The 72,089-nt window shown below is 35.5% G+C and overlaps 4 protein-coding genes and 1 long non-coding RNA gene across 6 annotated transcripts in view; 2 read left to right on the forward strand and 3 right to left on the reverse strand.

Moving 5' to 3' along the window:
- Positions 1 to 505, reverse strand: part of LOC126597797 (uncharacterized) — a 13,919-nt gene extending 13,414 nt beyond the window's left edge. For both annotated transcript variants that reach the window (XM_050264630.1, XM_050264629.1), the window contains exon 1: positions 1 to 505. This exon is cut by the window's left edge and continues 108 nt beyond it. The gene's annotated coding sequence lies outside the window, so the exon portion shown is untranslated.
- A 2,014-nt stretch (positions 506 to 2,519) lies between these two features.
- Positions 2,520 to 6,666, reverse strand: LOC126595564 (LRR receptor-like serine/threonine-protein kinase RGI1). Its single transcript, XM_050261842.1, has 2 exons — positions 3,499 to 6,666; positions 2,520 to 3,244 (listed from the first exon to the last, which is right to left on the reverse strand). The coding sequence occupies exons 1-2, from the start codon at positions 6,416 to 6,418 to the stop codon at positions 2,721 to 2,723; spliced, it is 3,444 nt and encodes a 1,147-aa protein (XP_050117799.1). The 5' UTR covers positions 6,419 to 6,666; the 3' UTR covers positions 2,520 to 2,720.
- Positions 6,667 to 24,582: 17,916 nt separating this feature from the next.
- Positions 24,583 to 25,603, forward strand: LOC126596169 (uncharacterized). The gene is made up of 2 exons (XR_007613890.1): positions 24,583 to 24,696; positions 24,801 to 25,603. It is a non-coding gene; the product is annotated as an uncharacterized LOC126596169 (long non-coding RNA).
- An 18,632-nt stretch (positions 25,604 to 44,235) lies between these two features.
- On the forward strand, positions 44,236 to 48,730 carry LOC126596168 (inosine triphosphate pyrophosphatase). The gene is made up of 8 exons (XM_050262682.1): positions 44,236 to 44,467; positions 44,555 to 44,619; positions 45,130 to 45,193; positions 45,287 to 45,296; positions 47,205 to 47,236; positions 47,352 to 47,464; positions 48,178 to 48,254; positions 48,346 to 48,730. The coding sequence occupies exons 1-8, from the start codon at positions 44,329 to 44,331 to the stop codon at positions 48,461 to 48,463; spliced, it is 618 nt and encodes a 205-aa protein (XP_050118639.1). The 5' UTR covers positions 44,236 to 44,328; the 3' UTR covers positions 48,464 to 48,730.
- Positions 48,731 to 50,266: 1,536 nt separating this feature from the next.
- On the reverse strand, positions 50,267 to 54,244 carry LOC126596167 (probable pectate lyase 8). The gene is made up of 7 exons (XM_050262680.1): positions 53,957 to 54,244; positions 53,540 to 53,593; positions 52,894 to 52,968; positions 51,556 to 52,198; positions 51,362 to 51,465; positions 51,091 to 51,229; positions 50,267 to 50,996 (listed from the first exon to the last, which is right to left on the reverse strand). The coding sequence occupies exons 1-7, from the start codon at positions 54,058 to 54,060 to the stop codon at positions 50,775 to 50,777; spliced, it is 1,341 nt and encodes a 446-aa protein (XP_050118637.1). The 5' UTR covers positions 54,061 to 54,244; the 3' UTR covers positions 50,267 to 50,774.
- Positions 54,245 to 72,089: the final 17,845 nt, after the last annotated feature.

Here is a 72,089-nt window from a genome sequence, read left to right on the forward strand (position 1 = left end):
CAAAAATCGAAGAGACACTGCTCTCCGAATCTCGAGAGTCAGACCCCCAGCATGATTGCTTTCTCAAAAATCGAAGAGGCATCGTTCTCCGAATCTCGAGAGCCAGATACCACAGACCACCTTTTCAAAGTGCTCTGACAGAGTTAAAACATGTGAAACTGGCAGCTCCCACTACCGTGCTATGACCAAGCAGGGTAAAGGAATAACATTACTACTTGTTGTTAGGGAGACTCCTATATATGTCGACCTCAATCCCCAACGGACAGGCAGACCTGCAAAAATGCTCAACCCTTCATCATATCTAAGAGGGCACTCCCAACGAAGCCTTTCGAAATATTCAGCTTTCTTTCCCCCCGATAATACCTCTGCAAACAAGCTTTACTAGAGCAAGAATATCTCATATCATCAGGGTTAAAAGCAAGAGTATCCCATATCATGCTTTTTCCCTGTCTTTTCTTTTGGCCTTGTTTTTACCTGCAAGACAAGGAGAAAGAGAGCAATCAGTCAGCACTTGGAATCAAGCTTCCAGCCAGGAACTGACTGCCTGGAACCCCTTACCTGATTACTTACCTGGCATTGCTCTCGAGTACTCATCTTCAACATCTTATGTTTCCAGGGAAGATTCCGCATCTGCTTGAGGAACAGATAGGGCAAGTTCGAAGGATACAAGGAAGCATGTGGAGACAAGCGTAACAGCACACGTGCCGATACATCCATTACTCTGTCAAAAGCAAAAGTATCTCATATCAGCAGGGTGGAACGTACTCTATATTTGATGGACTTGTTTTGACCCTCAAATTCTTCAGTCGGCCTTATACTCTGGAGGAAACCAGAAAACCCTCCAGCTCAGTTCAAGAATAAGCCTGTGGAAAGTTACTTCTTCAAAAGCAAAAGTATCTCATATCATCGCTTCTCATTTTTCTTCTCTTTATCCTTCATGCTGCTGCAAGATGGGGAGAAGGTGAACAATCAGTCGGAGCTCTGATTGCTTACCTTGTCTGTCACCTCTTTCAGCAGACCCCTAGCTCGGCGACTTGGGGGACTCCTACTACATGGTTTGTATCGCGCTTGACCAAGCCTGAAACTACAAGTAAGCTTCAAGTGAAATTGATACATTACCTTGTGCATCTCCACCAGTTAAAGATACCACCCCTGGATGGAGGAAGAGTACTTCCAGAGAAGATGCCACATCTACCTATGAGACAGATAAGGCAAGTCAAGACGACACCACACTCCGATACTTAGAAGTTTCGTGATTACGAGATCATTCTCCCACAATATTTCCTAATGTCATTTGTACTAAATCATTCACTTGTACTCACTAAAGGAGAGCTTGAACCTATGTACTTGTGTAAACCCTTCACAATTAATGAGAACTCTTCTATTCCGTGGACGTAGCCAATCTGGGTGAACCACGTACATCTTGTGTTTGATTTCCTATCTCTATCCATTTATATACTTATCCACACTAATAACCGGAGCAATCTAGCGAAGATCACAAAAAGCGACCGTTTTCGCTACCTAGGATCTATCTTGCAAGAGAACGGAGAATTAGATGGAGATCTCAACCATAGAATACGAGCTGGATGGAAAGAGTGCATCCGGCGTGTTGTGTGACCGTCGTAGGCCACTGAAGCTCAAGGGAAAATTTTATAGGATGACAATAAGGCCAGCGATGTTGTATAGCACAGAATGTTGGGTGGTGAAGCATCAACACGTACACAAAATGGGTGTAGCGGAGATGAGGATGTTTCGTGGGATGTGTGGGCACACGAGAAAGGATAAGATTGGGAATGAGGATATCCGAGGTAAAGTAGGAGTAGCCGAAATTGTAGGAAAGATGAGAGAAAATTGGCTCCGGTGATTTGGACATGTGCAAAGAAGGCCGACTGACGCTCCGGTTCGAAGATGTGACTACGGGACAGAGGTCCAGGGCCGAAGGGGTAGAGGAAGACCTAGGAAAACTTTGGAAGAGACTCTAAGAAAAGACTTAGAGTACTTGGATCTAACGGAGGACATGACACAAAACCGAGCGCAATGGCGTTCTAGGATTCATATAGCCGACCCCACTTAGTGGGAAAAGGCTTTGTTGTTGTTGTTGTTGTTGTACCACCACACATGCAAGCAAACAGACTCTCAGCTCACTCTGGGACCCACCCGACAGAATTTTAATTGGTCAAATCATGAATCATTAGGCTAAGATTTCAGGACACTGATGTCATCTGGACTGTGTTACTAGATTCTGTCCTCTCTGTTTTTGGACGGAAAAAAAAAGAGGTGATTTCAGGACGGTGACTGTTTAATAGGATATTCTGTTCTTGTTAGGGCATGGTCTTACCCGAATGGAGTGAACCAGCTCTGCTCTCTAACTGGTTGTATATTTATGTATCTATATTTTTCTTTACGTAATTGTGTCTATACGATGAAAAAGAAATGTGCAAAAGATATACAATTGGTGATGACTAAGATCTCTTGTAACAAATATTGTGCATTCAGTGCCAGTTAAGCCTCAATGCATATAATGGGAAAAATACTTGAAAGCCAAGCCTACAACTGTTGGCTTTTTATTTTGCTGCTCTGCATTTGCTTATAACAAATATCAAACCTTTTACTTCTTTACATCAATAACACAAAGGAGTTTTTAAACTGAAGAAACTAAAAAAAAAAGGAAAAAATCACAATCTTCTGCTTAATTAGCTGTATATCATATAATTAACTAATCACTTGAAACCCATTTTATTGGCACTAGAGGAGGAAGATGAGTAAAGCAATGTGGATGCAGAAAAACTTGTGTCGTTGCTTTTTGCAAACAAGCTTTTCATTGCTGCTGCTGATGATGAGGTTGCCAAAACTCCATTAGGGTTCTTATTTTCGCGCGAGTCATTCGCCGGTGATCCTTTGAGGAGCATATCAACCTTGGCATACTCCTCCCTCTCATGTTTGATTTCTTTTAGCATTGCTGCCACATCTTTCATTGTTGGTCTTTCATCAGGGGTTGAGTTTACACACAACAAGGCTATGCCTAATGCCTGCATCATTTCCTCTATCTCCGATTCGGGTCTCGATAGGAGGCTTGGGTCAAGGACTTCAACGCTTCCCCTCTTCCGTCTTACCCAATCCACTACATGTAGCCCCTCTGGTATTGTTGGATCTATTGGTTGCTTCCCTGTCAAGACTTCCAATACAACAACTCCATAGCTATAAACATCGCTCTTCTCTGTGATCTTCATCATGTATCCATACTCTGAAAAGGTGAAGTAAAGTTACTAATTGGTTAAATCACGTATTTGGGAAATATGTCCCCTCGTTGTCTATTTAGTGTCCATCTAGTTCTATTTTTATTAAAACTTGCCCACGGGTCCAACTTATGCAAATTTTACTTAAAGAAAACATGAAAATCGCTTGATTGTTTGTGATTAGACCACTAACAAAGTAATCATAGTAAGACTTAGAGACATATATATGAATTTAGCTGTATGTGATTATAATATCACTTACCAGGAGCAATATAGCCATAGGAACCAGCAACTGTGTTGGAGGACCGAGCGAAATCGCCATCATCAACAAGTTTGGCTAGGCCAAAATCAGCAATGTAAGGTTCAAACTCAAGGCCAATGAGGATGTTATTGGCCTTGATATCTCTGTGAACAATTGGAGGAACACAATCATGGTGCAAATAGGCAATGCCTTGAGCTGCACCCAACAAAATTTGGTACCTAACTTCCCATTCGAAGGCATGCCCTGTCCTCTCATGCAGAATACTTCCCAGGCTTCCATTAGGCATGTAATCATACATGAGCAATCTTGTGTTCTTATTCCAGCAACAACCCAAGAATCGAACAATGTTCTTGTGACGGATTGAGCCAAGTGTTTTGACCTCTGCTGAGAATGAATCACGAACTCCACATTTTTCATCATTACAACATCCATTGTCTGCGGCAACTGTTGTTGGCCAGAGCTTCTTCACTGCAATGACTTCCCCATTGTCCATATCAGCGCGGTACACAACCCCAGAACACCCTTTTCCAATTACATTGACATCCACCAGGCATCTTAGCACTTGCTCAACTGAGAAATTTAGCTTCTGGAATGGAGTGAACTGCCAAGTCAATGAGTTCCCCAGTTCTGAATCGTCATCATCTCTGATAGCTCTTTGCGCTCTAATCACTGCAACGATCCCCATAACCACCATTGCAACTGTCAGGGTGATCAGCAATGCAATTGCTAGCTTAAGCCTGCGTGACCGCCTCGTTTCATTTTGATTTCTTGTAAGTCCTTTGCGGCCTACATCACTAAGGAAACACGAGTCACGGTTTGAAGAGCAAAGGCCTTCATTTCCAGCCAAATCCATTGGTGACAGCTGTCTGAAAAGCTTGTTGTCTGGAAGATAGCCGCCGAGTTTGTTACGCGACACATTAAGAGAGACAAGATTATCGAGCCCTGCAAGTGGACTCAAGTCCCCATCAAGCTGGTTATGTGAAAGGTCTAGTATCGAAAGCTTGGTGAGTGCTGATATTTGAGGTGGGATGGGGCCTGAGAGTGCATTGCAGCTCAAATTTAATGCGATTTCAAGGGCTTCGATCCTCCCAAGCTCCACGGGGATTGAGCCAGTGAGCTTGTTGCTACTAAGATCAAGCAATTGGAGACTTGAACACAGGCCAAGCGATGCTGGTATCGATCCAGAGAACAAGTTCCTGCTCAGAATAAGCTTGTTTAACGAAACAAGACGAGCCAAGCTCGCTGGTATCTGCTCCGAAAACTGATTAACTGAAACATCCAAGACTTGAAGTCCTGATAGTGATGACAATGTGTTAGGCAGGGGGCCTTCCAAAGTATTGTTGCTCAAGTCTATCATTTGCAGCTCTGTGCAGCTCCCTATCTCATCAGGCACTTGCCCAGAAAGGCGGTTGCCGGACAGGTCAAGAAAGTTTAAGCTCCTAAGGTCTCCAATTGCTTTCGGAATCCCACCAGCAATCCTGTTGTTCCCAAGCCGCAACCGAAACAGAGAGCTGCAGTTACCAATACTTGGTGGAATGAAACCCGAGATGTCATTCGAAATCAAAAGAACCTTTGTGAGGTTTTTGAGCTGAAACAAGCCGGCAGGAATGCTACCCGTGAGGGAATTGTGTGACAAGTCTAGTGCTTGGAGACTGCTACAACTAGCCAGAGTTGAAGGAATGCTACCTTCAAGCTGGTTTTGCCAAGCGAAAAAAACAATCAGCATCGACAACATCCCTATCTCCGGTGGAATCAAACCGGAGATCTGATTGGTGTCGAGCTGCAGCTGCATCAGGTTCGTCAAATTAGAAAGGTTTGAAGGGATCGAACCGGTGACATTGTTGTCACTAATCATAAACTCCTCAAGATTCGACAACCCTCCTAACGACAAGGGTATAGTTCCAGACAAAGAATTTAGAGAAAAATCAATCATTCTCAAGCTGCTACAGTTCCCAATCTCTTCTGGGATTGCACCAAAAAGACTATTTTGCCACAGCAGCAACTGCTGCAGCTTCTTAAGCTTCCCGAGCTCACGCGGGATCGAACCGGAGAGGCTATTTTCGTAAAGAAACAAACTTACAAGCTCCGAGCATTTACCTATTTCAGGTGGGATTTCACCAGAGATCATTGTGGTGTAAATAGACAGGGTTTGGAGATTGCTAAGCTTTCCCAATGAGGCAGGCAAAGTGCCTGAAACTTGGGTGTCTGCCAACCCTAAGACAGTCAAATTGCTGCAGCCTCCGAGCTCTTCCGGGATTTTCCCACCAATGTACTTGTTCCCTCCTGCTCTCAGCACTTCAAGGCCGGTGAGCTTCCCGAGCTCCGGCGGGATCGACCCGGTTAACTGGTTGTCGAAAATAAGAAGGTTTTTTAGTCCAATGCAGGTGCTCAGCTCGACTGGGATTTTCCCAGTTAGCTGGTTGGAATTCAAGATCAAGTCTTGGAGATTTCGGAGACTCGAAAAGGTAGATGGGATTGAACCCACCAGAGAGTTTGAGCTGAGGTCGATGACTTTCAGCTCAGTGCAGTCGCCGACGTCGGAGGGGATGGTTCCGGTGAGATTAGCGCCGGAAATGATGAGTTTTTGGAGGGAGGGAAAGGAAGAGAGATTGGAAGGGAGTGGGAGTTCTAGAGGAATGGATTGGATTGTGATTTCGGTGACGTGGCCTTGAGAAGAACATGATATGGCGGACCAGTTGCATGGATTGGAGTGGAGGAGGTTCCAGTTGGAGAAGAAGGAGGGTGGAGGCGAAGCAGAGGAGTGGAGCCAGGAGAAGAGAAGGGTGGCTTCGGGGTTTCCGGCTGAGGCAAAGGCGGGTGTGTAAAGAAAAAAAAGGGTGAGACAGAGAAAAACAGAAGAGTGGGAGGAGGTGTAGAAGGAGAAGGATTGCCTCGAGCTGGGCGGTAGCATTGTAAACATTTGCCTCAATTTCCAAACCTTTCTTCTCGGGTTTGCATCATTTGGGTTTTGCAGCCCCCTCTCTCTCTTTGTTTCTTTCTTTCTCTCTCTGGTTTCTGCGTGTGTTTAGCTTGAACTCAAGCTCTTCTAGTTTTCCACAACTACACTACACAAAGCAAGGCACAGAACACAAACAAAGCACCTTAAACCCAAATAAACAAACGAAACCATTGCCTTGAGATCAACAAACATCTGCACCCCCACCACCCTCCACCACCACCCAACCTCTCTCTCTCTCTCTCTCTCTCTCTCTCTCTCTCTCTATAAAGAGATTATTTATTTGTAGAAAAATGGAGGGGTTGCTTGGTGGGTTCATGCGCAGGTTAAGGGAGACACAAGAAGGCAGAGACCCATGAAATTATATTATATTAATGTTTTGTTTAAAGAATTGTTACTAACACTCTAAAAATCTTATTTTACATTTTAAATCTATTATAATTAAAAAAAAGTACATTTACAAAGAATGCAGAATAAAATATTATAAATGCTAATAACAGTTACTTTTCTATATAACTTCGCTACGGTGTGTGTATGCAACTATGCATGAGATGACATGAGAAAAAGAGATAAGGTGTTTTATTATTTTAATATAATTTTCACTCCACTGGGTCGGAGAACAGTTAGCTCGCTCCAACTCCAAGTCAGTGCTGTTAGTGGTTAGAGATTTATAAAATAACCAAAATTTTATTTAAAGACGTTAAATTTAAAAATTCATCTTCAAGAGATATTGTAGAACAGTCACTTTTTAAATTTAAGGAGCAACTATTTACTTATTAAATATTAAAAAAATATAACTTAAGGGCGAACCTTTGAACAAGGAGAAAAGAAAGAGAGAAGGGTGTTTTAGAAAATGAGTGAGATGGGTTTAAATTGTTAATAATAAAATATTCAAAGTTTGTTAAAATAGAGAATGTTGTAAAAGATAAAAAGTTAAATTGAGTAGTCAAAATAGTTTTTTAACTTGTTCATTTGCTAGTTTAGCAAAAATTTAGAGCTTCTTTTAGAGATGCTTTGAAGTGAACACCCATTATTTATTTAAAATACACAAACAGACAATCCCCATGCTTACTCTCTTTCATACAAGAAATTTTTAAAGTATCCAGTATTCATGTAGATGCTTCACGTGTTATAAAATAAGTGAAGATACAAAAAATATATTATTTTTTCTACTTATATTATGACATATAGAGCACCCCTTAAATACCAGATATATGAAGAAAATCTCTCGTTTCACACATCTTCCTATTTTAAAATTTTTTATGGCCTTTACTTACATTTCAATTTTCAACCTCTCTCTCTCTCTCTCTCTCTATGTATGGTAATCACATTTTTCTCTTTTACCATGTTTCCAAAACAAACGTTTCGTTTGCAATATTAGGAACATGAATTTTGGATCCAATAAAGATAAATTAGTTCTTACTATTTTATCATCGTACTTTTGAGGGGTATTGTTTTTTTGTTTGATATAGGTAAGACAAGTATTATAGAGTTCACAAAGAGGTCGGGCATATGTTGGGACCTTGCCATTTATATTAGAGCAATGACATACATTCACATAAACATTGTCCATATTGGAAAAGGGTTAGATGAAATGCATATTTTTAACTTTTAGAAAATGTAAAAAAATAAAAATAAAATGTTTTTGGTCTTTCCATTTTTGGGTGGGTTGAGTAGGCGGGAATGATTAGTACATATTTTTGAGCAAGATGTATAAGCATGCAAAATGTTCGGATACAGATCGAATCGTATCAATATTTGAATCCAATTCTCGAATCATAATCGCATTATTAGTTTTAAAATAGCATTGAGGTTCGATTAATATCCTAAATATTGGATAAACCTAAACTTTGATCGAGTTCTGAGAATTCTAATCAACATGCATGCTACCCTTCTTTTGCTTATCTTAGTGTGAAGAGACTTGCTTACGTTAAATTTATATATTATGACTCGAGGCTTAGGATTCTCATTGTGGGATTTTGCATGCTCAAAACGCATCCTCTTTCTATTTTGGTTTAATATGGCATTGTAAACGCTTAAACAATAACATGACAGGAGAGACACGAACTTCAAACCTCTCAATTCTAACTTTTCCTTCCCCTATTCAGCTTCCAACCCATCACACAATGTGGTTTTAGGATCATGATAATCATCGTCTAGGTCACCCTTAAAGATTATACCCTATAAAAGCAAGCAAATCAAAAATCTTTTAGTCATGTAATGTTATCAAATAAACAGATGAAGTTAAGTAAGAACATGAGTTTTGGTTCGATTCTTGTCGATGACAAATTCGAACCAAATTATTATGGCTATTCCATAGTGCAACTTAGCTGAATCTTTTACCCCTTTGTGTAAATATATTGTTATGTTAAAAAAATTGAATTTCCACTTGGTACACAGTGTAGTAGTATTCTTCTTTACTTGTAAATAAGTGACCTTAGCTTCGATTTCGATTCTCGCCAAAGAAGAATTCAAACCAAATTATTATGTATAATTCATTGTAAGATTTAGCTCATTCCTCCACCCATTAATTTGAATAATATCCTATGTATTAAAAAAACATGAAATTCATCGTGACGATAAGCAAATGAATTAGAATTGTCATGAGAAAGAGAAACTAAAAGTAGAAGGTGGCTTGTACTATTTCTATTTGACCAACTTAATTTGGTAATTCCATTACATCCATGACTTAACTAATTTGAACTAAGTCATAAATGGGTCAACTGAAATCCAATAAATCTGAATGCTGCTTCATAAGTAGGTCAAACTAATTCAATCTAAAAATTTTCCGGGTAGGCATGTAGTTACTACATGAGCCCTTCAGTCAATAAAATCTTTTAATATTTACATAGTTAATGCAGGCTAGGTCAATCATATGGCTTCAGAACATATAGGATTTGAAAGAACGTGATATATCGTGTATAACAATTCATCATCGATTTATACCATAAAAAGGTTAAGATTGTAGACAAATAGCAGAGAGAGAGAGAGAGCATGATCAAAAGAGGAATGTTAGGTAAACTAAATTTGCAAACTAAAATATGTGTAACCGAAAAAAAAAATAAACATACTAATCAACACTTAAGTAATAATCCAATTATCAACTTCTATATCATTTAGTTTACAAAATTTAATGGGAATTGTTATTAGCACTCCAAAAATCTCATTCTACACTCCAAACTTTCTATATTAGGAAAGAAAAATACATTTGTGAGGAGTGTAGAATGAAATTTTTAAAATGCTAATAACATTTCCCAATTTAATCTACAAATTTGATTTCCTTAACATTACCTCAAAAACCTCATAAAATCCCATGCAGTCCCCTCTAACTCTAATTATGCATGTTTGGCACACAACACATAAATAGGCCTCAATATATTAGACCATTTCTGACCAATTACAGCCCTCAGCTGCAATTTTCAACGCAGCCCATATCAACATGTATTTCTTCACAAGAAATAATATTTTAATTGTCTCTAGTCTGTATGCAAACAAGATAATGCAGTTTAGCAACACCCAGAGAGTTTGTGCCAACACTATTACAAATTTGATTGGAATCTCTGTGACAATTTCTGATCGTACACGTGTGAATTGGATGAGTATAGAGTGTGCTGAAGATGATGATAGATTGCTAATTTCGCAAAGCTCGTGCATGCCAAAACAAAGCCATGCGCCTTAAGCGTGACTTAACAATAATAATATACATTAATCGTTTCCTTTTCATTTTTTCTTTCTTTTGGCCTAAGTAATATACACTAATCTAAACATTCTGTATAGTTTATTAAATTATATCTTTTTAATTACTAGTACTGATTATATCTTATTACGCGTCAATGTTCGGTTACACAAATTGATATGTACTGTGATTGGCATATTTTTAACTTCTTAATTGCTTTTTTTTATAATTAATCTGACAAATGTAAGGGTATCATATATTGAAAAAAGAGATTAGGGTCAGTGTTGCCGTTAGATCCAATGGCATTTTTTAGCTGTACATATTCGTTGATCAGTATTTTACACAATGAACTCAAGAGTTTTTACTTGTGATCTGTGAATGCTCTGAAGAATTAAAGACATTGTGAAGCATCCCTATAGTTTAATATGTAACATATAATAATATTGCTAAGTTAATTAGCACCTTCAACAATATATTATGCATTATGCGAGTAACCAACAACATTCAATTTAATGGGAACCCACCTAGATTCATCAGTCAAATTTGATCATACGGTGATAAGCTTAAATAATCTGGCCATACAAGCTCCTCATAGGTAGCTAAAATAAGTTGATTGCAAAGAACTTTAAAAAAATGCCTTTTGAGAATTGTCAATGGTCAATCTAAAAATATTCAACCAATCATACGGTAGAGATGGAAAGATTGATTTTATTATCATCCAAGATAGTTACATCAACTCCTTAATTTCTTAGGCGAATTCTGCAACTGCGGGATGAGAAGCAGGTCGACAAAAGAAAAACAAATGTACAAACTTGAAAATTTTAGAAAAGGACAAAAGAAAAGGGGAAAATGATCGTCAAAACATTTTTGCCATTGCTAGCGAAGTATCTAACGAAGGAATCTTGAGATTGTACCTCGAAAATTAATTTTTTTTATAAGCTCTTGCAATGTTATTTTTGAAGTTGAGGCTTTACCGTTAATACCAATTGTAGTATGGGAAGTAATTCAAGTATGCACATGAAAAATTACTTCTTTTGATGTGAGATTATAATATCAATACGCTATCTCACGTATGATAAATTTTCAAGTCTAATACATAAACAACACAAAGTTGGTAGTGTGGAGGACATATGACCATTGGGCTTTACACGTGGGAGAACTTATTATGATATCATGAAAAAAAATTGAGATCCACCATAAACCAAGTAACAATATGAAAAGTAACTCAACTACTTGTAAGTACATGCAAAAAAAAAATTTATTTTATTTATGTGGAATTCATAATTTCATTTTTAGAATAAATTTTTGTATCCTCGTACACTCACTCATGTGCTGCGATATATCAGTACATGGATGAAATTGGGTTGGAGGTATCGCATTCAAATTTAAAATAGAAGTGCTCAAAAACCCAATTATTTCTCCCAAATTCTTCTTCCCAACATTGAACCCAATGTTGTAATTTAGGTAATGATTAGCAAAAGAAAGTTGGGTGTATAGCATTGTCTATTATGGCACGCCAACTTTGTCGTGTGGATTTTTTTTCTTTCTTGTATTGCCAATTTACTTTCTATTTATAGGCTTTTGCTAATATCAACCGTCCTAAATCTGTTTTCCCCCTCTTTCCTTGTGTAAAATAATCATCAAAGTTTTGTAGATATTTTCACTACCAAGTTTTTTTTTTTTTCAGTAACAATTTTCTTTTAGATATTGGAAAAGATCCTCAGTTCGAATTTCAGGTCCCCTTCACGTTGATAAGCGAAATACATTATGCATGACAAATTCATAATATAAAGGAAGAAGGAAAAACTGGTAAAACATTCAAAATATCAAATTTTGTCCTCCCCTTAACTAGAATTCTAAAATATTAAAATTGATTAGTTAAGGTCAACACAAAGCCACTTAGTGGGTGGTTACTTTCCATTTGTTATTTTTAATTTTTTTAATAAAAAAATCCAACAAAGAAATTTAGAAATAGAAAAAAGATTTTATTTTTAGTTGAACATACGTATAGAAGTATGCCTATGCGTATGTTAAAAATATTATTTAAATTTTTTATAAGATTAATTAAGCGTGTACCAAGAAGCTAGTGAATGAATACGTGCAAAAGAAATTGATATATTAGTTGTCCTTCTTAAAATAAGGAAAAAAATATTGATTAAAAATATGAATTGTTTTAAAACTCAAATAAAAGGTGAGAGATCATGTGGCTTAAAGATCTCCTCCCTCCAATGGCCCCATATAGGAGAAATGAATCAAATCTAGCATTCCACAACCATGAAAAGAAGGAAAAGAAACTAAATAAAAAGATAGGATATGGGAAGTGGAGAGTGGGTTTGAATACAAAGATGAGGCATTGTGATAAAAAACAATTAGGGTTTTGGAAGGAAGTGGTTTTGAGTGGATTGTAGCCTTTAACCCTAACCCTTTACCAGAAGACAACAAGACCAAAGACACATCCCTCGTTTTGAGGCCACTCCACGTGAGGATGGGAATCCAAATATTTTCTTTTGTTTTTCTGACCATACCAAACCCCTTTTAACAAAACATTTTTCATTTCATATTAAATCAGTACCGTCACAGTTTTGTAGTAATGTTTTAATAATTATATTATATACACTACGGTATTATTAGTGATTTATTTACATGACCATAAAGTGACAGAAAATAAAATAAAGGTAAACGGCGCCGCTTGAAAGCTCCCTATTTTAAGGGTCGTGATCTTGGGAAGCTCTCCCTAGTGGGAATCTATACACGTTGGGATTTCAGTACCCACCCCATATGCCCATCCAAAAAAACCCTTCCTTGCTCACATCCATCCACCTCCCAAGTCTTCAACCTTTTCAAATCAATTTCATAAAATATATCAAATTAAGGAAGAGGAGGTGGAGGAGGCGGCCGGATCCTATCCGGCTTCTTTTTGCGAAGATTTTAAGGATTAATTCATTTTATTCTTTTATTATTCATTCTACGGTCAGAAATCATTTTGAATTTTTTATTTAAAATTGAAAACAAACAGTACTTAAAGAAAGTTGACCACACATTGTACGATGAACGGCTAAGATGAATTGATCTTTAGAATCCTTACAAAGAAGATCCGGAGGGAATCCTCATCCAGGAGGAGAAGGGATATGGAAAGGGCACCTCACCATGACGTGTTGCTTGAAGCCTTCAACTACTATGCTTGATGAAATGGTATTTGTTGATACAATAAAAGAACACCACTTGAAACTTTGAAATTTAAGGGAAATTATTGGTCTTGAGGGTCAATGATGAACATTATTTTTAGCTATTTGATTACAACACAATTCTTTTTAGTATTTTTTAAGTGGTTAATTATCTTGATGGCTGCGATAATTTTTTTTTTTTTTTATCCACTAGATCACGGGTTTTATCAAATTTATGTTGTTCATCAATTATTCGACCATAACTAGATGACTACTCATCTCCAATCGAATACTTTTAGTATGCAAAATCTTTAAAATATAATTAGATGCAGGAGACGAGAGTAGAAGAGACTAGGGTTGGTCATGACCCCTGCATTCAGCTAATCCTAGCTTCACCACTGGATTAGATGACCTTAAAATATAAATGATTTGGACCATGAAAGTACATCGTGCAACGAGCAAAGGGCTTGTTCCCAAGTAAGTTCATGTGATGTGCAATTGAAATTTCTCCTGTATAGTTGTCATTCCAATATAAATTCCATATAGTAACCTCTAAAGCCTAGTAAAACCCCTTATGTCTCTAATAAGCTTTGAAAGTAGTACTAAAAATATCAGTAGAGGATACATATTTTGGCCGAGGATGAAATTGATATTATTTTTAGAAGCGGGAAAATTAAAAGAAGGAAACGTCATTTAATTAATAAAAGTGATTGGAGAATTTGTAATTCACGAGTTAAAAAGATTATTTGTTGATGTCATACCCTAAGAGTGGAAGTATTGAACTTTTTAGGTTGTTCAGTTTAACGCTACTTTCTTTCGGCATGTCAATTTTGAGCATGTAATATATGAATTCGAAAAAAATGACAAACCTACAAGACTCGTTAACGAACCCAGTTGAAATTTGGGCAATTATGTCGTTTAATTTTTTTAATTTGGGGGTTTAATATTTTAAGATATTTTATTATTTTGTTATTTGTTTAATTCCTTTCCTATTTGGATTCTTAGGGTTTCCAAGGTTAAGTTACATTATACATTGGCCATCTTGGCATTAGGTTTGTTAGCTTTCATATTATTAATCAAAATTCGAGAGCTTTTCTCATTTCTCTGGTGTTCCAGAAACCTATATTCAAGGACGACTAATCATGATCTCTTTTATCTATAACCTCTATTATGTCATATTCTTAGATGAATTGGGTTAACTATAACTCTTCATGAATTCAAAATAGTTGAACCTACTAACACAAAGTGATAACATTGAAATAGTGTCAATACGAGTAACTTGAATTTCTGACGTGATCTTTTTGATGAAATGTCATTTTTCTTTCATTCTATTTCATTGATCTTCTACTATAGTATTTGTAAACCTTAAGAGGGCATTTCACACTTATTAACTAGAATTTATGACAAGTTAACATTTATCATGTGAGGATACCTTCATGTATGAGTCTAATGATCATGGGTTTAGTTTATAGACATAGGAGGAGATTAGTAGCTGTAAGTTTATAATAGTTTAGATATGTATGTCAAATATTAATAAACAAATCAGGTTAGTGATAATTAAGTCTCTTTCTCACATGGGCTAAACATAGTATTAATAGGACTAAGTTGACTAGTACTTGGCATGTATCAACACAAAATGACAATGAACAACACAACTCATTGTTATATATATATATATATATATATATATATATATATATATATATATATATATTTCTCCAGCGCAGTGTAACCATGGATAAGTGCGTGATAATTTCTGTTAAATTGCCGATAATACTTGCCTTCTAACACTACTACAAAATACATTTTGTGCGACGAAATAAAATTTGTTGCGTAAAGTATGATTTCGTCGCTCAAAACCTTGCGAGACAAAATTTTTGTCACACATGATTGGTTGCTCAAAGCTCGTTACGATAAGGTTTGCTCAACGAAAATAAATATTTGTAGCGCAATGTGCCTTTGCACGACGAAATATTTCATTGCGCAAAGTTTTTAGTTTCTTTATTTAATTAAATTAATTTAATATTTTGCACGACAAAATTAATTGTTTGTGAAATGAAATATTTTGTTGCGCAAGGTATTTTATTTGTGTTTTTATTTTTTCTCTTATTTTAATTTAATTATAGTAATTGTTTGCACGACAAAATATTTGGTAGCGCAAGATTTTTTGAATTTTACTTTTTGAATTTAATTTAATTTAATTGTATCTTTATTTTTTTAATTACTTTAATTTAAATTGACATACTCAAAAAAAAATTACATATGAAAAATAGTGATCAAATTATCCATAATATATATTATATAAAAAATGTACACATAAATTAACAAAGTACAATAATAAAATCCTAATATAAGTCTAATATGGTGGTAGTTGCGGGGAATATGGTCCGATAGTGTCCTAATCCTCAATTTTCGCCGTCAAGGTCTCGACGATTCCCTACAAACAAAACAAACATGGTCAAATAACCAAAAAATAACATAAAATAATACCAAAAAATTGGCATAATCTCCCCTAAAATTGGCATACCACAGATCCTACCCTAAACTCCCCCCCCCCCACACCAAACCAATTAATTCAAGGAAAACTAATGAAAAGGGCTTCAAAACTTTGAATCTTAACCAAAAGCCATGTACAAACTTTATTTAATGATTAGGACAAATCCAACATGAAACCAGCCCAATAAAACTGGCCCAACTAATGAGTTTCCGATTTTGCCCTGAAGGCATACCTTTGCCGTTTACCTTTCCTCAACCGTTAAAAAAAAGGGAGTTTTAACGAAAAGAGCCTGGAACTATTCATTCTTAATTATAAGGACATTTTGTGTATGAAAGGTCCATAATGGATCAAGTACTTTTCTTTATTTACTCTTATGCCATTACAACGGGGTCTACAAAGATGTTGACATTTCTGTCTGTGAATACATCATTTTATATTATGCTATTAAACTTATGCTAATTTTACAGCTAGCTCTTCAGGCTTCCATCATGTTGTCGATGTTATGCAGCTCTTCTTCTGACAAATTATTCCAATATTGTTCATCGCCTTCTACTAGCTCCGCATCTCTTTCTCTATCTTCTTTCACCTTGTAATATATTTCTGCTGTTTCTTCTTTGAAATTTTGGGGCTTCCAATAAGGCTGATGACTGATTCTTGTCTTGCTGTAAATATACATCTCTTCTTCTTCTGCTACTAGTACCATGTCATACCTAAAATCTTCAAACTCATCTAAAGCAAACATTTGGATCCCTCTAAATTTTAAAATATCTTTGTATGAAGGAGTCCACCTATGTGAGGAGATAGGGTTTAGTCTAAAGGACTCTTCATTGATCATGGCTATATGCCTAGCTTTCTCCTTATGCATATGTACATACCAATTTGGAGGACTACTAATAAAACTTATGCAAATTTCCTTCCACCTTTCTAGATAATCTTCTGCTACTTTTATAAGTTTGTTAGGAAATGATTCTAGTTGAGAAATATGATTAATAAATATTTTATCGAGATAACCAAATTCTAATAGTAAGGTAGGGGTAACTTCTACCACATTATGCTTTTCTTGATGCTCATAACTAAAATGCCATGATTTAAAATCTCTCATGTTAATCCTGGCCACAGCTACGCTAACCTCTGGTTTACAAATACAATTCTCTGTACTATCACAAAGACATGGAGGATACATCTTTGTAATAATATCCATCCCTGGTTTTGGATCAAAGATTGACTGATACAAGGCGCATTGTAATTGTAATTGTAACTCTTTCATGGACTGTTATGCTCTGCTCAGGATCTCATTTTGCATATCTGTTGACATTATTCTTAGTTTCGCCTTTGAAATTTCTTCTAATAAGACATCATCTAATATTAAGTCTGAAGATATATTCCTAAGAAAACTATCTTATTTTTCTTGTTTTTCTTTATCACTCAGAACCTGATGCTGATCATTACTTTGATGTTGCTCCATTTCAACGTCTTCTTCTAAGAGCTCAATCTTAATTTCTTCTATGGGCTCATTAGCCTCTTGTTCTATGGGTTTAATAACCTCTTTTCCTTTATTCTTATGGTGATCAGTTTCTAAACCTATTTTTAATTCTCTTTTCAAGGTGTCACTTGCCTTTTGCTGCATTCTAAGATATTGGAGTTCTTGGTTCATTTTGGTAAACTTACCAAGTAATGACTCATGGTCCCTAGAAATGGCTTGAAGGTTGTGCTCAAGAGAATGAATATGCTGCTGGTTTTGGTGGAAATTAAAATTAAAGCTATCAAACTCTTGTTCCAAGGCTCTAATTAATTTTTCATGACCTAACCTCATGCTTGGCTGCTTAATTTAGATATTCCAGAAATTATCTAAGAGAACCTGCTGCCTATCAGGAAGCCCTGGTACCCTTGATCTATATCTTAGAGTTGGATTTCTGATTCCTTCAACAATATTGCCATTAAAGCTAAACGTAGGTACTGGTGGTGATGCTGGTCTGCTTATGCTATTTTGAAATCCACTGAATGGTGGAGGTTGATGGTGCATCATCATGACATTGAAAGAAACTTTTCTGCCTTGCAGCCTTGTGCTATTTTCTGATGATGGTCCACGATATTCCATACATGTTCAACAAATTAATCTTGATAAGATATCAGCTAATGTATTGTCATTACCTTTTATATGTTCAAAAATTGGTTTAAAACCATTTCCTGTAATTGAATCAACAAAGTTAACCCATCTTCGGGCTGCCTGTTTATTAGCATGTATCTTGTTATAATGAGAAACTATATTTTGACAATCTATTCTAATCGTAAATACTTCATTATGTAAAAATAAAGAAAATGCTTCAAGTGAATTAATTATCCCTAGAATTTCTAAATCTGTTGATGGTAATCTTGATTGAATATCACTAAACTTTCCTGAGGAATATCTACAAACTTGTTCATCAGACTTTGGAGACTCCCTATGCTTTTTCTGGTATAGTATACCTACCCATCCTAATGATGAAGTATCTGTTTCAACTATCTTGTAACTATTATTTAGTGGTAATGTTAATGGCTTAAGTTTAGTAATTTCTTGTTTTATTTTTTGAACTAATTTAATATCTTCACTATTAAAATATCTTTGTCCTGTTTTGCTAGTTTTACTATGTAATACTGCTATTTTTCTTCCTAAATCAGGGATAAAATTTCTTGCATAATTTAGCAATCCTAAAAACACTTGTAACTGTTTCTTATCTTCTAATTTATCTGGAAAATCTAACACCTTTTTAGCTATATGATCTTATAATTGTATTGTACCTGACTTGATATACATTCCTAAAAATTCTATATCTTGTTTTTCTAATGCTATTTTATTTTTGCTAATCACAATTCCATTATTGATAAATTCTTGTAATACTATCTCTAAATGCTTTCTATGTTCATTTTTATTTTTACTATGTACTAAAATATCATCTACATAAACACTACAAAAATTATCATATTTCTTGAAAATTTGGTCCATCTTTCTTTGAAAGATCGATGGAGCATTTTTAAGTCCAAATGGCATAACGAGCCACTCAAAATGTCCTTCTGGACAAGTAAAAGATGTCCACTCAATTGATTCTTCTGCTAATCTTATTTGCCAAAAACCTGATTTACAATCAAATTTGCTAAAATATTTACTCTCTTGAATTTTATTTATAAGCTCATCCTTATTTGGTAATTTATAACTATTTTCGTATGTATTATCATTTAATCTTTTGTAATTATAAACTATTCTAGCCTTACCTCTTTTTAGTTCCGAATGTTTTCTTACAATAAATGTTTCTGATCTATGTCCTTAGATGGTCTAATTACTTTTAAATTTAACAACTCTTTTATTTGCTGCTCAAACTCTTGTTTATCTATTAGACTACAAGGCATATCAGCCGTCTTAATGGTTAAATCTGGGTTAATTATATCTAATTTTGCTAGCATTTTATTTTTACTTCAATGTAACTGTGGGTCTTCTTCTATAATCCTAGTTTGTTCTGCTAATTGTAACAATTCTTCTAAACTCTTTGGTCTATCTAACTGTAATATTTCTATACAGGTTCCTTCTTCTAAAATCGGGTATTCATATTCAAAAATGTCTTCATCAAACTCTTCTACGTTATTATGCTCATCATTTTCTTTTGAGTTTTCTAAATGATAACTATCTTGGCCACTAGGCTCTTCTATACTTATGTTCTTGTATGCTTCTACAGTATTACTTTAGTCAGTTATTGTAATACCTCTTTTGAAAAATGTTATGTTAGGGTTCATAAATAAAAAACCTTGCAAATTTTTCAAAAAGTTTAATCATAAAATAAATGGATATGATCCTACTGGTGAAACAAATGTTAATGGTAAATTAAATTGTTGTTTTTCTACTTTAATAAACTCATTATTTATACAATGTGTTAAGTAAACTGGTCTCTCATCAAATTGTGTTATTCTTATTGGTTTTGCTAATTTTTGTCTATATTTTTCTGGTACTAACTCCTCTCTTATGACACTCTTTGTACTCCCTGTATCTATCATAGATATGGTTTGTATCTTATGTTTTTTTGCTAATTCTATTTCGCAATTTATAGTGATTAAAGAACTATTTTTTGGTTTTTCTATACTATGAACAATATTTCCTAATATTTCTGATTCTGCTGAATTAACTTTTAATAACCTATTACTATAACATTTTTCACATAATATTGAGTATGTATTGTAGTATTTATTTGCAACTAATTTATTACACTTATGACATTTTTCTGGCCAACCTAAATTAATGTATTTATAATCTTCTTCATGCTGTTCTTCTATGAATGCACACATATACTCTTCTAGATCACTATTTGTGCTACTTGAATCTTCCGAGTCTGAATCTATCATGTTAATACTCTCATTGTCACTTAAATTATCTAAACTGTATATTGATTGAATATCCTCATCTTCTTCTAACTTAAACAACTCCATCAAATGCACTTTTTCTTTCGACTGTTTACCTAATTTTGGACATTTAAGTCTAATATGTCTAGCTTCTCCACATGAATAACATTTATAACTACTCTTATCTTTTGGTGCTTTATATTTCCTAATCCAAGGTCTACCACTTCTTTTTCTAAATTGTTTTGGAATATACTTTCTTTTCCTATATGTTCTTGAAGGTCTTATGCTAAAATTCTTATGTTGTTTGTAGGGTTTATATGACTTATATTTCTTTTTGTATATTTTCTTATTCTTATTTTTCTTATGGCAACCATACTGTTGTGGTAAATCTATATTTTTACAACTCATGTAAAATTGTTTCCTAATTTGTCTCTTAGCCTTTATTTGACTACACTCTTGTCTAAGTATATCATATACATGTTGAATTCTAGGTCCTATAGTAATATCATTTTTCTTCGAATGCTTTTGCCATTCATTCCAAATCTTTTCACCTATTGGTCATTTTATTTTTGTCATATAAGTATCTAATAAATTAATATCACTAATTCTACCTATTCTTCCTAAATATTTAAAGAAATATGTTGTATACTCAGCTATATACTGTAAATCGCAAATTTGTAATTGTTCTAAATTTCTAATTGCTCTTATTTGTTCTTGTTCGCTTCTGCCATCTAACTTATTATGATCTAAAAACTCTTGTTTAATCAAAGTAACAAAACCATCAATATTGAAATGTGTTTTAGCTGCATGATGCTGTTCTGGATTTTGGACTTTCCATGATTGGAAATAATCAAAAACTAAACCATCCAAAGTATGTTCAAAGTAATCTAACATGTTTTGTGAATTACTAAAATCTAACATTAATGTTGCATGTACGCAGCCTTTTTCCCATCTCTCAATCGTTCTTTCTCAATCTTATGGATCTACATTATCTAAATTTAATATATTACCAGCTATATTAATTTGTTCTAACCTTCTCAAATATGGAATCCTATTTTTTCTAGGTTTTATCATATTTTCTTCCATATAGTCTACTTTTGCTTTTTCATTATATTGTTCATTTGTTGGTCTCAAAAATTGTTGATCGGTTCTGCTTGTGTGTCCTGGATTTTCTACTCCTGATGTACTACTTTCTTCTGCTGGATTACATTTTACTTTCAATTCTAATAAATTATTATATTCTTTTGATCTTAAAATGTGTTCTACTCCCATTTCTAAGATTAAAATTTTCATTTCTTCGTCTGAAATTTTATGTAGTCCTAAATCATTTGTCTTATATTTTTCCAAATATTGTTCTTCATCTAAATGATCAATATCTGCTATAAGTTTATCTACAATATGATCAAAATTTTGTTCAACTAAATTAATATCTAAATTATCAAAAGCCATATGTATACTTTCATTTTCAATTTCACTCTCATCTTCTTCTATTTTTTCTAGTTGCTTATAATTACTAAACCTAATTGTTGCTTGACCTGTACTAGTTTCATATATTTGTACTTTATCTGGTTATCTATTTTGTGCTACTTGTAAATTAGGCAATGTCCACTGAGTTCCTTCTAAAAAGCTATTATCTACGGGTTTTGTTTCTATCATATTTACATGTTTACTGCCAAATGTTTGAACTAAATTTTGAAACTCTAAATTAAACTTATGATTATATCTATCAGACACTTTACCTATATACATTAAGCTAATACACAAATTTTTATACTCTCCTTTCATATTATAATTTTTTGTTCTTATACTCACTTTAATATATTTACTAAATTCATTAATCGTCATAACATAATTTGGAATACAGCTTATGACTGCTAAGTTTGAACTTAAGTCTACTTCAGCTGTTGCTATTGCTGCTTGTTGGTGATTATCCCATCTATCATCATATATGTATACTAAACCTTTTGTACCTACTTGTGCTCTGGTTAATCCTGCTATTCCAATTAATATTGTTCCTATATGAATCTGACTAAAATGTGATTTTCTCAAATGAGTAACTGCTTCTTTACTAATTAGATTAAGTGTGACTTCTTTATCAATACAGCTAACTTCATGTTAACTGATGCTGCTTACAATTCTACTTCTGTTTTCAAATAAACCTAATTGATACAAGTTATATTTATTTTTCTGTGTTCTCTCAAAACCTCTTCGAATAAATTCTTGTGCTTCTTCTTCATTTGGATAAATATCTTCCGCTCTAACTACTTCTTTTCCTTTTTTCCTAAAGAGTTCCATTTTCTATTATCAAAAGGATTTAGCTTAGGTCTTCTATTATTATTTGCACTCAAAGTTAAATTTTCTAATTTATCTAGCAAGGATGGTGGAAGTGATGAAGATGCGTTATGTAAAACTTGGTTTATTTCTGCTATTTGTTCTTCAACTTGATCTAATTTTTCAGCTAAACTTAAAACTAATTGGATAATCAAATTATTTTGCCTAATGGGAATATTACTACTGGATACTTGTGTTGAAAAATCTGTTAATCCTACTGGTTCTTTATCTAATTTACTAATTTCTTTCAAAGCTTGAATATATTTTCTGCTAGTTCTAGAATCTGTCATTAAACTAATAATTTATCTATTTTATTATGCAACTTATCTACTTGTTCTCTCAACTCCTTTTGTACGAATTGAATTTTTTGAACTTCTAATTTTAGTTGTTCAACTATTTCTAATGACCTAAGTTCTACTTGCTTTGGCTTACTATCTATGAGGTCAACAAGCTCTTTTATCTCTCTTTTGCTAGGAAACCTTTGAATATTTTTATTATTATCTTCTAACAGAGATGTAATATAATCTAAATTTTGTCTAATTATCTTTATGGAATTTTTCTGAAAATGTTCTAACAACTGGTTTAACAAATGATTATACTTATTATTTTCTGCTTGACTAATAATAAGATCTACAATACTATTGGCTTGCGGATTTTCTTCACTGTGCAAAATATGATTATGCTTTCTTGATGGAAAATAACAAACTAAACTATTTTGGTCTAAAGTTATTTTTCTTTTTTGAGGTTCACTAATTTCTAGATTAAGATAATCTGTCATAAACTACAGTCTACCCTTCTCTAGAGTTACAGCTAACTGGTTTTTTAAAAACTCTCTTTCTTCTCTCAAGATCTCTAAAGCTTGATCTATTGTTCTTTTTGCTTCTAAAAATTTATGCTGCACTTCTGTGTTATTATATTTACGAATAAATGAAGGATGTTCAAGATAGCCAAGATAAAACTTTTGCTTCTTCAAAGTACTAATAATTCTTTTGGATATATATGTTAATCTTCTCTTTATGCTAGTTATAGTTGGATGTCTGGGACAATAAATACCTGGTAATTATGGTTGACAGGGTCTACAGGGACAATAATATCTGTTGTTCATACATAATAAACAAATATGATATCAGTTGTATCAATGACTTCTATCCTCAAGATACTTTACTATTATGCTTATATTATTAAAATGCTAAACTTGGCTCTGATACCAAATTCGAAACGCATGCTCGGTTAAATAGTCGGATAACCATTATAACAACTAGACATAGAACCTTGCACATGGAACTCGACATGTTTCAGCATGACGGCCACTCATAGTACAAGTATAAGGCCTTAACGGCTGAACTCAGAGGTATGAAGAACTCAGATGTACCCTGGTTAATGTCCAGTTATTTGTATGGCAAAACATTCAACTATAACAGAGTGCTCGAACAAAGTATGATCGTCAATTTAGCAGGTTAATAATATAACCACAATAGTGTTTCCCTGTTTTGGACTAGAAGTCTAATTAAACAAACACACTAAATAAGAAAAAGAAAACTTACTTAAGACTTGGAGATTGCTTGAATATGTACACTTGAACTTTTATTGATATATGGAATGTTTACAGAGATAGTTGTTTACAAGAAAGTGATTACAAAGAAGTGTTTACAAGGATGCTATGAAGGCTACGAATCCTTGAGTGTATTAAGTGAGTATGGTGTTTTCAGATGTTGAGAGAGGTGTGTGGTATTCAGGTGTGCTCTGTATGGGAGGAAAGACTCCCTTATATACAAAATCTAATTCTTCCAAGACAAAATATTATTTCATCTATTAACAATTTTTTGAATAGTGACAGCACACTGTTTCTGAAAGCTGGTTGAAAGACATGTGAACCCATGTTGTCTTGGTTGCTGTAATGTTTGCCACCTTAGCTTTTGCATGCAAATATTTTCTGAAAATGTCAGCCCCACCATATGAACTTTACTAAAAGCTTGGCCAATTTTGTACGGATGTGTGAAGGGTAGCCTTGGTATTTCTGAAAACTTTAGTCCTTATGATTAAAAGGAAACTTTTCAGGGGCTTTTGGTTAGTTTTCCATAAAAAAAAAGGGAAGTACGGGCTTGCCTTATAGAACTTCAATCCAATTCCCCCATTGCACAGTGAGAGAGCAAGCTCACACACTTGCAACCACCACCTCACTTAGCTCTCTCTCTCTCTCTCTCTCCATGTTTGTATACGTCTCTTTCTCTCTTTCTCTCTCTCTCTCTCTCTCTCTCTCTCTCTCTCTCTCTCTCTATATCGATAATGAACAATTGCATATGTCTGGTACAGATCGAGGTCGAACATGGCGAACTATCTTGCTCAGTTCTACACGATCAAGAATTCCCTCGATCATCTCGTGATTGCAGGTAAATCTCCCAATTGGAATTCCTATTCAATTTCCGGTTCCAGTTTTCTTCTCTAATTTCAAATCAATCATTCTTCCTTTGGTTTTTTGTTAATGAAATACGCATTTGAAGTTACTAATCTTCTTGATTGAGATTTGGGGGCTCTGTAAGTATTAAGGGTGTTAATTTGTCCAATAGCCTTAAATTTGTGGTGGAGTTGTTTAAAGAGGTAAACTGAGTTGGATTATTCGGGTAGGTGGTTACATTCAGAATATAAGGACTTTTCATTCTTCAACATATCTACTGAGATTGGAAGTCAGCTATGTGCTAATTTCAATTAAGAACTTGGTAACCACCGTAGCAATGATATGATATTACAGCGCACAAGTAGCATGTGGCAGAGTTTGTTATTATTAGCCATGGTCCATCATTAGTTTTTGGTTGAAATCGAAGAGAGCATATAAAAAGGGGAGCTGCCAAGGAACAAATTAGGGATGCAGAAAGCACTCCAGCCCCGAAGGGCAAGCAACATAGACAACATAAAAGAGGCCAAAACAGCAGCCAAAAGCTAGGTGAAAAAGGGGATGAGATGAGATGGAAAACAGGTTGTAAAAAGATCCATCATTATTAAATGGGTTATAGCTAGTGTTCTTTGTTATTTTCTTATGAAAACATGTTTCATAAATAGTCATTTCATAAATAGTGTATCCGTGTTCAATCAAGGTAATATAATATATTTGCTAATAATTGATTTTTTACTAACAAAGTACTGTCACTATTTCGTAAACTAAACACTGACTATTTATTAAACGAACACTAGTACTATCACTGTTTCGTAAACTAAACACTGACTATTTCTTAAACGGAACACTAGTACTATCACTGTTTCATAAACTAAACACTGACTATTTATTAAACGGAACACTAGTACTATCACTGTTTCATAAACTAAACACTGACTATTTATTAAACGGAACACTAGTATTATCACTGTTTTGTAAACTAAATACTGATTATTTCTCAAACGGAACACTAGTACTATCACTATTTCTTAACTGAACATTGACTACTTTTTAAAATGAATACTATTTCTTAAATTAAACACCGACTATATCTTAAACCGAACATTAGTACTATCACTATTTCATAAACGGAACACTAGTACTGTCACTATTTCGTAAACTAAACATTGACTATTTATCAAACGAACACTAGTACCATCACTGTTTCGTAAACTAAACACTAATTATTTCTCAAATGGAACACTAGTACTATCACTATTTCTTAAAAGAACATTGACTACTTCTTAAAATGAACACTATTTCTTAAATTAAACACTGACTATATCTTAAACCGAACATTAGTACTATCACTATTTCATAAACAAAACACTATTACTATCACTATTTCGTAAACTAAATACTGACTATTTCTTAAACGGAACACTAGTAATAGGAACATTCGACTTTGCAAAGTAAATCAGGAAACCGTTCATATATGTATGCAATAAAATAAAGAGACAACATAAGCAAATTATAAATTTAGATATAAATATGAACAAGCAAAAAGACCTTTCCAGGTGCCTTACCAGTCATACCAAAGGCCCAGGATACTTCAGTTGTGTGTTCATCCTTAGCAACAATCGCACAAAGACTTTGAAGCTCCTTAGCATCATAAAACTTCGCATCACAAAGACATTGAGAGACTTTAGTGTTTCTTGGAAGGATTTCTCAGCAGAAGCATGCACTAGAAATATGTCAGACACTTGGTTTAGCTGATAAGATCCCTGGTAAGTTTATTAAATTAATTTCTATGTGTGGTAGTTACTCAAGTTAGTTTATCAACATGCTGTTTAAATTCTCTTTGAAAATTCGCAAAATTTGGCCATAGGTATCAGTCACTATAAGTGTCCTAAATTCCTAATCCATCCTCTCGTAACCAAACTAAGCTTTTAATATCACCATGCAATGTGTCAAACACAAAATTGTGGCTTAAAACTATTTTCAGTCTTTCTTATTTCTTTCCAATTGAAACATACACAGAATTGATTGCAATATTGGAGAGAGAAGAAAATACGTTGATAAAAAGAATAAGAACGAGAAATTTTCTCTTACACATGAAAGAACTTCACCTGTTCATCCATGTTCTTCAATGTCAAGAGTGAAGCTTTCTCAACCTTCTATAATCTTTCTTCCTCAAGATGTTAGACCCCATCCTACTCTCCAGCCCTTTTTTTTATTGGAAAGTAGGGTGTAGATCATAATTTTGAAAAAATGCTGCAATTACAAGCTCGGAAGACGGTTTTATTGAAAGGTGAGAGGAAGCTGGTTTGTTGGAGGAGGTAGGCAGCTTTTGAATGACAAACCTATTAATATCTGTTAGGTGGATTAATGAGGAAGTGGCATACTCATACATAAAAAGAAGTTTAATTCTAACAGATTGGCTGACAGAATGGGATTTCTGTTAGGGGCAGGGGCTGGAAAAAATATTTATTTCGTTTTGGGCTTTTAATTCATCACATGTGGGTTTAATAGTTGTGAGCCTGAAATAGATTAGTTTTGTCCTTATAATTAAATATGAAGCCCTTTTGATTAAATAATAGTATAGGGTGGTTTTTGGTTAAATTAAATTTTGTCCAAGCCCTTTTTATTAAAGTTCCCATTAATTAACTCCAAAAACACATATTAATGAAAAAAAATTTAAATTTGGGGAGAAAATACCTTTTGGCAAGATTGAGAGTGAGTGAGAATGAGAGAGAGGAGTGAGGGTGAGAGAGTTAGAGGAGATAGTGAGAGAGATGAGAGAGTGAGTGAAAGTGAGAGATAGAGAAGAGAGAGTGAGTGAGAGTGAGAGATAGAGAAGAGAGATTAAGTGAGAGAAGTGAGTGTGAGAGAGAGGGTCGGATTTGGGGTGAGGGAAAGAGAGGAGAGGTAAGAAATAGAGAAAGACATTGAGAAAATTATGAAGGAGTTATTTTGGTTTTAAAACCCGTATCACCTTGAGCGACAAAGGATACGAGTTTGCGCGATGAAATATTGGTCGTGCAAAAGTCTTAAAAAAATTTAATGTCTCATGCAGAAATAGGAAAGGCTATGTATTGTGGGTCCTAATTCACCTGAGGGGTTGGCTTGCTGCCCAGCTAGCTCTAGCTTATAAATATCTTTCGTGTGAATTAACAAGCCAAAGGCCAATTGCTTAGAGGGATTCTAGAAAAAGGCCAACAATAGGGACTGTGAGTCTTGTGACATGACCTTTCATATGAATTTATACTATATATTCTTGAGCCTTCAATAACATATGTACTTGCATACAAGGGCAAAGCACAAAACAAACGTTTTTATGCTCCTTTCTATATTTGGGAAAAAAGGGATAGGCAAGAATGGGCCATGCTATGCTTGCAAACGTGGGTTGGGCCGACTAGTTAGTCAGGTTATTTACTATACTCAAGTTTGAATCTTCATCCACGTAGAATAAAATAATTTAGAATATTTTTGTTACAAAAGAACAAAAGAAAATGGACATACATGCTCCTTAGAACAGAGAGAATTCGGAGCAGTAAGTAGCGATTACTGATATCCTTGTTCGACTTGGTTATTTATAGGAGAGACTCCTCATAGGCAGTTGAGAGGTGAGGTTACAGGCCATGCTGGGCAGTAACCCTAGCAAGCAATTGGGAGGGGAGGCTGCAGAGGATTCTAGGCAGTCTTTAACGATGCAGGTCAATCTCCATAGTCCTACCAGTTAGTATTCTTGAAGGTCCTTGTTAGTAAGAGTGCAAGTACGCCGAACACCTAAGGAGAGACTCTGGAGAGGCGGCCCGGAGAGCGCATGGTGCGCTAGTGATATAAAATCGTCATCTAATCCACGTGCCCTTCTCCGATTAAAGGTGAATAATTTATGTCTTTATAGTAACAATGTTGATATTTTATAGATATTACATTGATATAGCGTCGATAATGTTGATGTGAAGTCAATATGTAGTACCAATATTTTGTTAAGGTGACATTTATATTTGATTGCTATATTGTCTTCTGCATGTCATCGTCCAAGTCGCTTAACCTAGTCATGCGCATGAGAGAAAAGTTGTGCCCAATCTTAAATCAAGGAGTTGGTTTAAAAAATCTTGGAACATGCAATGGGTCTCAGACGGTTGATTCCACGAGGTGTACATTATGAGGTTGGGAGTATACATAATCTTAATTGTCTTAGAATATCTCCAAAAGAGATGTCAAATCCTAAGTGGAATGTCATGTAATCAAATTTGAAGGTAGGAACAAGATCCAACCGATATGTCAATACTATGTGAATTGACACATGAGAAAATGTGATGTCAATAATTTTTAATTATTTTATTGTGTGGATCCCATTAAACACTAACTATAGATGTTGAAATTTTATTTTAATTGATTTATTTTTAAAAATGGATTCTACAAATATCATTTATAAAAATAAAAAAAAACATATAGGTTGGAGGAAGAGCGCATGTGCGCCGAACACCTAAGGAGAGACTGTGGAGAGGCGGCATGGAGAGTCCATGGTGCATTAGTGACATAAAAGCCCAAATTACCTTAGCGTAGACTACATCTTATTTCTTTCGGGTAATTTTGTGGTCTACTCACTACGTGAAGGGTAAATGGTCATCTAATCCACGTGCCCTTCTCCTATTAAAAGTGATTAATTTATGTCTTCACAGTAACGACATTAATATTTTATAAATATCACATTGGTATTGTGTCGATAATGTTGATATGACGTCAATATTTAGTATCAATATTTGTTAAGATGATTGATACTTGATTGCTATATCGTCATCTGCATGCCATCAGGCAAGTCGCTCAACCTGGTCATGCGCATGAGAGAAAAGTTGTTCTTGTTCTTAAAGCAAGGAGTTGGTTTCAAAAGTCTTGGAACATGCAATGGGTCTCCGATGGTTGATTCTACAAGGCATACATTATGAGGTTGGGAGTATACATAATCTTTTGTTGTAATCCTCTTAGAATGAGAAATGTCAAATTCTAAGTAGAATACTATGTAATCAAATTTAAAGGTGGGAATAAGCTCCATTTGATATGTCAATCCACATAGGATTGACATATGAGAAAAGGTGATGTCAAATAATTTTTTATTATTTTATAGTGTGCATCCCATTAAGCACCAACTATAAATCTTGGAATTTTTAAAGGGAAGTGTTATTGGCACTCCAAAAATCTCATTCTACACTCCTCACAAGTGTATTTTTCTTTCTAAATATTGAAAGTTTGGAGTGTAGAATAAGAAATTTGGAGTGTCAATAACAATTCCCTTTTTAAAAATTGGTCCTACAAATATCATTTATAACAAAAATAAAATAAAAAAAATATATGGGTCAGATGAAAGAGAAAATCTGACATTACCACGTCAGCCATCAAATTAACATTTGACATTTATCTTTGAGAGCATTTTTGCTCACCATCATAACTATGGTGTATGCTCACCATACATCTAATCATTTGTTATGTGTCTTTTTACCTAACTTTTGTTAACTTTTACATTAAATGCTACTTTTAAAATTTTGAAAAAAAATAACTATGGTTAAGTGAAATGACACATGGCAGATGATTAGGTGTATGGTGATGTCACACCTTGGACCCTGGATCAGACAAAAAATAAACCTCGCACTCAGCGCGCGAATAAGAGTAAAAATAAAAACGAAAAACAAACTTCTCTTATAAAATAAAAAATCTTAAATTCCTCGTCTAATACAATCTCAGCTCGTCTATCATCTGTGCCAAATAACTCATCTGTAAAATAAAAAGTGAGGGGTGAGCAACAACCACCGTCGCTCAGTGAGTAGAATATGTTATATGTTAGTCAAACAATGTCGTTTTACACAAGCTAGAAAATATAATATAATATCAAGGCTTTAGCTACATAATTCCATACCACCTCATCCATTTGTGTGTTCATTATATCCTTATAAATTGTAACTCACCACGTGACCCCTAATGACCTTCATGCCTTATATCCCCATGTGCAGTTTACATTTATCATTCGGATTTATGCAATGCTAAAGTTCTCATGCTCCATGAACATTTTCAAGTAATTCCACATAGGTTATATATCCCATTATAAACATTAACAAGAAATCAAACATGCTTAACTTGAAAATAAAGAGGCATTTATTAGGGTGAGTTCGGTACGATTACCGTACCAAAATCCTCGTACCAATTACATACCAAACTTTCGGTATACCGAAGTTCAAATTGCCAAATAGTTTGGTTGACATGATATGACAATGGTAATTGCCACTTTGCTTTGGGACAAAATCTATTTTTATTTTTCTAACGCAATTCAAGGGCAAAACTTTTTTTTATACCTTTATCTCATACATTGTAGCCTAAATTCATCTATTATTCATCATTCACAATTCACACACAATAATTCAAATGATGCATCAAGATTCATGATGAAAATTAAGCTTACAATCCAAATAGAGTTACGAACCAAAACAAATAGAAGTTAACAATCCAAATAGAAATTAAAGTTTCAAACCAAACGAAAATTGGAACTAAATTTCAAAAAGTAAAATTCATTGATCAATTCTTCAATTTTGAGATGTCGAAGCTTTTGGAGGAGACATTGAACTTGTAGAAGATTGAGCTTGTGTCAAGCCTACACTACAAACAAAGAAAACATATTAGTAGCAAGAAGAATTAAAGTTGAAAACTATTTAATAACAAATTTACTAAAAAAATTAGGCATATCTTACTTGTTTCCACTTCTTCCATTTCCTTGTAAAATTGAAGCATATCTTCCGTTGGTTCCTTGTAGAAGTTTACTTCATCCGCCCTAAGCCAGTCACTAGTACACACTAGTGCCTCTATCATTTTAAGAGTCAAGGATGCCCTAAAAGGGTCCACAACCCTCGTCCCTAGGCTAAATGCATTTTTACTAGCAATGGTAGGAGTGAGGATTGCAAAGATATCATTGGCTATTTGTGAAAGAATCGGAAACTCTTTTGTGTTTGATTTCCACCAAGTCAAGAGATCAAAGCCACCAACAACAATGCTAATATAAGGAGTGGTGAAACACTTATCAACTTCATTGAATATCTTCAAAAGGAGTTGCTCCCTTCTTTCTTGTATAAGCTCCTTCATCATTTTGAATTATGAACTCCTCATTTAGTTCCACATCTTCCAATGGAGCCCCAATGGTTGTAGAAGAACCCCTCCTATACTCATTATACAAATCAAGCAAGCAATGGAATATTATAAATATGTGCTAATATATAATTATATATTATATAATTTATAAATTATATATTTCGTGGTATGGTACTATACAATAATACTGTGGTTGACACATCCCGACCCGGAATGTCCATTTGGACTCCGAATCGAGCTGTGATGGTCGACATCCGGAGGGTGACGAAGCCATAAAATGTAGTGATGTGGGAAATGTAAATAAATTTAAACCTAAAAGTGCCTAAATATAAAAGTGTGCTAGTGAGCGGGAATAAACTCAATTCACACGTGATGTCAGAGCATAAGTAAAGTACAGTAGGGTGCATTGAGAATTATACCATCGAAGGTAATCTCCAATACCAAGAGTTTCCAAGAATCCTCGTCGACACGAAAGCTCAACACTAAAACCTGGAGGGTCGAAAAACAAGGGTGATTGGGCCTAAAAACAAAGCTTTATAAAAACCTTTTTGAAAACATTATAACCCCTCATTGTGAAATAAGTATAGTTTCCAAAATATACATACTATGTATAGTAAGAAAATAATTACCATGGCCTGCCATATCTCAAAAATTCAATACGGCACAATATTTCGTAAGTAAACCATGACGTCCGTAATCACATAATCTTGCATAAGCAAACAAATCATATCAAGTGCTCATCGACACATGCTAACACACGAGTTCATGCAGAGATATTCTGATATGAACATGACTGGGTGTAATAATGATATACGCTCTAGTACTACAATCAATTGAAGACTAGCATTATGCGCAGAACTTACGAGTCCTAATTGCCTATAGCAAATCTAGGACAGGACTGGCACCTACAATGGATCCAAAGTGAGCGTACAGTGTGATGTGCATATACACGTGAAAGCCTGGCCCTGGCCCGGGCAAGTACTAACACCGATACAGCAACGATGAGCAGATAACATAAATATAGTCATGTCATAGTGATTTGATAATTCTAGTCAACATAAAATTATTGACGTCCATAAATATAATTAAGGCATCAATAATAATACGCATACCTATGCATCCGGTAAGATGTAGCATAACGTCATAATTTCTATCAATGCGCTAAATCTTGATAATGTCACGCTAATCTAGGCATATTGTGGAAAACTCTTTATAAAATGTATAAATGGAAACTAACAATTATATATATACTATATAAAAGAAAAGACTCACTCACAGTTACTTGCGATGTCACATCCGTTCGAGCTAGGAAGCCGGAGTCTCCGATAGTAATCACACCTAAGCATAATATTGGGACCCATTAGTAAAACTCAATTAAAATGCTTGAATTTGGAGAAACGGACGGCGGATTTGGAATCAGCGCATCGAAATACGCTAAGGAGGGTCCCAGGCAATTTTCGTAAAAAGTCAACGAAAAGTCAATGGTCAACCCTAAAAGGTCAACCATGAGGCCTCGATGGTCAACTACCATTAAAACTTTGGAATTTCACTAAACAGATGTCAAAAACAGACTCGGGGCGTCAAAATTAGCCTAGGAGGGTTCCGAGAAAATTCTGAAAAAGTCAACACGTGGAATATTCCAAAGAATATTCTAAGAGAATATTCCCAGAATATTCTGAGCCCATTTTGGAACTAGGTTGGGCTGAAACATCAGCCCAAAGGTTTGGGCCAGTTGGGCTAAAGATTTGGGCCAAAGACTTTAGACCGGGTTTTGGGCTTAAGGGCCTTTTTTTTTTCTTCTTCTTCTTCGGCCGGTTGCTGTTATAACCGTTGGGATTCTACCCAGTTCTGACCACTCCAAAATTCCACTAAACCTAGCCTTCCAATATATCAAGTCGAAGTTTAGAGGACAAGGAATCGAAATATACCTTTGGTTTCCTCGACCGTGGCCAGAGTTGGCAGGAAAACGGCTCGAAAGCCCAAAAAAAATCTGGGAAGTTCTTCCCCGACATGGTTCTGCACCCAAACACATTTATTTTTCATATGCTAACTCAAAAACCAAGCTATCTTATCAAAAGGAAGGGAAATGACGGACTCGAATCTTACCTAGGCCGTGAATGGCGGAGTCACGTTGGAGAAATTTCACTCGAATCAGACCGAGGAAAGAGTTTAGATCTTTAGTTAGGGAGAGAGAGAGAGAGAGAGAAAGTAATAAGAGAGCTCAAGGTTTTGCCCCTCGTCTCTAGCCACACACATGGTTGGTGATGACAGGTTGAGGACGTTGTAGTCCCGCCATAGTGGTGAGGTCATTGCACCCTTTCGGTGCTTGCAAGGAGAAAAGATAGTTAAAGATGTGAGGGTTCGTTAGAGAAAGGAGCGGGGTAAGGTGAAGATTTGGGTGGTGATGCTCGCCGGAGACGATGAGTGATGGTCATGTTTGCCAGTTTCTCTGCACTTGTAGACAGAGAGAGACAAAAAGGAGCTAGAGAGTTCGAGAGTCTAAGAGATGGGGAGAGAAGGCACATGGCAAGAGAGCAGTGAAGGCTTTGGTGAGATGTGGGCCCTATGGGCCAAAAATTATTTAAAATATTTAAAGTATCCCCCCGAAATAGTATTAAAATAACCATATAACAATAAAATATTCTCACAATAATAATATAATAATTATGAAAAATATATAAAATAATAAATAGTAATTTTTTTTACAAAAGTATTTTTCGGATTCGTAATTCCGTAAATCTTCGTCGCAACTCCGAATTCGATTCTGCTTACATCTACGCTTTCATACCGTCGAATACTTTGAGAATACAATAAAGTAATAGTTCAAGCACGTCATGAACTAACGGTAAACGAAAGTCTATTATCTAGCATCTAGGGTATTTTCGTCAATTCAAGCTTTTAAAATTAATAAAATCGTAAAAGTAAGGACGAATTGTCACGGTGGTAATGGTATCCATTATCAATACCGTACCATAAAATTTCAGTACGGTACAATATCGTATCATTATCGATTGGCACAAAATCGGTATGGCACATCAATTTGGCAAAAAAATCCACCCCTAGCATTTATAAATAGAATAAATCCCACAATAGTTTGTGGTTTTTATTTATCAAAAATAAGAACTTTTAAACACATTACATGAACCACTCACCTTTTATTTTACAGATGAGTTATTTGGCAAGACAAATGATAAATGAGCTGAGATTGTATTAGACGAGGAATTTAAGAGTTTTTATTTTATTATTTTGTACACTTGTAAGGTTTTTTTCGAGATATTTGAATAAGAGATGTTTGTTTTTCATTTTTATTTTTAATTTTATTTGCGTGCCAAGCGTGGAGTTTATTTTTCCGCCGACCCTGAGTCCAGGGCGTTATAGGTGAGCATACACCAAAGTTTAGAATGTCGAGCAAAAATACTTCCTTTATCTCTTGACATCTCCATTGGAAATACTTCCTTTATTTTTTATTTTATAAATTTTCGAGTGATATTACTGATTTAACATACACAAAGTACGTAATTACATGTGAATATTTTATGTAATTGGCCAAGAATGAACGAAGAAGAAGTAGAAGCCTAGAAGGATTTTAGAAGGTTCGCACTACAGAATTTATATAACTCAATGCCCAATTACCAAAGACTAAAACCTCATCATTTATGGAGAATCAATCTACGATATTGTAAATTGTGATGAAAGTACCAAGACATGGACACATTCTTGATAAGAAGATAATTATCTGAAATAGTTCATGAGAGACGGAATTAAGATATGAATATTTTATGTAATTGGCCAAATGACAGACGAACATATGTAGGGGCGTTTGTTGCGCCGGACTGTTTCGGACTGGACTAGCTGCAGGGACTAAGCTGGACTGGCTTAGACTAGACTAAGCTGGACTAACTTAGTGAAGCGTTTGGTGCAGTGTCGGACTAAGAAGCAGGATAATAAAAACAGTACTGTTCATCAGATTTGTGTTTGCTTACACTAGAACTACAAATGTTTTCCATTGTGTAATAAAGTAATGCTACAAATGTCATGAGAAGATACTTGTGTAATAGAGTAATCCTAAACTTTATGCAATAAAATCGAACATTAACTAATGATAGTTTTCTTGGATTATAGAGTTTAAGAAAACGGAACTCATATTAGATATTTGTCTGAAGCAAGTAAAATTGCCATGGAAAATGTCACTTAAGTTCTTCACGTGCATGATATATGGTGTTCTGGTTCTCTGTTGGGTGAAGATGACTAGGATCCAATGGTGGTAGGGTTTTGAAGGAAGGGGAAACGTGAGTACTAATACTTTGGTTTCAAGAATCCTCCAAGTGTACCCAACAAACCTTGCTCAAAAGAAAAGAAAATAGAAAAGCATGGTAATTAAACAGGCTATAAGGGGCCATCTCTTTTTCCATGTGGCATAATTCATAGCTGACTAGATTAACAAGCAAGAGCAAGTACATAAGAAGATCTCCATAATTTACAAAATACCAGTGAACTATAGTATACCATTCAAAAGTAGATCTCCATAATTTACAAACTCCTAGTTAACATTAGCCAAAATACTTCATAGTGGAAAGCTAAGTTATAAGTCATAACCTAAGATTGTACGATTAATAAAATACATCCATATCAAAAGACACCACATAATATACTCATCCGCTTGCTTTGTCGCTTAAAAGCCTTTGGACAAACACTTTCTTGAGTTCCGGTTTGATTGCCCTGAACACTCCCACATTTTTTGGTTTATCCAAAATAAGAGACAATGCATCAATTTGATCCATAGGAGAAAGACCCATTTCTTCAAGTTCGTTAGCTATGTCACTATGATCTGCAGTACCTTGAACTAAAGCTTCAGTTACCATTTGCATCCTCTTCCCACTTTCAACATAAAATTCTTTCAGTCCACTGATAATTGCCTCGGTTCCATCACTTGAACTTCCCACACTTCTTTTCCTCTTTCATTGGCTATTTTCAAATGGGATGCTTTGATGGCTTTGTTCGTTCATTGAAGAAACAAAATTTTCACCTCCAATATCACTTGCACCAACTTGATCATGACTTTGTTCCTCCACCATTTCAGCAGGGGCTTCGGCTACATTACCCGTAGCCCGATCTTTTCCAAATATATATGTGAATCGATCATACAGTGGAAAAGGTTTGCTTCTCCATCCATTGGCTTCTTTATTTTTCTAAGATTATATCAACATAGCAAAACTAAAATTGAGCATGTGTAACAAATAAAGCAACAAGAACAAAACTAATGTATAAATAAAATAGGATATGAACCTGCACATAAGTTTGCATTCGTCATCACTATCAACTTCAACGCACTTTTTGACATCATTCCATGCAAATCCACTTGTGTTTATCATGTCAACGACCATACTATATGTTTTTTTCCATTTCTTCAACTTTGACTCAATATGTGGAGTTGCCTTTATATTGGAATGAGGACATAAAACATTGACAGCTTTCGCTATTTCAATCAAAGTACCTTGTTTGAAAGCACCGGTGTCACACCGTTGTTTCCGAGCAACAAAATCCTCAAGAACGGATAGTAATACTTCTTCCTCAAATGCTTCCCATTTACGCCTTCTTTCTTTTGGCTCTTGAGTAGCATTCAAAATATTGTCTTTATCCATACCTAAACAAAAAATATTTGAATGTACTAAAATACAATACAAATAATCAATTTGCATAATATCCAATTCATTTGCATAATATCCAAATAATCTGCATACCATCCAATCAATAAAAAAGTTTTAACATTCACTGATGAGCAATCTAATAATTATGCTAACATCCAACAAATGCATGATAAAAAGGAATACTAAAATAAAATGTTATCATTAACACATATAGCTAGTTCGGTTGCTGGTTCCTAATTGCTCTCCACTCATTATACATTTCTTGAGCCATGACATTCCTCTTTGCAGTCCACTAGTCAGATGTTTCAACACTACCAACATATTCACCTTCTTCTGTATTTTGTCCATCTTGTATTATTGGCAAATTTTACAGTGGATCTACAGACATCTCTTGCCTAATATGATTGTGTAGTAGGCAACAAGCGGTAATTATTCGACCTTGTGTCTTTATCGGATAGAAAGATGGACTTCTTAGTATCGACCACCTTCCTTTTAGCAAGCCAAAACAACGTTCAATTACATTCCTTGCCTTAGAATGCTTCATGTTAAAATACTCTTCCTTATTAGAAGGCGTTCGTCCCTCCCATTCAGATAAATGATAAGGTATTCCTCTATAGGGTGCAAGGAATCCTTCACCATTTGTATAACCACCATCTACAAGGTAATAATAACCTAATAAAAAAAATGTTATTAGTGTTTTGTAGTTGACAAACAAAACTAGACCTAACTTACAAAGTTGAGACTAACTAATACTCTTACCCGTTGGTACCTTAAAACCATTAGGCCTAGTAATTGCATCATGTAGCACTCTAGAGTCTGATGCGGAACCCTCCCAACCCAGAAACACATATATGAACTGCATATCGCCTGAACACACACCTAACACATTAGTTGCGACTCGACCCTTTCTTGTTCGGTATCTTGGTTTGTCAATTTCATGTACATGCACATCAATGTGTGTTCCATCTATTGCTCCCAAGCAATTCTAAAAAAAAAAAAAAAACTAAGCTTTTGTTAATTTATACAAAGGGAATGAAGAGTTAAAGATTAGGGAAAATGAAAAAAAATTATCATACCTTAAAACATCGCCACCTACGATCTGTAGAATCAATAGGCACAGGCTGAGGGACTTTTAGTAGGATACCTTGTAATCGCAAAATTCCTTACAATACGCTATTGAAATACCTACTTATAGTCTCTCCCGACCTATAAAATCTACCGCCAATACTACGATTCTTAGTATGATGTGCTAGTATTTGTAAAGTCATACACACCTGCTCCTCTACAAACACCAAACCATCAGTTTTTACCCTCCCATCTTGACGAAGTAAGTCACATAATATGGCAAAAGTCCTTCTATCCATTCTCAATTCGTTGACACATTCAATATCAGTATTCCCTATTATACCATTCAGATAACACAAACTAATCTCTTGTCTAACAAGTGAACGATTAGTCAAAGTGGGTCGTTCAACATGTCTCTGTTTGGCCCTTAGCATCATCACCACAAGAATCGTACAAATGCAAATTGTCTCTAAATGATACATCTCTAACAATAAGATCAATAAAAGATTCCTTCGATCCATATCTATCCAAACAAAAAAAACAAGGAAAATTAAATAAGGACATTATATATGTAATATTTACTGTTATTAAGGGTGATGGAAATGAAGTGATTATGATACGAAATGAACTATATCAAAATAAACGGTATACAAAGAATTCTGAAACAAGTAACTGCATTAACAGCCCAAAAAATAAACAGCCAAGCACAATTAATGTTGGATCAACAAAAAGAAAAAAACCAGTCAAGTCACAATTGCTAGGCATTGCATGTTAAAAGGGAAATTAAATGACACATGTGAAGCGGTAGTCTTAGCCTTATCCTTCCGTTTATGCTCCTCTTCTCTGCAACCAACAACCACAGAATATTGCAGTTCAGCATACAAAACATTCACATTGTAATATCATGGTTATAAACTAAATACACACACACACTTACAGAGCACACACACACACTTCCAGTGCAGAATACACACACACACACACAGAGACACCAACTAAAGATACACACACACAAACACACACACACACACACACACACACACACACACACTCACAGACCAACTAAAGATACACACACACAGAAACACACCAACTAAACACACCAACTAAACTCACAGACCACAAAAAAAACATCCGTTCTAGTTCAAGATCAAAAGATGAGCAATTAAGTAAGGACAAACAAAATAGTTCAAACCGGACACTAATCTTTTGAGTGAAACTCAACCGCAACATTAGAATATAAGCAGAGAGATTGTTGCAGGGAGAACTTCCAGTTGGAACAAAAATTCTAGACCAACCCTACCCCCTTCCCTGCCTCACCCTCTCTCACTCCCCCCCCCCCACGTTAATGAGTACACACATACACACACACACATACAGTAGACAAACACACACACACAGTACACACACACACACGCAGTACACAAACACACACACACATACACCCCACGTTAATGAGTACACACAAACACACACACACACACACTTCTAGTGCAATACACAAACACACACACACACACATACACAGAAATTAGATACACACACACACAGGCAGTACACAAACACACACACACACAGAAATTACACACACACACACACATACACAGAAATTAGACACACACAGTACACACACACACAGGCAGTACACAAACACACACACACACACCCCCCACGTTAATGAGCACACACAAACACACCCACACACACACACAATACACACACACACACACTTCCAGTGCAATACACAAACACACACACACACACACACACATACACAGAAATTAGACACACACACACAGGCAGTACACAAACACACACACAGAGAAATTACACACACAGAGTACGCACACACACACTTCCAGTGCAGTACACAAACACACACACATAGTACACACACACACACACATACACAGAAATTAGACACACACACACAGGCAGTACACAAACACACACACACAGAAATTACACACACATAGTACACACACACACATACACAAAAATTAGACACACACACACAGTACACACACACACATACACAGAAATTACACACACACATAGTACACACACACACACAGGCAGTACACAAACACACACACACACACACCCCACGTTAATGAGTACACACAAACACACACACACAGAGTACACACACACACACACACTTCCAGTGCAGAATACACACACACTCACAGAAATTACACACACACAGAAACACACCAACTAAACACACCAACTAAACTCACAGACCACAAAAAAAACATCCATTCTAGTTCAAGATCAAAAGATGAGCAATTAAGTAAGGACAAAAATAGTTCAAACCGGACACTAATCTTTTGAATGAAACTTAACCGCAACATTAGAATATAAGCAGAGAGATTGTTGCAGGGAGGATTTCCAGTTGGAACAAAAATTCTAAACCAACCCTACCTCCTTCCCTGCCTCACCCTCTCTCACTCCCCCCCCCCCCCCCACATTAATGAGTACACACATACACACACACACACACAGTACACAAACACACACACAGAGTAATGAGTACACACAAACACACACACACACCCCCCCCCCCACGTTAATGAGTACACAACCACACACACACACAGAGAAATTACACAAACACAGAGTACACACACACATAGAGTACACAAACACACACACAAAGTACACAAACACACACACACACCCCCTACGTTAATGAGTACACACAAACACACACACACACACACACACAGAAATTACACACACACACAGAGAGTACACAAACACACACACACAGAGAGTAATGAGTACAAACACACACACACACTTCTGCACTAACTCATCAATTCATCCTAATTTGGCAGATAAAAACATACAGTGAAAGAGGTGTTTGGAGAGAGTATGCTTGGAGACGAGGATTTTTGGTAATGACATACACATAAATTACACACACACACACACACACACACACACACACACACACACACACACACACACACACACACGCACATAGTACTCCCATTGTTGAAACCCCAATTTTTAAAAATCGAAAACAACATGTGGGTAGGACTTCCAAGTTTTACAACTTTGACATCCTAAATTCCCAAGTTCCATCTCATCTTATGAAAAGCCCAAATTCTAATTTCAATTTCACCTAAATATCAAAACCCTAATTTATTCAAGTGCAGATCTCTATGATTCAAAAATTATCAAACCCAAAACAACAAAATCAAATAAAGCTCAGTAAAATTACCATCTGCAACACAAATACATGGAATTAATAGAAGAATCGAAGTTTACCATACAAATGAAGGCGAGCAGATGCAGAGATCAGAAGACGCAGAGATGAGGGTGAGGAGGACGAAGATGAGGGAGCACGGCAAGGACGACGTTGAGGGAACGTAGAGATGAGGACGAAGGGCTTGGACTGGACGAAGGGACGACGCAGAAAATCTCTCGGTTTTCTCTGGCTTACGAATCCGCCCGATTTTGGGGTTGCTCGTTAAGAACGGCTAAGGAGGCAGTTAGTCCAAGCGAGTCCGGGTTAAGCTCATTAAAGCTAATTCGGATGCACACCAAACGTCGGACTATAGTCTAGTCCAGTCCAAGCCCTCTTAATCCTGTCAAACAAACGTGCCCGTAGTGCACAAAGTGGCCAAACAAAGACCAACCCACATGAATAGTCCAAATGATAAAATTGATAAAGCCAAATTCCAATTGGATGGTCCAAAATATATGCAAAACTATCTGCTCTAACCGCACCATCAAATTAGTCACTCTTTGCATTGGTTATCGGGATCAAGAAAAAAAATACAAAGAGAAAACACTGGGTTATTGGGATCGTGAACACGATTGCCTCCAGTGTAGCTCTGCTACTATTAAGGGATGATTTGAATCTGGCACAGTAGTTTAAAGAGGAGAACTTTTCACCAAGTAAATCCATTACTCCAATAACTTGTTATTAGATAGAAGCATTTCTAACTAATCAAGTAATCGTCCAACTCCATAGACTTTGTATTTATAAAGTATAGCATCAATGGGACGAAAAGTAATCGTCCAACTCCAACTACATAATTGTCTGGAGTATTCCTAACAATTAGCGGCTATGCTAAAGGAAGTATGACAAAGTATGAAAGTAGTAGAAAAATTAATGTTTTAATATGAAGATGAGACGAACAAAATTATGCATACAAATTTGAAAACAAGAGGTGCCTTAGAGCAACTCCACCGGGAACAAAATGTCCCAGCCCTCAGTCCAAAAAACAAGCCAGCCCTCAGTGAATTTGCTCCAGCCCACAAAATGTCCCAGCCCCCATCCCATGCCAGGCAACAGGCCAGCCCATTTCGGACAGACCCAGAGGCCGCCCTATTGGCTGGCGCGTGCAGCAGAATCGCGCCTGTGCGCGAGTAGCAGACAGGGTTGCAGGCGGCGGGGCCCGCTTGTCAGCCCACTTGTGTTCACCCGGAATAGGGCTACGTGGCCCTCCTCAGTGCCGTTGGATTTCCAACGGTAAAAAAAATTTAAATTTGACTTTTAAAAAGGACCGTCCGATCACAGATCAACGGTCCACGTTAATTAACTAAATTAAAATTTATTAAAAAATACAGAAAAATTATTAAAAAATACAGAAAAGTTTTAAAAAAAAGAAAAAAATTCTATAAATACCTAACCCTCATCTTCCACCTTACACCACATTTCAATATTTTCTACACTTTCTACCAAAGCTTTCATATACTTTTTGTGTGAAAAAAAATACCAAAAAGCTTGTGGTTGAAGAATAAAGTGTATTTGATGAGTTTATGTAATTTCATTTTAGTGTGTTTTTTTTTATAGTTTATTTGATGAGTACGTAATTTTATTTTAGTGTGTATTTTTTTTAAGTTTATTTGAAATTTTATCCGAAATTGGTTAAAAATCTTACCCGAAATAAACTTTAAAAAAAAAACACACCAAATAAATGCGCTGGGTGCCAGCGCATTTTTTTAGGAGTGGAGATGCCTTGGTCTATTATTATTCACTCCAGTCTATTACTGTTCACTTGAGTGGATAAATGCGCTGGGTGCTGGCGCAAAGTCCTTAGGGGTGGAATTGCTCTTAAGAGTTCATTCTCTCCTCTCTGAGAGCTTTTCTTTCTCCTATGAAAGACTTTCTCACCAGCGTGTGTGAGGGGTTTCGTTCTCATTTTTTAATTAGTTGCATTGATTTTTTTAAATGATTATTAATAATTACAAATTTAAAATGTTTATAATTAGGCTTTAATTATTATGAAAACTAATGAAAAAAAATTTCAAACTTTTTAATGTAAAAATGTGATTTTTCGTTAAAGTAAACATGAAGCTTTTTATTAAAGTTCTCTTAATTGTTTCATTATTTTCAATTTGAATTTGTCAAAAAGATCAATGTTAAATTAACACTAAATAATATATCAACAATAAATAAACATAATAATTAACAATTAAATAATAATCTAATCAACTGACATGCCAATTAATTTACAAAATTCAATCCCCAAACAATGTCTCGTGAAAAAACTCACTCCTGTGCCGTTCAGATAAAAAATGTCAAAATAGCGTAAAGCCCTCTCATTGATTTTTCTGATTCGCAGCTAAGGAGAAAGAAAGAAGTCGGGAAACGGCAATGGCGGCGGTGGGAGCAAGAGGAAGTGGGTTGGTCCTGCCAAAGCCGGTGACTTTTGTGACTGGCAACGCTAAGAAGCTCGAAGAAGTTCGTGCCATCTTGGGCACCTCCATTCCCTTCAACTCTCTCAAGCTTGACTGTAATACTAAACCCTAAACCGTAAAACCCTCCCTCTCTCTCATTTTTTAATTTTCCAAGTTGGGTTTTTGTTTTTGGTTTTTGACAGTGCCGGAATTGCAAGGCGAACCAGAGGACATATCCAAGGAAAAGGCTCGGTTGGCAGCCATTCAGGTCCTTCTTCAATATCTCTCTGCTTCTGTCTCGTCACACACACACACACACACACACATATATATATATATATGCCAGTCCCCTCCCAATGGAGGGATTCCTCAACTAACCCTGTTCAAAGGGACACCGATTTGCTCTGAATTTTTTTACAATGCTCTGAACTGTCTATTGTTTATTTATTTATCATTCAAAGATCAATGATCATCAATAAATTAGACACATTGGAAATAATTAAGACATCCAATTGCAGTGAAGAAAATAGATGAACACTGTATTTCAAAAAATTGGCAACCATTGAATTTTAATTGAGTGGTTCAATGCTTTCGGAGCTGAGTGATTTTTTGCAATGATGATCTTTGAGCTATGACTTAAAAACTAGACGGTTCGAATCATTGAGAATGTGGAGTGGTCTTACAAGGGTGTACCTCAAATAAGCTCCCTCGGTTGAAGCTCATTGTGTATAGTAATATCTATAATCTGAATGATGTTATTGAATGAGTGGATGGATAGGTAAATGGTCCTGTGCTCGTGGAAGACACTTGCCTCTGCTTCAATGCCCTCAAGGGTCTACCTGGTTAGTGCTCTCTCTGTTTTCCTTATTCTGTTCTTTTTGTTACGTACACATGTATAATTTATTTCTGATGGGCTCTCTAAAAATTTAATGCAGGACCTTACATGTAAGTTTTTCATCTTGCTTCTCCAGGTGGTTTTCTAGTTTACATGCTCTCGGTTTGATTGTGATTTTCTAGTTTACGCGCTCTTATTTTGACTCTAATTTCTATTACAGAGGACATGCAAATTAATTTGGTTATTGTTTGACATGTTTTTTATTTTCAACCAATGAATGATATTCAATCGATGACACTATTAGATACATGAATTTGTATACTTTAACGATGTGTGCAATAATTATACTCCTCGCTATTTGATTTTCAAATCTTGGGCACAAACAACAGAATGGATATCTTAGAAGCATCCATCAGCCACCAAGTATAATTTTTATTGCAGAGAAACCTCATTCAGCATACCTATTGTCTGTTCAAGAGTCAAGTGGAGGCTAGGCGGTATAGTCCGTCGGTTAGGGACTTAGGGTTGTCGTCCCAAGGTGGAGGGTGGAGTGGATATTTTCAACAGGGTTTAAAGATTGAATATCTGGAGACTAAATAGGGATTTCCTTCACATTTTGTTATGTTGTACTCATTTGGTGTTTGTTATTCCCCCCATTCTTGTTTTTCCTTCTCATTTTGCGCTCTCTCATATTATAACAAGCTTCTTGTTTTTCTTCTTCCTTAACCAATCTGGCATTCGTTAATTTGTTTTCTCATGGAGTTCCCATTTATCAAAGGGATATATTTGGAATTCAAGCTTATATAATCTGACTGTTCCAATTGTTGCTCTTGTTTATTTTCCCCCTTCAATGAATTTGGTCTTAATAATTATTTCTGAAAGGATACAAAGTATTCTACCTTTATCGCTGGATCTATAAAGTTTTATTTTTTATATTTCTCTTTCCTGGGAAACCTAGCTTTAATTTCCCATGGGATTGAATTGACGCACCTATGCGTGTCATGACATCTGATTTTGTTAGGATTCTTTTAGTTGTGCTTTATTTTACTTTGATTTAAAACTATACGAACTGTTGGTTTTATCTTATTTGTTCTTCGGGCTTTAACAATTTGCATACACTTCTCTTTCTTTTCTTCTACTGTAGTCTAGTTCCATTTACCCTCTAATAGATTTATCGACATGTCAAAAAAAATTTAGAAAAGCATATTGTGATAAGGTGATAACTTTAAGAAAATTTCAGGGCCCCAATCTGTAAACATAAAATTATAGGAAATCTAAAGCATGCCTTAGACTCTCCATATTTTCCCTTTTAAGTTTTTTAGTTAGTTGTTATATCATGCCTTAGAACTTTACCTATTCAAGGTGTGATGTACTGGGAAGAAAGTTGTGTCAAAATCACTCAGCCATTCCAAGGAATCGTATCTAAATGTAAATACCGATAACTCCTAATCATGAAAATGTGTGGGATTACTGAAGTATTAGTGCAAGCTGAAAATGCCAAGGACGAGTGGAATGTGTCACATTATATGGATGGAATTGTTGAGAGAAGATTTAATCCTATTTTATCTTTAAATTTGGCTTCAAGGGTTTTCAAATTGGTAGAAAGCATTATTGTTGTTGTTGCTCCTGCTATGTTTGTTAAAAGAAAAAGCATTATTGTTGTTGTTGCTCCTGCTATGTTTGTTAAAAGAAACGGAGCCTGAGGGAACAAATCCTTGGTGATCATTTTATGCCTTTGTTCTATTTGTTTTTCCTTTTACTCTGTATCATATTTCTGAAACTTCATACCTATTTTTCTCTCGCCTTTGCAACCTGGTATGGTCATTTGTTATTCTTCTTCTTTCTGTTGGTTTATGAGATTTTGCAGTTCAGTATAACATTTTTCGTTGCTGCTTTAAATGGTAGTTTAGTGTATTTTTCAACCCTATCTAGTCTAATACTTTAGTTTTCACAAATAGCTAGACTTCCAGTATGTGGTGTTTCTTTAACAGTCTTACTGATTCTTTACAATTATGCAGTAAGTGGTTCCTGCAGAAGCTTGGACATGAAGGTACTTATCATTTCATTTTTCCTTCTATTTTTTCTCCTGTAATTCTTTATTTGAATTTTGTGATGTCTAGGTTTCTAATTTTCTCGATTTTTGTTGTTTCTTTCATTTCTTATAGGTCTCAATAATTTGTTGATGGCATATGAGGATAAATCAGCTTATGCATTGTGTTCCTTCTCCTTTACCACTGGGCCCAGTGTTGAGCCTATCACATTTCTGGGTAAAACTCCGGTATGTAGAGACCCTATCACAATTTGTTTTTTTTTTTTATATTCCTCCGTTGAAGGTCTGTAGACTAATGTACCTGTTTTTAACATACCGGACGTGGTTTGAGAGCATCTTATGCCGCTTAAGGCATTGTAACTTATTAGCCTATGATCACTATACTTTTCATCAGTTAGAATGATATCCAAAGACGTGCATAACTGTTGACTCATCATGGAAACATTAGCTTGAGTCTTTAAAACAAGAAAGACTCCTGGAACCTGGAAAATCGGGAGAAAAAACTGGTTGGCCCATTTAATCTAATAGTTCGAGTTCTATGGAAGAATATAGGTGATGGGTTTAGTTTCCAGTAGTTGATCATATAAGGCCTCTGTCTACATCTATCTTCCCCCCTGCTGAGCGTCGTGAATCGCAATTCTTTTCTTTTTAAGATTTGATCAATAAGAGACAAGAGTTGGCTGATAGAATTCTGTTTGACCTGAAATATGTCCTTTGAACTAGAGAACTTTGGCTTCCTATAATAAAACTAAATCCTGGGAGATGATAGTTTTCAACTAACTGAAAACTGATCCATTGGCTTTCATTGAAGAAAGAAAAAAGATGGAATTTGTGGCTATTGCAAATATTAAAGAATGTTTAGTTTGTGGAAACGGTTGTACAATCACGGGATGGTTAACAGAGAATGTGGCACTAACATGCAATTTGTGGATGAATTCCAGGGGAGAATAGTTCCGGCAAGGGGACCAACTGATTTCGGATGGGATCCAGTCTTCCAACCTGATGGTTACGAGCAGACGTAAGCTAATCTATATCTATATTATATATTTACTTTCTCAGTGGTCCGTAGTATTACTTGCAGCTGATGTTTGTTATTTGTCTTATTGCAGTTATGCCGAGATGCCGAAGGAAGAAAAGAACAAGATTTCTCATCGCTTTAGAGCTCTTGCACTGGTGAAGTCTCACTTTGCTGAAGCTGGGTACACCTTTGAGACAAACTGTGTGTAAGAGTGAACACTTGCTTGGCTTGTTACCTCTACGGAAGAACATAAGCGATGATAGTGAGGAATAGCTGTTTTAAATACGGTTTTTGAGTGGAAGCAAAACATGCTATGAACTTTTGCAACGGTGATTACACTCATTCAGACAAGTATTATGAGCTAGATATAGAAAAAGAATTAACTCCATATATTACTATGGTGATTTTATATGGTTCTATTCTGCCCCATATGTGTCGATTGAAAGCATTGCCGATTGATCATCGGAATTTCTGTTCGTGTTGTTCCCTTGCAATGATTTAAATTTTGATTTGGGACTAGGGTTTGGCCTCTGGACAGCCATTAGACTGCAACTATCAACTTCGTAACAAACATTTGGAGACTTTTTCTGCCAAGCAAATACTCAAAGGCCAAACCTTACCTCAACTCCTAGCAAATGGGGCCTGCTTCATCCCTCTTAAATAAATTCACACCTACGAGTACAAATACTTCAAATGTAGCTACCTATTTCTATATAGTTTTGCGTATATTTATGTTGTTAGATTGTAAATTGAACCATCCATTCGAGCATAAATCAACATGACCAAGTGTTATGGATTTGTGATCTGACAGCAATAAGATGCTTATATTACAAAATAGTCTGAGGAAGAGAACATTAATATACACCAACACTACGTTCTGTGCAACTTATTTTTGTAGTCACTTCAACTATTTAGGTTCCTATACCCAACCACCCTTAGAGATCGTGTCTCTCGGGGCATGCTTAACCTTTTTATTGTTTGACCAGAAATTTCACTATTACCCCAGCGTGTGTCGGTGCAACCTGAATTCTTGGCTGGGCTGGCAATTGTTTTTGGATTTTGTTTGGCGGGTTCCCTCACAAAAATAAAGATCTCGAACTTGTATTGTCTGTCATTTCCATCCCATAACATTCTCATGCCCTTTTATATTAAATGATCACGGTTAAGCCACGTCAATATTTTATATTAATTTTTTTATAAAAATAATAAAACAAAAAACAATTAGAATATAAAATATTGACGTGAGTTAACTGTGACCACATAATATAAAAGGGCATGAGAAGGGTGTGGGATGGAAAAGGCAGACAATCCATATCCAAAGATCTCTTGCAAGATTATATTTACATGATCATGTCCGGAATTGACTCAACTTAATTTTTGACTCTGAGAATACGCCTTTTCAGTTGTCACTGTAACATTTTGCACCTCCCTTTTGTTTCGCTTTTTATCTTCAACTAACAATATAGTAGTCTAGAAGTTTAATTAGTAAAAGGGGGATTGTTATCATTAGCGCTTCAAAAAGTCATCAAGCACTTGTTCTTGTCTTTGTGTTTTTTGTCAAGAAAGAGTGCCGCAAAACTTTTGAAGTGCCAGTAACAACTCCGAGGGAAAACCCATGTTTGTTTTTACAGACTGTTGGAGATGCTGTAGAGCAGACATTTTCATGGATGGTGATGGGTGGAGGACATTTTGATGGGGAAAAAACCCCTATCAAATCCTCTGAGTGATGATTGATAATTTGATTTGGTTAATGCTAAACGAAGCCCAAATTAATTAATCAAATTGGGTCCAGCAATTAATCACTTGGTGAGATGATGATGATGGTGAAAGTTAAGAAAAAGGTGATGATGTTGGTTGCTGGTTAATCACTTGATGTGATCATGTGGTGTGGTAGGGAGAGCACATGGAAACCATAACGAGTGCCGGGCCGGCATTGAGAAACAAGCCAAAAGTAAAAGATTGCTTCCGTTGCCATTGCCATTTGCCAAAAGTAAAAGAGCAAAACCAAAAGGTAAAAAGTAAAATATATAACTCAAAGTTTGTCATTCATCTTCATACTATTGCTTGCTTGCTTGCTTGTAAGACTCTAGACAAAAGAAAAGAAAACCCACAAAATCATTCATATCCCTGTAAACCCAAATGTATGCAGAGAGAGGAAAAAAGACTGACACTGATAGGACGAGGAAGACGAAGATAGAGACAGAATAGGATGGGATGAAACAGACCGAGACCAAAAGGACAACGAAGAATAATAATGAACAACGCTTCTGTACCTGCTCCTAAAAATGGCATTGTATTTTTCAGTTGAAGCAGACCGAGGTTGACCAATAACACAAGGACAATCTGGGGAAGGAGGGAGGGAGGGAGGGCGGATTGGATGATATTATGACATGTGTATATAATGTACACTTGCCAAATCTTGTGAAATGCAATAGATGGGTGTAGAAAACAATTTTGAACGAATATGTGGAAGGAAATTTGGAGTGCTATATAGTTTTGGTAAAATGGAAATTTGAGATACTAGCAGGGGTGGCCTCTGCGGCAGGGAAGTGCACCGGAACCTGAAGTTATGGCTCCAACCATGGCAGATGACTTGGCTCCCAAGCTTGAGGCCCTGGCGTAGCTTGCTGAAGCTCCAGCTCCAGATGGAGTGAAGTAGGCACCATTGAGCAGCAGGTCTCCTTCTGATCTCCAGTTCCAGTTCTTCCATTTAGTGGCAGCCGTCTCGACCCTCTTGGTAACCTTTTACAGTGTAATTCATCATCAATGATCGGTTATTATGGAGGTAAACAAGAACTAATTGAAACGTAGATATGATTAGTACTGCAATATATACCTCCTTTGCAAAGGGGTTGGTTGGAGCAGCATATCTGTTGCCTTGGCTGTTGATAGTGGGTTCTGCACTCCCACCAATGGCATACATTTCCCAGTGAGTGTAGTCATTGTTCACGACATGGAAATACCCGTGCCTGCACCTGCATTATTCACAGATCATGTCTTATGAACATCGAAATTAAAAGTGCCGTACAACTTGTTGGAATTGCACATCTGCTGTCAACAAACCAATTCTGATTTCATCATTGAATTGAAGAGAATTAACCAACTACCTTGGCATTCTTTGGATAAGTCCCTCTCCAAAGTGGTTGTAAGCAATTGTGACTTGCATTTGCTTGTCTCTGGTATAGCTATCACTGTGGCCCAGCAGCATCACCTGATATCAATCAAATGTCAATATTACAACAAAAAGAATTCACATGCAAGTAGATAGTAACGAACTGATTCAGAAACATTTTAACATTACCTCATTGTGGTGGGTCATGTGGTTGTTGGAAATGGTAATTGCAGTTGAGCCCATGACAGCATCAACGAGACCATCAGCGCAGTTGGAGAGGGAATTGTGATCAACCCAAATATGGCTTGACCCGAAGATGGAGACAGCATCTCCATCAGCCATTGTCCGCCACCCAAAGTGAGTAGGCGAGCTCCTCACCAAAGCATTGCCAGTGGGCTTGCAGTCATGGATGTGCAGGCCGTGGATGATAATATTTGTAACAAATTGGATTGTGATGCATCCTCCATTAGCAATGTGAACATTGACTCCGCGACCATCAATGGTCTTGAAGCTGTTCATGATGAGCTCCTGCTTCAACCGTATCACCATGTCTCGCTTGAACACAATCCAGAGAGGCTTGGTCTGGATGACAGCATGGCGAAGAGTACCAGGCCTGGGGTTAACAGGATCATCATCATTAGGGTCGGTGACAACATAGAAGCGTCCATCGCGGCCACCAATGGCATTTCTCCCAAAACCAATGCCACAGTCTGCAAGACGCTTGCGGTTTTTGTGCCAGTTGGGATCACAGCGCCAGCAGTCATCGATTGGATTGCCAGTTCCACAGGAGAAGTAGCCCAGCTTCCTCCTCTCCGTGCTGTTGCGGATACTCCTGCAATATCAACAAGTGTGTTTCTACCATCAACTCAACATTATAATCAAACAAAAGCTATTCCAGATTCATAATTCAAACGTACGATGCAGTAATTCGTAATTCAGTTTCCCAATTACAAACTTAATTACGTTTAGTATCCGTATAGTTTAAGATAATTAAAGTGAGATAGTAATTAGCACTGGGATTGATCTAGTGGGGGCAATTTCTGCCTAGTTTCTTTCTTGTGTTGGTCCTCCACTGTATTTGGCCAAATCCTGACCACTATGGAAGGTGAAAATTGCATAAATAAATATAAATAGAGGGCAAATCAGCACAACGTCAATAAATTCAAGCATTTTAAATTTGCAAATAAATCAAGCATTTACAGTGAAAGTGACAGAAAACAGAGGGGCATGTGAGATTAACCAGAAACCAAATAACTTGAGGAATTTACAAAATTAGCAGCTGGGTTTAATGCGACTTGGCAATTGGGTCAGTGAATTCTAAAAACTTGAGGCATTTTACTATTAAGACGCCATCCCTAAATGCAGTCAAATTTTTGCTATTCAAACCCAAAAGTATATAAAAATTATGTTTTTCTTATCACAGATTTACCCATGTGCATTTCCACAGTAACACATGACCATACCCAAAAAGTTAGAGAGAGAGAGAGAGAGAGAGAGAGAGAGAGGTAAAGAGGTAAAAATACCCACATGTCAACCATAGAAGCAATCTCTTCTGGGTCTTCAACTGCATGCTTATTGAATCCTTCATCATCCTCAGCCACTCTGTAAAAGATACCCAATTGAAAAAAAAAATTAAGAAAAAAAACCAAAACCCAGAAAATTGCATAAGCCTCCAAAACATTCACTGTTACCGAAAAAACGGTAGGATTTGGGTGAATCCCGGGCCAGTGGGACAGCAACACGTTTCGGCCGCGGCTTAGACGAAAAGTAAATGTCAAACGACTGAATAAAGCACGATTTTGCAGTGAGTCAGTGAGTGTGTGTGCGAGTGCAGTGCTCGAGGCCAGACACTGTCGACTAAAAACCGTTAATGGGCGTTTTAGTCGGCGAGTGGTGCATATGTGGAATTATGGGTACTGGTCGAGGGTAATTTCGGTAATGTGCAAAAAAGAGGAATGGGAATCCGAGGGTAACGGAATAAACGGCTGAGATCTTTAAATCCAGATCTTGACGGTTGATATTTTTATTTTACGGTTAGTGTAAGAACAGAACAGAATCATCCACCGGACAATAATAACCGAACGGACAGGGCGGCGGTTGAGATCCATCCACGTAGACAATAACAAAGAAGAAAAAATGGAATTAACGTTGGGGGGAGAGAGAGGGTTCGGACCTGGCCGCCATTGACGAGTTGCTCGAGCTCTGCAACTCCTCTGTTCCTCCATTGCTGCACATAAACAAAATACCAAAATAAACAAAAAGAAAAACAAAATTACAGGAAATTGAATTACGCCAATTTGTACGGACAACCCCAAGACCCCCGCTCTCTCTCTCTCACTCTAAGTCTTAGCTCTTCCTCTGCTTCAATGGAGTCGGCTACAACTCACAAAACTCAACCACCCCAAAAGTTGTAGAATCTTCGGATTCTTGGTCCGTACTACATTTTCTAGTAAAAAAACAAACAATGCAGCTCCAATTTTCCAGTAAGAAACTCCCATTGCCCCTTTTCTCTCACTAAAGTTTACAGGAAAATGTAGAGAGAGAGAGAGAGAGAGAGAGAGAGAGAGAGGAAGAGGAAGAAGAAGCAAACCTGTTGCGAGAGATCTCGGAGACCACAGCAGCTGCGAAGCAACACACGAGAAGCACCGTCACGAACGCACCGACCCATTTCTTCTTACTCTCAAACACCGCCATTGCAATTGCAGTTCCTCTCTCTCTCTTTGACTCTCTCTGTAAGGAGGAGGGAATGTGGGAGCAGAGAGAAATTAAAGACGCACACACAAATGAAGGGAGAGAGAGAGAGAGAGAGAGAGAGAGAGAGAGAGAGAGAGAGAGAGAGAGAGAGAGAGAGAGCAGACAAGTAGAGTCAGAGAATGGGGAGCTCCCACAAACAATCACACTCTTTATATAGACACCCCACTTTCTACAATGCACACCCACTCCCTTCCTTCCTTCTAACGCCGTTTACAGTTAACAAACTAACAAACACCATTTTTCACTGTTTGGTTCTTTTCAATCCCCCGGATTTTAGGTTCTCTCTAACCCAACAACCAAACAACCTCCACCACCCACATTAACTGCTCCCCAAACCCACCCCTCCTCCATACTCTCCGTTTTCGTTTTACTGCCAGGGATTTTCACTTTTTACTGCGACGCCCCAACTAACTTTTAACTCAACGCTTTTTCTTGCCACGTCGGACGAGGCCGTTAAGGGGGAGAGAGATAGAGTACGGATGGGGGTTACGGGAACACATGTCACGGTAATCCGCTTGTTTTGCGCTATGGATTTTAAAATTAAGATTATTTTTTAATTTTTTTAATAATGGCGTGTTTGGTCGAAGTGTAATTTGAGGCGCCAATCACGGCCTTGAGATGGAGGGAGGGACGTTTATGCTTACAGTTTTTTTCTTGTCGAAATTATGCTTACAGTTTGTGTACGCAACACATCGCTGTGGAATTTAAGGGATTGTTTGGTGGTAGTTTTAAAGGTTTCCCCTGTTTTGTATTTATTTTTTTAATTTTTAATTTTTTTAACAAACGATATTATTTAGAAGTGGGGAAGTAAATTAAGCCTTATACTAGGTTAGTAACAATGTGGCTCAAATTCGTCTTTGACGAAAATCGAACTTATGATCTTACAAACGAAAAGGAATACCAGTAGACCGTAGCACTAGATAGCCAAGTTATAGTTTGGTTATATTCATATGGCGGTGACCAACTTAGTCTAATGCCAATTTCTAGCCACTTTTCTAAATTTTTCAATATTTATGTGTGATTTGTCAGTAGCCACCAGTCTGTTTTAAATATTGGAATTGGCAAAGACATACTAAAAATTCAAATGCCAAGGAACTAAAATTGGTATCATAGACTTGGAACCGTGCACAATTTTAGCAACATGGGAGTGAGTCTAAATTAGGTTGCTACATGTGACCCTCAATTTTTGTGATAGCTGTTGATGGATATCATCATGTGTTCCAATACATTCCGTGCAAAGCTAAACATATACAATAACTCAAATGGGAAGAGAAAAAAAACATACGAAAGAAATAAACTGATATAGTATACTGTTTTGTTCATCTAGCCACCATGAATTAAGGAACAAGGTGACAAAAAACGAGACTGATATAGTTTATTGTAACATTAGACAATGTGTGTGTGTGTGTGTTTTTTTTTTTTCTTTTTGTTTGCAACCGATATTATAATGTTCTAGCCAACTTGACTAAAGCTCATATCTGCAACATTAGGCCATGAATTACAAATAAATTGTGAGCATCTTTATAAACCATGTTAATATGAAAGTATTTGGATTACAAGTTTAAAAACTCACAATTGGCATCTCATATTCACATTTTTTTCACAGGATTTTGGCTAGAACAAGCTAATTTTAGGACTGGTTATTGAAATGATCAAAACTAAATATCGAGTACATAGCTATCAAATAACAACGACACATTGATAAGATAATGACGACATGCTAAAAACTGGTTATGTTAACAATTGAAATTTGTTTTAGATGATTTCATGCCTTTTTTTTTTTTTTGGAAAGGCACTGGTATTGAGATATGATTAAAGCTTTGACATGTAATGTAAAACCCTGAGTTGGGTTCATATTTGTTTTGGTAGGACAAGAATTGAAGCCACCCATTTCAGCTATAAATGCAAGAGAAATTGTCACCAAAACACTCACTGTTTTTTCTAGCCAAAAGTATGACACTTTAATAAATGCTATGGAGACTAGGATTATGTATGAACTTTTTGCCACATCATGTTTTGGCACAATGTTTTGGCACAATGTTTTATAATGTTGCCACGAGAATTAACGTTAAACTGTAAGGTGACAGAGAGTCCATTTAGAGTCTTACTTTGAGAGAGACTCCTTAGTATTTCTCATGACACTTTTAGTATCGCACTTAATTATCTATTCCGATCCAATCCGTATTTTTCACCATTTAACACCTTACCATAATTTCTGAGGCAATTGTTGTATCCTCTCTTTGAAGCAAGCTTTTTTTTTTTTTGTTAATGTTGGGTAGAAATTCGAAACTAAAACCTAAACCTAATCCTAACCTTATTCCACACCCTCACGGCCACCTGCGCTAAATAATTTGATGTCCTTTGTTTTCTTTCAAATGAATCGTAAGAATATATATATATATATATATATAATTTTTTAGAGGTAAGAATATCTTTTTAATTAACGAAAAATAAGTATCGAGATTCAAACTTAAAATTTCTTCTTACATTCCTAAATAAATATGATTACATGAAGATTCAGCTGACAACTTTCGTTTATCAACCTAGCTTGAGGCAAAATGGTATATATTAATAGTCAGCTCTCTTGGTGTACTGATATTTTTTTTTTTTTTTTTTTTACAAATGCGAAAAACTGCTCCGGGTTCAAATTTCCCATCCCATCAATATAAAACAAAAAGAATAAAAAAACTCGGTGACTGGTCCAAAAATATATCTGAAAACTGTGGTAATTAAATTTTGCATAAGATATTAGACATCTACACATTGATAAGCTTTATAGGCCACTCGTAGTCTACCATCAACATCAGTGATATTATCCTAACTTAAACACCTATTACTAGATGTTAAGGTGGTATCTCTCATTGATTAATTGTAAGATAACACTTGGGTATTCACTAGTGAGAATTCACTTTTTGATTTTGTACAATGATATTTTAATACATGTTTTATTGTATTAAAAAAATAATGGACATGTTATTTAATCTTTCTTGGGCTTTAAAAAACAAGGATCACATGTCATTTTCTGATTGAGCAGAATCAGAAAGTGAGTACATAGAGTATTCACTAGTGAGTACCTAAGTATTATCCTTAATTGTACATTTTTTTTGTCATGTGCCTGATGTGAGATTCTATTCTCTAACACAAAACACGTGACCAATAAGCAAAATAGAAATAGTCTATGTGGAGCCAAAAATATTCTCAAAAATCGTGGAGGTGACACGTGGATTTTTGGACAAGAAAGACGAGATTACCCTCGATGCACGCCGGAATTCTCACGCGCATACAACTGACAATAATGGCTCAATCAAGGAAAAACCAAAGGTGATCAATATGGTATTTATTCAAATCCCTTTCATCACTCCTCATCAATCCCTTATTGATTTTATTCAAAAGATAACTCTCAACACTTCCTATTTAATTTAGGAATAATTGTCATGTTAATTGCAAGATATTATTTCACATAATTTCTTACAATTATTCACCCAATTACATCATATATGGCCGGCCATTCTCCACCAATAGGGCCGACCACCTCCTATAAATACCCCTCTTATCCCACTAAAATGCTAAGTCATTTGCTACCCACAAACTCCTAAACACATTTTTTTCAAAATTCTAACTTTGGCATCGGAGATTCTTCGGCCAAAGCCCTCCTTCCCCCAAATTCATCGTGGGCGCGTGAGGCTTTTGACCTTAATCCTATGTATTATTATTTTGCAGGTGCATTTTCGTCAAAGGAAAAGACAGCGAAAATTTACATCCACAGTCTAAATTTTACATACAACCTCCAAATACTTTACAACAACATAATCTTGAATTCTTGGTAACCACTGGCAAAGCTACATAAGTACAAGGAGGTGCAGCTGCACCTTCAGTTGTCGAAAATTGACCCTAAGACAGAGAATCCACCTCTCTAATGCATTTGAACCTGCTCGGACGATTATTTCTTGTGTATTCTCAAACACATAGACGATTATTTCCTTTCTTGGATTGTTCCCAAAACACAAATTCTCTCACTTTCTGCCATTTTTTCCCAATTCCTTACCTAGGTTTATTCCATTTTTTCAAAAACCTTTAATTCTGTTTTCTCTGTAATGGGTTTTTTCGGTTCATCTGCAACTAGGAATTGCTTCTTGGCTTTTCCTTTTTTTTTTTATTTGTTGTTAATGAGTTAATAATTTTCTGGATTCTGGAGCTATTTCAAGTTCCAAGAACACGGGGAAGGAGAGAAGAGTTACAAAGAAACAGAGAAAGAAAACCAAGATGATACAAATAATGGAGTGGAGGGGATTGGTATTGGAAATGTGCCCTAAATTCAGTCATAAGATGATACTTTACAGTCTTCACATGTTAAACTAAACAAGCTTAATATAAGGGTAAAAATTATTATTTAGAGCCGTCTCATTAAATGTTTTACACTTAATCAATAGTATTAAATGTTTTACACTTAATCAATAGTCCAAGGAATATGTAACTAAGAAAATTTAATATAAAGAAGTTAGATTAATGAAATCTTTCTCTTTCATACATATATTCTAAACGTTCCTGATCATAGGATTTTTAATTAGGCATTGACAATCCGGATAAATCAGTACATACTATGTCTTCTCCCTTGAAAATGACTAGTCTCGAGTCACTAATGTGAACGAGCAGAAGCAGTAACTATATACTAATTAACTACGTTTAAGCCGTGTCTAGTATCCATATTGTATATGTATACATAAATATAGTTGCTTGATGATCTAATTAGGTATGTATTTTGCTTATTTCACAAGAAATAATTAATTATCTTAGTTGACTTATCCAAGTTCAATGTGGATTTCTTTAATGGTTCCAATTCATAACAAGGAGACAATAATAAGTAAAAGTAAAAACAAAACAAAAAAGTGGTGATATAAATCCGGTTTTTCTCAAATTAGGGTTTTGCTCGGTTCACGACAACTACCCTAATTACTTACGTACGTAGGTTCGAAACCCTACTTACTTATAAAAAGATTGTAGAGTAGATGATCGATTCCCCATCGATCGAAACTAGGTTACGTATTTTAGAGTTTTACCTATTTATCACCATCCGATCCGATATATTACTAAGTTGAAAATAAAATGATATGAACAAGTTGAAAAAGAATAAACATATAAAGAACACAAACTTGAATGTTGTTGGACCCAAGGAAATGGGCAAAAGTTCATATTTTCTTTTTCAAACGGACCAAATAAAAGGTTTAAGGTTTAATTGAAAGATTAAGTTTTAATTTTCAACTCGCCGTTTAGTACTATAATGTAGTGATATTTCTCTTCACTTGTAAGTGAGAGATCTTAGATTCGATTCTTACTAAATGCGAATTTGAACCACATTAGAAAGTGGTGAATTTTTCTTGTAGTTAGTGTGGACATCGAAATTTTGGTGAAATGAACGTTCGTCAACGCATTAAAATTTTGACATGCCAGGGCGTACGTGGCATGTGCCATGTGTCACACAAATTGTACACATGGCGTGTGACTCAACAAAATTGGACGAGTCATCAAGAATGACACGTGTCAACACTTGGCGAAAAAAAATTATTTGATTTTAATTTAATTAAATCAAATGTTAATTGATGAAGTCAAATCACGAACCAACCCACAAATCAAGGTCAAATCCATCCGTAGTCAAGGCTTGGAAAGTCTATAAATAGGAGGCTCCAAGACAAACAAACGGGGTCCAGAAAATCATTCACGCCCAGATGCTGAAACTTTGAAACTCTGAAGCTCTCAAGCACTCAAACACTCAAGAAGACTCCTTCCACGTTCTTCGTCCAACCTGTGAAGAACCACTAAGCACCCCTACATGTGCTGGTTCCTCCATTGCCAAGAGCCAAAACCTTGCGGCATTCGTTCATCTAAGATCAAGTCATCGCGACCCTTGGATCAACAACACTAAGCATCTACACATTTCGGATATTGAATCAAAGGATCAAGTTGAAAAGAGATTGTAACCCTACAAATTCATTAATACAAACATTTACTTTGTACACGTATTCTCTTGTCATTTATCGCAAGATTTTCATGTTTACAGTTAGAACTTTTGTTTTCAATATTGTACTGTTTTTCGAATTCATACTCTCTTATTTGTAGAAATAATAAGTGTTGCTGGTATTTAAAAAAGTTTGAATTTTCGAGCCAGAGTTTTCTTATTCGTGTGTGTGTAAGAGTTAATTTGAAACAAAATTTACAAACTAAATGATATGTCACCAATAAAAATGAGCTCGTTTATCAACGCTTAAATAATAAATCAATTATCAACTTCCATATCCTTTAGTTTTGAAAATTTAGTATACAAATTTAATCTCTTTAACATTACTCTATATAAAATACCTGGGGGGGGGGACGACAAATGTTGCCATGCAACAACCAAGCGGTTCCCATCATGGCAAACTTGTCACGTCGTCACGCCTTTCCATTTTACTCGAGAGGGTTTGTTCTTACTGTCATCAAGCAGTACAAAAAGGTACACATGCATAGAAACAGCATCATCAATAACTCCCATAGCTACAACCAGCACCATTGATTGTATCGACCAATCTTTCTAGCCAGCTGCATACATGGGTGCGTTGATTGCTTATGATTTATGAGCTTTGACTTTTTGAGTATACAAGCTTAGTTCTATCATTAACGTGTTAAAAAAGAAAAAAAAACATAAGCAGCATGACCATTTGATCATCAAATAAGATTGATGTTTTTTTTTTTTTAACTTAAGTAGAACATATTACATGTCACACATATATATTATGTTATTTCAAATTTGTGTAATACTTGAAGATGATATTTTATTGCAAATGACTCTTTGTTATATTATTATTATTATTAATTTATTATTATTTCTGATTCATACATCATAATATGAGTAAGTAATATGGTTCTATTTAATCATGATATAGTATTACTAAATAAAAAAACGTGTATAACATGAGTGGATTGTAACCATCAAAGATTATAAGTTTAACCATCGCTATTAACATTCACTCTAAGAATCCACATAAACATTTAAGCTTTTTATTTATTTATTTTAACTATGCTAATTTCTAAAATCCTTTCTATCTCTTGCATCCTATAAAAAGAAAAGGTGCTGCATTTTTGTTTTTCTTAGTTTCAAAAACCATTTTAATTTCTTGCATAGCTCTAAAAAATTTGTAATTTACTAACTATTGCATCTAATCAGACGGTATATTGGTGGGGATTATTTTGCCAGTCAGTTAATGTTTAGTTAATCATAATGGTTATTTTTCCTTTGAGATTAACCACTTTCAAATTAATTTCTCCTTTTCCTTACCATTAACCACTGTTTTTTATTGGTCAATTTGGTACCTTGATGAGTGAGATTATTGATGGAGGCCTACGAATCCATCAAGCACAAACAGTCTTTCATACTTGGCATACACTAGAGATAGAGAGAGAGAGAGAGAGAGAGAGGGTTTAATTAGTTGGGTTGCTTTTGACACTTCTAATTTTCAATCAATTGCATCTTCTACATAATGAAAAGTAAAAGAGAGATTTCGTAGGGCAATGTTTGCTACCAAAATAATCTGCCGAGTCTAAGTGCAATAGTGCATTCGCTTTTGTGCTTTTTCCTCCTTCACCCAAAGTGATTGAGTTGCAGCCAGGACTCGCAGAGTCTTGACCAACCCTTGATTTGTGCTATAGAAATAGAATGTTCTCTAATGGATTGGGGATGCATGGACCATTTTCAGTCTCCGAGTATTTCGCCCATTTTAACCAATCAAATTAGCTAGCTAGTTATTCTTTTTTTTTTCTTTTTTTCTTTTTACTTTTTTTTTTATTATTATTCAATTAGAATCTCTTTATTGCAAGTGGATTGCCGTGGTAATAAAGGTCTTCCTTTTTAACTCACGGCGTCCCGGTTTTAAACTCTTTCTCTTTACTTTTAGTGTACAATATTGTTTATGCTAAAAAAATTAGAATCTCTTTACATGTTCTTATGTTAAATAAGAAAACTAAAAAGACATCAAGGTCATAAGTTTGTCTTTGTTTGAAAGGAACCCTAACCTCGGGAGTTCGAACACTCTGTAGATAGCTGTGCATCGAGGAAACTTCCTAAGAACATGCATCTTCAAGGGACAAGTCATATATTTGAGGAAAATGTGTCCCTTCATGGCCTATTTGAAAGTTGCTTTCTAAAACATCACTCTATTAATTATTTGCATGTATTAGATTTGATCGCAAGTCAAGTTTTTTGCTTGTTAGTTTTTCTCACGATCGAACCAAACTTCTTCTAGTTGCGGACAGATTCAACATTTCAATTGGGTTGGCTACGACTGAGCAGTATGTCCAACTTCTTCACATGTTGACGAGTGTGCTTTCTTTCTTTTATTCGCCGGGACATAGTTATTTTACTTATCGTGGTATAATGGCTAAACAAAAGAGAAATAGAAAAAGAAATGCGATAATCTAGGTTAGATATATGTTGATTCGCATAATCCTTTAGGTATGAGGTTTTAGCACAAAACGTTTTGGTATTAGTTAGAGTGGGGTTATCATATTTAAACTTTTATTTTCTCATTAATACAGTCGATGTGGGATATTTCAACAAATTGCAAATGCTTAAAATTTGTTCAAATATACAACAGTGGTGTATTGGTAGATCGAGAGCTTAATTTTTGTACGTAGAGAGATAAACAATATGAGATAAGCCACCTACCCATGGTGTTCCAACATCCAACCATGCCCATGGCAACTCACATGCAATGTGATGTATCTTGTAGCTCGATGGTCACCTCCCAACCAATGTATATGTACCCTTCGCTTCTTCTCTTGCAATGGGGTTGGAACGATTCCTAAAGTCAAATTAATTAGGCCATGGAAATTGGAATACACACACATATTATCCAAATTACGGGATTATTTTAAAGTTATGCAGCTAGCCACGCATGAATATATAGCAGCATTACGACTGGTTGTGATCATTACATGATATAATGTTTCCCATGTGCTGATGGGTTCTGTATTTGTTGGGGTCGTCAAATATGTTGTCAACTTATCAGATACGTTAACCCTAATCCTAATCGGGTTTTAATATTAGGCTATTGCCCTTGTTATCTAAGCAATACATGAATTTTTTTATGTGAAGCATATGATTAGGCGAAATTAGCTCGTTGGCAACAATCAGACATTTACGACTTGAAGAAGCTAATATTTCACAATAAAATCAATTGATAATATGAGGAGTAGCTCAATTGCTTATAAATGTATTCAAGGTTCCTTATTTAATTCATACGCTCCCATCCATCTCACTCTTTTTTTTCTTTTTTTTTTAAGGAAAAATTAGTATCCGGTCCCAAGTTTCTAATGTTCATTGACTAAGACCTTATTATTTTGTAGATTTTGATCATAGTCCCTAGCATTAATATATTAATGAATTACATGTAAGTTACATAATTTTTATAATAAAAATTAGTAATTGATTTAGAGTTTTAATACTCACACTCTTACTAAACTCCTAATTAATTTTAATTCAAACATTTCCAAAATATAAAAAAGAAAAGGTTTTTTTTATTAGCACCCCACAAATTGTTGTTTACACCCCACATATTGAAAAACCCCACACTTACTTTTTAAACTAAATGTGACAACCCGTCCCTAGTTCTAGAATTTTATAAATTTTAAAGGTGTGAATTTACGAAAATGCCCTAAGAGGTGAGGGTATTGACTTACGTTGACCAACGTATAGTGAGACGTATGACTTATTCCTTTAGCATATCATCGTACTCATTGGTATGAACGCATAGGCGAAAACCGTTTGCGAGTCTGAATTATAACGGTATAGTTACAGAAGTTTGATTTTGGGTTATTCAAAGATTAGTTATAAATTATTTGAATTCCCATCTTGTGGGATGAGGACCAATTAAATGAAGGTACAAGGGACCAATCAAATAAAAGGGAACTAAGGACCAAGCAACCAATGAGAAAAGAGATTATGGAGGGAACCAATCTCCCCTCTCTTTTTTGAACCCGTGTACCCATATCACCCAACCTGTTCGGCCGGGGTTATTCCGGCCAATTTCCACCCATTTTTCCGGCGATTCATGTCAAATTAACACTTAGGAAACACTCCATGACCTTTCCTCTACCAATTACAACCCAAAATTTATGGTGTTTGGCTTTGATTTGATGAAAACTGTACCTATGGGCGTGATGAATCCGTGTCTTCGATCCTCCAAATCTGAAATGATTTCATCCAATTACTACCACAATTAGACTCTCCTTGAGGTCTAGAACAAAGCCCAAACATTGATTCGAGCGTCGGAGTTGCTTTGGAGTTGAATCAAGAACACCCAAATTCAAGGGTTTCCGACGGGTTTTGGAAAAATTGACGCTTTTCTCGGCCAAATTGGCTTTGGTGATTGAATATTGTAGGTTGACCGTTTGGACATAAATTCATTAAGATACGTTACTTGGTAAAGATGTGAATCGACAATCCGACCGTTGGATCGTCACCAAACTTTAATACATTATAGTACATAATATTTAAGGACCATAGAAACTTACGGATTGGGAATCCGAAGAATGGATCTTTCCAAATTGGATTTGTAAGTTCATAAAATAAAATGTTGACCGCCACTTGATTTTTGGCAATTGGCGGAGATTCGACTATTGGATCGTAATGAAATTTTAGGATGTTGTTCTAGAAGCATAATGTGTATCTTTGGAAGTAACGGATCGGAAATCCGTGATGCGGATCTTCCGGATCAAATCTTAGGGGTGTTTTTATGTAAATTATGTATTTTTATCGATCAGAACTCTGAGATGTGATTTGATAATTGGTCATAGGCGACGATAGTTCGTGATGTCTCGATTTGCATGCTAGGGAGTCATAGCGCGGACCTCAGGTGAGTGGGTCTTTTCCTTTCTATCGTATATTATATATATATATATATGATTGATAATTCCATAAACGTTTATAAATTGATTATTGCTTACGATTACTGTGAATGCTTTGAAGTAATTATTGTGAACTACGAATGGCTTGATCCCTATTTAGGGTACGTAGGCAGTTTAACGAGATGTTAGATGCAACCATACAATAAATGAGACTAAATAATTGAGACAATAGCCTTGTTTAGGGAATTGAGTAATGTGAGGGACATTGGTGGAAAATGTGAGATTTAACCTTATGAATTAGTGGTTAAATGTTAGTCATAAATCAATGCATGAAGAATCAAAAATTTGAAGTAAGGAAACGTAACTAATGATAGTTAATTAAACTAGTGTCTAGTTGGGCTTATCATCGATGATTATTCCCGAAAATAAATAGCTCTGGAGTAGGGCGTTACATCTTATGCATTTTTATGCCATATTATATATATATATATATATATATATATATATATATATATATAATTGAAAATGCTATAACATGGTTGAGTATTAGATTGCATCATGGTTTATCTATATGTATATTACCCGTGCATAATTATTGTGAATGCTTGAAGTGCAAAGGTGAACACAGGACAACCAGGTAAGTTCATGTGAGTTTATGGTATTAGTTGAAATGATGGAGTTATGACATGACCATATTATGTTTTAAGCAACCCCGACACTGTCGTACGGGTTGCCCATGAATTGTACATGTTATGTTGAGATGCATTGAGAGCTCATAAACCTGCACCCCGGTGTTAGTGTTCCCGCCCTTGGCCAGGACACAGTCCTTCACGTGATGTTCACCTCCCGCACCTTACGCTCACCTTGGATCCAAGGTAGGTGCACAATCCTGTCGTACAGACCACTATAGGTGGTTCCGACTCGTAGGTGACCCACGATTATTCGCACAGTCTTCACGTGATCGTAGCACTTGGACGTATTTATTTACACCCAGTCCTGTCGTACAGACCACTTTAGGTGGTTTCCGACTCGTGTGTAGTTATACTTATTGAGCTATGGATAAGTCGTACAGGTCACTAAAGGTGACTCTAACTTATGAGCTAGCATATGTGATGAGATATGTGATGTGCTAGCATATGTGATGAAAGATGTGATGAGCTAACATATGTGATGAAAGATGTGATGAGCTAGCATATGTAATGAGATATGTGATGAGATATGTGATGAGCTAGCATATGTGATGAAATATGTGATAAGCTAGCATATGTAATGAGACATGGGCAAGTCATACATGTCACCATAGGTGACTCCAACTTGCATGCTAGTATGGGTTATTAATCACATGATTATTGATATTGCTGATGAGATGTTGTGTTGTGGTATATTTATGATTTTTTAGAAACTATACAGGTGTTGTAGTAAGGGGTTATAATATTTTATATGGTTTCTATTACAATTTTATTTCTAGGGCCACTCACCCTTGTTTTGTTTTCACCCTCCAGGTTTTATTAACTGAGCTTTCTTATCATCGAAGATTCGTGATGATTCTTAGTATTGGAGATTATTTCGAGGGTACGATTCTGAAATCACTCTACTGTACTTGCTTATACTCTAACGTCATGTGTGAAGTGGGTTCATTCCCGCTCACCACCTCATTCTGGTATGTAGGCACTCTTAGGTTTAAATGTATTCACATTTTTTTCTCCACATCATCATACTTTATGGCTTCGTCACCCTCCAAGTGTTGGCCAGCACAACTCGATTCGGAGTCCTAGTAGACATCCCGGGTCGGGGTGTGTCACTAAACATTATCTTAATGCACCCCATTTACTTACCCAAATTACCCTCACACCCCACTTGCTATCATACTAAGGCATATCCGAGGAGAAACCATTTTTAAAACGAGAAATGCAACTCTTAAATTGTGACTCTCAGGAGGCAATGTGAAGCTGCCCATCTCAAGGCCTCATGAAAACCCTTTCTCTGAGAGAAGCAGCTTTTGGGAAGAAAAATTGAGGCTTGTCTTTCTTGTATGCATGAATGCTCCATTAACATGGTCCAATACATGGTGCTTGCAACAACCCCAAATTTTCTGTCACCATTTTTTTACAGCTCCCTACATATTCAAACACCAAAATTTCCCAAAAATTAAACAGGTTTTTTTAATCAACTTGAACAAAACCCGGATGAAATTATTGGCAAATTTTCAGAACTGGATTGTCACATCCCGGCCCGAGTTCCACCACATCCTAAGCCTAATATCTTTTTTTTTTTAGCTTTAATGAAAAGGGTTTGGGCCAACAAATATTTAACCAAAAACCATCATAAAATGTTATTTAACCAAAAGGGCTCAAAGTTTAATTAAAAAAAAAATCCAAAACTAGGGGTGTGCTAACCACACACCCCAAATTACTTCTCACACACCCTTATTAATTTCTATCCGTTGATCTTCTTCAATTCATCCGATCCGACAGCTGAAAATTAGAAGGGTGTGGAGAAGTAAAATGGGGTGTGTGGATATCACACCCCCCAAAACTATTGTCTAGCTTTTTCGTGCCCTTATCCTTCTCTTCCTTGTCATCGTCCTCATCCTCATCCTCTTATCCGCACCACGAACAATTTATAGTATTAGTATTTTATTCCAATCAGATCCAATAAGGACCTACGGTCCCGGTGATGTACGTACATGTCAAGCGTCTGTAAATAGCTGAGATTCATAACCTTAACTTAGGTCTTTATCCTAGGTTCTTGTTAGATTAGGACTAAACATAAGATGCACTGAAAATTATGAGCATTTTGGAAGAAAAATATTAGATATGGATTTCATACGCATTCAACGATGTGTTTTTTGGTTTTGTGAGGGAAGCATGTGTATTTTGATTTTTCTTCCATGACTTTCTTCGTTTGACACTTCATTACTTTCTGAAATAGTGCCACCATTTGTATTCCTTTCCCCTCGGTTTATTTATTTCTCTTTTTCCTTGGCTTCTTATTTTGGAAACGGTTAATGTGATAGAATAACTTTTGGGTATAAAAAGACCCCTTGAATGTAGAGGCTAATGTCGAAAGTGCAAATGCATAGGCATTAGGCATTCTTTCATCCGGGAAATGTACTACTGTAATATAGGCTTACCAAATCAAAGTTCAAATCAAAGTTGAAAATGAAGCATTCATTGGAACAAAGCCGCCGAAACAAGTTCAAAGAAGTTTAATGACAGAACCGACGAAAAAGTGTCTAGAAAAAAAAAAGAATCAAAACATAAAACTGTTTCTGGAGAACCCAAAGCATAACATTGTTTCTGGAAAAAAAAAATCAAATACAGTGTTTGTTTTATCTGTGCACAAACAAACACTGTATCCGGAAAGAAAAGAACCAAAATCCAGAAACAGTGCCTTAAATTTTAGATTCGGTGACTTAAATTCCAAAAACAGTGACTTAGATTCCAGAAACAATATATGTTTTAGAAACATGATGCTTATTTTGCTTTGAATCCAAATACAATGAATTTCACTATTTCTTTTCTAGCTTACATTTAAGAAATAATGTGTCTATTTCATTTGGATCCAGAAACAGTGACTTAGATTCCAGAAACAGTGACTTAAATTCCAAAAATAGTGTTACTTAAAATCCAGAAACAGTTTATTTTTACAGTCCAGAAACAATGACCTGTCGTTATTATTGAACAACATGCAGATCTCAAATTTATTTTCTAGAGAAACAAACAATGAACTCCACTGACGAACAAATATTGAAAAACAGTACCTCAAATACATTATGAATAATAACGATGATCACATTTCAACGAAATAATACAAAATATAAATTAAATAGCATGAGGATCTATATTTTTGTTTCAAAGAAAAAGAAGAAGGTCTGCAAAACAACGATGAACTCCATTAACGACGAAAATCTGGAACTCAACGTAAAAAGTTAGGGGTAAAATCGACAAATATAATTTATTATAGTTAGGCCATTTTTAGTTGGACTACTTTAATATGGGCCTTGTACTAATCATTAAACAAAACTTATAACATAGTTTTTTTTTATTATTAAAACTAAAACTTTTCAAGCCCTTTTCATTAGTTTTTTTTTTTTTTTTTTTTGAGTTTTTGAAAAATGTACCATGTTTTGGTACAATAATTTTTTTTGGTTAGTTTTTTATGAACGTACACATGTATACACATAATATATTGGAGCGTATAATTTATCTTTAATATTTTTAATCCCATAAATTATGGGTTTTATTTAAAATCTCATTAATATAAATAACTACAAATTTCATTTTTAGTTTAAAAATAAAACAACCTACATAGAAATACATTATTACATTAATGTCAGAGACTTTGATAAAAAACTCAAAATCACAAAGGTTTTACTCAAAGAACATTGATAGTTAGGGACCGCATCCAAAGTGTCCCTTTTTTTAGTCGCAGTACATGGATAAAGAGTTTGCTCATGCATGATTTCAGCCTTCTTAATCATTGAAGGCATTGTTCTAAAAAACCCTGCCTAGGCCTCACCTAGGCGCTAGGCGGCTAACCACCGATCTGATTAATGTCTAGGCGTTTGAAATTATTAACTAAGGGCGCCTAGATCTGCTGAGGCACTCGCCTGGACAGCCTAGGCACCAGCCTAGCCTACCCGAACTCTCCTAGGCACCCACCTAGGCTGCAACTTATTTAGACGAAAAATAGATAACTTTCATTTTGCGTTTTTTTTTTAATAAATTGTAAGAGACTTGTTGAATACTTAAATGAACAGACCTTATATGCTTATTCCCCATATTTCCATTATGTTCCAATACTTCATAACGTATATGTCATTCTATTTTGTAGTTTATGATGGCATTATATATATTTTAAGTATAAACACACACTTATTTACACGAAATATAATAGATTTACTTAAATCCGCCTAGGTGATAGGTCCTAGCCCGCCGCCCGACTAACACCTAGCGTCTTTTAGAACCTTGATTGAAGGATAATTATTTTCTCAAGAAATAATATATATTTCTTTTTCTCTTAATGTATTTACTAGCCTTCATGCACGCGCTCACACGCGTGCAGAAGACATTTTTTGAATCACTGCGTGCTACGCACGACTTACACGTTTTAAATGTATTTATATGCATAAATTGACAAAAGGAAAGTCAAATATTTGAAGTAAATGAATAATCTTAGATCATGCTAGAAGAAACCCCTCATAAACCAATTAAAGTAGCTGAATTCACATAATAAAATCAGTCTCTATAGAATTTACATTAAGAATAGAGAAAATAATATTTAATAAACAATTGATTGAATCACATTATTACTAGCACATTGTGAGGATAAGCCCACCCCATCCCCCTTAGTGTAGATAACATCGTTTGTTAAAAAAAATAATCATTTGACAACTAATTTAATCACATTATTATCCGCGTGCAAAAGACATTTTTTATAACCGGCATTACACGCCTCTTAAGATGTTTTGAACGTGTTTAAAAATAGAGAAAATAATATTTAGTAAAATACTGATTGAATCACATTATTGCTAGCTCATTGTGAGGCTAAGCCCACCCCATCCCCCTTAGTGTAGATAATATTGTTTGTTAAAAAAAAAAACAACCATTTGACAACTAATTTAATCACATTATCATCCGCGTGTGAAAGACTTTTTTATAACCGGCATTACACGTCTCTTAAGATGTTTTGAACATGTTTAAAAATAGAAAAAATAATATTTAATAAACAACTAATTGAATCACATTATTACTAGCCTATTATGAGGTTAAGCCCACCCCTCCCGCTTAGTGTAGATAATATCATTTGTTAAAAAAAACAATCATTTGACAACTAATTTAATGTAATTTAATCACATTATTATCTGCGTTCAAAAGACCTTTTAACAACCGACATTACACCCCTCTTAAGATGTTTTGAACGTGTTTAAAAATAGAGAAAATAATATTTAATAAACAACTGATTGAATCACATTATTGCTAGCCCAATGTGAGGCTAAGCCCACCCCCTTCTCTTTAGTGTAGATAATATCGTTTATTAAAAAAAAAAACAACCATTTGACAACTAATTTAATCACATTATTATCCGCTTTCGAATGACTTTTTTTTATAACCGGCATTACACACCTCTTAAGATGTTTTGAACGTGTTTAAAATAGAAAAAATTATATTTAATAAACAATTGATTGAATCACATTATTGCTAGCCTATTGTGAGGCTAAGCCCACCCTCTCCCTCTTAGTATAGATAATATCGTTTGTTAAAAAAAACAATCATTTGACAACTAATTTAATCACATTATTATCCGCTTTCGAATGACCATTTTTGTAACCGGCATTATACGCCTCTTAAGATATTTTGAACATGTTTAAAAATGGAGAGATTGAATCACATTATTACTAGTCTATTGTGGGGTACTAATTAAAAAAAATAAACAAACAAACAAACAAACAAACAAACAAACCACAAAAAAAATAATTATTAAAAAAATACTGTTAAAATGACAAAAATGCCCCTACCTTATTTGATGCATTATTTTGGGATGCCTTTGAAGTTTTTTGTCTTGAGGCATTTTTGTCCAAAACGTTTTGTTGAAGCTTGGTGACAATAAAATCACTATTCACCTTTTCCATTAGCTTTATATATAGATTATTATTTTTTAATAATCGTGCATTTGTTGGGACGACGAAGGGAACAGTATTCAGGAGTTCATGAAGCACAATTAATAGTTTTTCCCTGAACAGTTGAGAATCTAACTTTTTATTAATTATTTTTGTGTAATTGCAAAGTTATCCCTTTAACCTTTTCAAAAGTCAACTTGGTTTGTGAAATGTAAGGTGGAATCTATATCGTTGGACTTGTTATTAAATCCTTTAACTGGTTATTCTTCCAGCCTGTAATGTGAGAAAACTACTGAGATGGAGAGTGATTGACATTCTTCTATGATTAATCCTTTGATTAAGGCGTGGGCTCGGATGGTAAGAAAGTTAAATCCAAACCACTTGTCTGTTTTTTATTTTTTGGGTTTGCACGGATTTATATTGAAGAAGTTTGATTATCTATCATAAAACCAATTAGCAATATAGAGAGTAA

This window comes from Malus sylvestris, chromosome 13 (genome assembly GCF_916048215.2).
Source record: "Malus sylvestris chromosome 13, drMalSylv7.2, whole genome shotgun sequence".
NCBI classification, from domain to species: Eukaryota; Viridiplantae; Streptophyta; class Magnoliopsida; order Rosales; family Rosaceae; genus Malus; species Malus sylvestris.

Excerpts from the sequence above, each read along its gene's own strand:
- LOC126595564 (XM_050261842.1), bottom strand. The coding sequence starts at position 6,418 with ATGTTTACAATGCTACCGCCCAGCTCGAGGCAATCCTTCTCCTTCTAC. Across the intron at positions 3,245-3,498 it reads CTATGGCTATATTGCTCCTG|AGTATGGATACATGATGAAG; the intron begins GTAAGTGATATT and ends TCACCTTTTCAG.
- LOC126596168 (XM_050262682.1), top strand. The coding sequence starts at position 44,329 with ATGGCGGCGGTGGGAGCAAGAGGAAGTGGGTTGGTCCTGCCAAAGCCG. Across the intron at positions 44,468-44,554 it reads CAACTCTCTCAAGCTTGACT|TGCCGGAATTGCAAGGCGAA; the intron begins GTAATACTAAAC and ends GGTTTTTGACAG. Across the intron at positions 47,465-48,177 it reads CATTTCTGGGTAAAACTCCG|GGGAGAATAGTTCCGGCAAG; the intron begins GTATGTAGAGAC and ends GATGAATTCCAG.
- LOC126596167 (XM_050262680.1), bottom strand. The coding sequence starts at position 54,060 with ATGGCGGTGTTTGAGAGTAAGAAGAAATGGGTCGGTGCGTTCGTGACG. Across the intron at positions 51,466-51,555 it reads ACATGACCCACCACAATGAG|GTGATGCTGCTGGGCCACAG; the intron begins GTAATGTTAAAA and ends GATTGATATCAG. Across the intron at positions 50,997-51,090 it reads CCAACCCCTTTGCAAAGGAG|GTTACCAAGAGGGTCGAGAC; the intron begins GTATATATTGCA and ends ACACTGTAAAAG.